The sequence below is a fragment of the Euleptes europaea genome, chromosome 1, assembly GCF_029931775.1.
Source record: "Euleptes europaea isolate rEulEur1 chromosome 1, rEulEur1.hap1, whole genome shotgun sequence".
Taxonomy (NCBI): Eukaryota; Metazoa; Chordata; class Lepidosauria; order Squamata; family Sphaerodactylidae; genus Euleptes; species Euleptes europaea.
This window is the reverse complement of record NC_079312.1, coordinates 23,623,535-23,694,943: the sequence shown is the minus strand read 5'-3', so window position 1 is coordinate 23,694,943 and position 71,409 is coordinate 23,623,535. Positions and strand designations below refer to the sequence as shown.

The following is a 71,409-nucleotide window of genomic DNA, read 5'->3' as shown; positions in this document are numbered from 1 at the left end:
TATTGCTTCACTACGGAGTCGTGGGGTGGAGGGAGGGGATTTTGCAGGAGTCTTTGCAGCACCCCCAAATGCTCTTCCCTCCCCCCTTCCTGGGTCTCTTCCACTCTCACAACCAGGAAAGGATGTTGCAAAGGAAATCTTCTCTCATTGCTCACCAATTCTTTGAAAAAGTCCCCCGCCGCTTTCCTCCTCCTCCCCGTCGCCCCAGGGCGCTCCCAACTCCCCGCTCAGGAGGCCCAACGGAGCCAGAGGGAAATCAGGCCCCAGGTCAGCTGGTCTTGTCTGTTGTTGGTGCCGCTCTAGGAACGGAGACTCCGTCCCTTTAACCCTTCGACTGATTCTCCCCGGAAGGCAAAACGGGCCTCCTCCCCCTCCCCTCCGCCCTTTCAATGCTGCATCCGAGGGCAAAGGCTTTCCAATGGGGGGGCGGGGCCAGAGCAATTGCTATGACGTCATAGGGAGGGACCAGTGACAGTGCAGGGAGGGGCTTCCTTTCCCACTGTCTCTGGCAGCAGGGCCGTGGGGGGTTGAGGGCGGGGCTCCCCAGAAATTTGGGGGGGCTTCAACAAATGCTCTTCAGACAGCTGAAATGCAACTTTAACTTTTAATGAACAAAACAAACTGTTCCTTTATTTACATTTTTAAAATTACAGTATAATCAACGATTCTCCTAATCGTCTACAAGCATCCTCTCCTGCCCTATTTTATCTATCCTTCCCAATTTTCCTTCACCTCCCCACCCCAATAGTTGGCATGTGTTGGTCTACTTAGTGGTAAACCTAGACAGATTGCATCACCTAGGTACAACCTACTCGTGAAGATGTACCAATTCAAAATACCCTGTCCTTAAATGACACATAAAAACATAAGAAAGGCCCTGCTGGATCAAACCAAGGTCCATCAAGTCCAGCAGTCCGTTCACACGGTGGCCAACCAGGTGCCTCCAGGAAGCCCACAAACAAGACGACTGCAGCAACATTGTCCTGCCTGTGCTCCGCAGCACCTGATACAACAGGCATGCTCCTCTGGTACTGGAGAGAATAGGTATGCATCATGACTAGTAGCCATGAATAGCCCTCTCTTTCATGAACATGTCCACTCCCCTCTGAAAGCCTTCCAAGTTGGCAGCCATCACCACATTCCTGGGGCAGGGAGTTCCACAATTTAACTATGCGTTGCGTGAAGAAATTTTTTTTTTCTATTTTGAATCTCTCACCCTCCAGCTTCAGCAGATGATCCAGCAGTCTAGTATTATAAAAGAGAGAGAAAAGCTTCTCCCTGTTGACTCTCTCCATACCATGGATAATTTTATAGACCTCTATCGTGTTTCGCCTTAACTTCCTTCTTTCCAAGAGAAACAGCCCTAAGCGTTTTAACCACTCCTCATAGGGCAGTTGCTCTAGCCCACCTGATCGTTTTGGTTGCTCTTTTCTGCACCTTCTCAAGCTCTGCAATATCCTTTTTTAGGTGATGGCCAGAACGGTACACAGCATTCCAAGTGTGGTCTCACCATAGATTTGTACAAGGGCAAGTATGATATCAGCAGTTTTATTCTCTATGTACAATTATGGCCAGCATGGAATTTGCCTTTTTTACAACAGCCGCACACTGGGTTGACATCTTCATTGAGCGATCCACTGCCACCCCAAGATCTCTTTCTTGGTCTGTCTTGGCTGGCTTGCGCAACGCCATCCCCACAGGGCAGGAGGAGGGGACATGCCCACAGTGCCGCAGCCCCTTTCAGCTTTGGGAGTTGAAGCGCAACCGAGCCCGGGACAACTTGGTTGAGAACATCCACTGCTGGAAAGGGGATGAGGAGCCCCTGCTGGGAGCCCCGCCAACTGTGGCACTTCTGTGAGGCCCACGACGAGCTGCTGAAGCTCTTCTGCTCCCAGGATCAGGCGCCCATCTGCGTCACAAGCCCAGACCTGCCCCAGCATCGCGGACACGACTTCTTGCCTGCCCTGAACACCATGCAGGCGGCTCAGGTTGGAGATGGGGAGGGGATGGGCGGCGATGGGTGCGGGAGAGGTTGGCTCCTCGCTGGGCTACAACTAGGCCATGAGTCTCTTGAAATTTAAAACCAAAAGCCTCTGTAATGCATTTAATTTAGGCCCGTATAAGCAGTATGCAAAGTTCCCAGGGCCTCAGAATTCTTCATCAGCCTCCATAAAAAAAACAAAAAAAAATCTGGGAGAGGACGGGGGGGATACTGCAGCCGTTGATGTTCAAGCCTCTTCTTGGCACCCTGTATAAAACAGGCAGATGATGAGAGGGAGGGCATCTTGGCCATCTTCTGGTCACTAGGGGTGTGGGGGTGGAGGTAGTTGTGAATTTCTTGCATTGTGCAGGGAGTTGGACTTGATGACCCTGGTGGTCCCTTCCAACTCTATGATTCTAAAACGCCACTGGTACCTGCATTTTCTGTGAAGAGAAATGCAGCATTCTGCGCTGCACAATGAAATTAAGAAAATAAGTGCCATCTAGTGGCCCTTCTTGTCCAGCATCCTGTTTCATTCATTGTCCAATCAGTTGACCTGCGGGGCCAACAAACAGAGCATAGGGGCCAAGTCATTGCTGAGCCAAAATATGGAAATTAAGGCAAACTTCATGCTTTCTGTTTATTTGCATAATTTATTCTGTGAGTACTGGGTGGCTGGGAGACTCCTGGAGATTGGGGGATGGAGCCTGGGGAGGACATGGTCCTCAGTGGGGTACAGTACCATGTTGGCAGAGTAATTAACACAGCAGAGGTGCACAGCCTGATTAAACCGTAGATAAAGGTTTATTCAGAAACTAACATACTTGAAAGTAAAGAGGAGAGGCAGATAGGGTCCTAAGGTCCCAACTACATGACTAGCTAAGAGAGAGAGTAACTTGGAACTTCCATGAAGGAGAAGGATTTTGTCCTAAGAGTAGCGACCTGGAGAAAGACAAGGAAAGGCACTTGACAGGAGAAAAGGTGCTTCCCTCAGCATCCTATGTAACTACCCACTTGCTGCCTTCTCTTGCCAGATCTTGGAAGCTAAGCAGGGTCAACCCTCTGGTCATTATTTGGATGGGAGACAACCAAGGAAGTTTAGGGTCATTGCACAGAGGCAGGCAATGGCAAACCATTTCTGAATGTCGCTTGCCTTGAAAACCCTACAAGGTCGCTGTGACTTGATGGCGAAAATTTTAAACATCTGCCTTTCTTGTTGAGGCTCAAGTAGATCCACACACTTTAAAAACAACACCACACTCCGTATACAACACCACACTCCATGGAACAAAACTGGATCATGTACACTAGAGAGCAAATCACTGAAGACAGGAGGTGTTAAAATACAGAAGTCTAATTTATCTGACAATCAGGAGGTACTTCAAGCAAGTACGGCCTGATTGTCAGAATCCTCGGGTCTCTTCCATCACTCCAGTTTTGGTGACCCAACCATACATCAGAAGGGTGTGATACCTTCTTATCAATGGAAGCTCAGGCCACAGCCTTGGCCAGTCCGGCCTTTTTTCATCTCCACCAGGCCTGGCAGTTGGCGCCCTGCCTCTCCCACCCTGACCTAGTTACGGTGATTCATGCCACGGTCATCTCTAGACTACTGTAACTTGCTCTGCGTAGGGCTGCCCTTGAAACTGATCCAGAAACTCCAGCTGGTATAGAATGCCACAACGAAGGCCCTTACTAGGACTCCACTGCGGGGCCCATATTCAGCTCCGTCAACTCCACACTGGAAGGGCTGCCAGCTCCCCTCTGTCCTCCGGCGGGAGGCTATGGGGCTGCGGTTGGGATTGCGCGAGTCACTCTTTACCACTCAAACTAAGAGGAAAAGGCCCCTCGCGAGGCGGCACTTCCAGTTGTAAACCAGAAGTGCGGTGCATGCAGTGTGTATGCACGCGTGCACCTTTGCTCATTGACCCTCAGGTGGTCGGCAGGCAGAGGGGCGAATTGCCGGGGGTTTGCCCGCAACCACGGGGCCCCTGGCAACCCTAAGCACCGGATCAGTTTCAAGGGGCTGGTTTGAACCTTTAAAGCCTTACACGGTCTGGGACTGTCATACCTGCGTGACCACCTCTCCTGTTACACCCCCCACCCACCCCAGAGAGCATTAAGATCTGCAAATAGCAATTTACTGGTTGTCCCTGGTGTGGGGAGAATTTTCTTACCCTCCCCCTTTCTCTCGGTCCCTCGTGATTAGCTATCTCTCTGCCTGCTACTTACCAGAAGCAGAGCTCAGAGAATTTAACCTTGTACACAAGCCACTCTTAAACAGCACACAGAACAGATAACAGTAACCATGCAGTTTTATTGGATTCAGAAAAGAATATAAGACACAGGGAAAGGCAATACTTAACTAAATATATATATGACAGAAAGTAACAGACTCACAGACAGACAAGTTGATGTACAGACAAACAGTTACAGAGGCCTCTGGGTCACTTCCAGAGAGAGAGACAGAGATGGCAACCATTCAATGGGTCTGTGGTCTCTCCGTGGAAGGACGTTGGGCTGGGCTCTTTGAAACCCTTTTATAGGCTGAACTGTGTGAGAGAGGTCTCAAATGGCCCCCTCCTTCCAAATTAGTCAGGAGATGAGTTTTCACAAATCATGGCTATAAGTTGTTTGGGAATATTTTGTTCCAAAATAAGTTTTCCAGGTCTCTGACAGCCATCCGTTCATCCGTTATCCTGTGTTCATAAACAATTTCCTCACTGCGTACGTGACCTTGTTACTCTGAACATGATTTGGAGTACTTAATGTGCTTTGGGTGACTAGCTCCTAGCAATGCAATCTCCTATGCCCTTTAGGGTCAAGATCCTAATTGGAGCTGAGGTCAGCTAAAAGTCAGGTCTTCATATGGCTTCTAAGTTATAGATTAATAAGCTATAGATTAATAAAATTGGTTTTTCTTAGCACAAACTTAATATAAAAGAATTCTCGCCACACCTGGTCCTAAGACTATCCGGCTGTCCTCAACTAGCGCCAGAGCTATTTTGGCCCTGCTGGCCCCGTCCTTGTGGGATTCTCTTGCTAATGAGATCAGGACCTCAAAGAATCCTGCAGGGCCTGCAAAACAGAGATATTCCACCAGGCCTACAGTTGAGGGCAGCAACGGTTTATCATCAGAACTGATGATAAACCGTTGCTACCAATATGGTAGAAGACAGAGCCAAGATGCAGGATGATCTTGACAGGCTGCAGAAATGGGCTAGAACTAATAAAATGCACTTCAACAAAGACAAATGTAAAGTTCTGCATTTAGGTAGGAAAAATCAAATGCATAATTATAGGATGGGGGAGACTTGTTTGAGCAGTAGTGTGTGTGAAAAGGATCTTGGGGTCTTAGTACACCAAACACTGAACATGAGTCTGCAGTGTAATGCTGTAACGAAAAAGGCAAATGCAGTCTTGGGCTGCATCAACAGAAGTATAGTGTCCAGTTCACACGAAGTGATGGTATCGCTTTACTCTGCTCTGGTTAGACTTCAACTAGAGTACTGTGTTCAGTTTTGGGCACCACAATTTAAGAAAGATGTAGACAAGCTGGAACGTGTCCAGAGAAGGGCAACAAAGATGGTGAGGGCTCTGGAGACCAAGTCCTATGAGGAAAGGTTGAAGGAGCTGGGTATGTTTAGCCTGAAGAGAAGACTGAGAGGGGATATGATAACCATGTTCAAGTACTTGAAGGGCTGTCATATAGAGGAGGGTGCCGAGTTGTTTTCTGTTGCTCAAGAAGGTCGGACCAGAACCAACGGGTTGAAATTAAATCAAAAGAGTTTCCGTCTAGACATTAGGAAGAATTTTCTAACAGAGCGGTTCCTCAGTGGAACTGGCTTCCTCGGGAGGTGGTAAGCTCTCCTTCCCTGGAGGTTTTTAAGAAGAGGTTTGATGGCCATCTGTCAGCAATGCTGATTCTGTGACCTTAGGCAGATGATGAGAGGGAGGGCATCTTGGCCATCTTCTGGTCACTAGGAGTGTAAAGGTAGTTGTGAATTTCCTGCATTGTGCAGGGGGTTGGACTTGATGGCCCTGGTGGTCCCTTCCAACTCTATGATTCTATAACTGCGCTCCCTACTCCCTCCCCCATGTTATGATGATCTTATCTGGGGGGGCCCTGACTGTGGTTCTGAGCTTCTCTGATTCTGCAAAGCTTCTTAAACTGTGGGTCGTGACCCCATATAGGGTCGCGTAACTGAATGTGAGGGTCACAAAAAATTTGACAACCGTATGAGTTGAAAATGGTAAAATTATATGTATACCAAAGAATTGTTTTTAAAATGCATTTCTTTATGATTTATTGCCTGTATATGTTTGATTTGTATACCTATTTTATATACGTATATACCCGGGGTTGCGTAAAAATTTCAAACTAAATTGCAAACTAAATAGGAACAGCTATACAGTGTCATGCTTTTTCACACAGGACATTTTTTGGGCTTTCTGGTTTAATCTGGAGAAAGCCAAACCCTTCTGGATTACTGCTGGAAATAAACTCGTCTTTTGCACTGTGAACCAACATCTAAAAGAAGCTTCACTATGGATGGCATTAACAGAAGCATAGTATCCAAATCTTGGGAAGCAACAGTTCCACTGTAACCTGCACTAGTCAGACCTCCTCTGAAGTAGTGTGTTCAGTTCTCAGGGTCAATCACTTAAAACCAGTCCTGGAGGATAATGAATTCAGCAGGTTGCCTGGAAAACAAGTCCCACAAGGAAAGGTTGAAACAACCAGGAATGTGTAGCCTGGAAAGTATGGAAGAGGGCAAAGACTTGTTCTCTGCGGCTCCAGGGGGCATGGCTAGATCTAATGGACTTAGGTTACAGATGCAGATTTCCGGTGAACCTTTAGGAGAAGCCTCCTTGCAAGGATGTTCTTGCTTGTAAGAGGTCTTCACTCAGGCAGAGGCTGGTAAGCCAGCTGCTGGGAATGCTCTAGCTTTGCTGATTGTCGGGTGCCAAATGATCATGTTTTATTCTGATGCCTGAGCTAGGATACTATTTTATGGACTGTAATTTAAGATTTTGTAAGTATGCCTTTTTTCTATTTTGGATTGTCTCATCAAAGGGTTTTCAAGGTAAGGGTTGGCCAGAAGTGGTTTACCAAGAGGAAGTCCCAACCAGAGATGGATTGACTCTATAAAGGAAGCCACAGCCCTCAATTTGCAGGACCTAAGCAAGGCTGTTCAAGATAAGTAATTTTGGAGGTCATTGATTCATAGGGTCACCAAGAGGGAGAAGCACCCTGACAGCACTTAACACGCACAAGTATGTCTTATCTCTATGGATAGATAGGGGTGTGCATTCAGCAAAGCCGAACCGAACCCTCCCTTGAAAAATACCTTTGTCAAGAAGCTGAGGTCACTCAGTTTCTTGGGGTTCATGATTTCCTTGGTTCAGGCCCAGAGACCTATGATTTTTGTGATACTGTGAACAGTAAAATAGTTTCCTTTTGAAAACTGCTTCTGTGGAGGGAGTAAGGTAAGTCCCAGTTGGTGCTCGTTAAAGCCTTCTCTCCCCTTTCTGGAATGCAAGGCCGTGCATTGCCATAGTAACTAATCGGTCAGCCATCATGACGATGTTCAGGTGCCGGAGGTTCTGCAGACTTCATCACCTGAACACCTCTTAGTGAGTCAGCATTCTGACCAAGCGATTAATTAACAGCTAATTGCTTTCGTTTTCTCAATTGGCCTCTATGAGCTCATGCCACTGAGAAAACGAATGTAAGGACAGACCAGTCCTGAGCCTAACTGTGCATGCTTTGGGGTACAGCAGGAGAATTGTGCTGGCGGCATCAGAACCCATTTGATTTTGGCCCTGACTGCCACCTTCCACCACCATCCTTCTCCAGTTTATCAACTCTAGATGCACCTCTTCGCCCTGTTGATAACTGCGTAGCAAAAAAACTTTCAGAGCAGCCCCCCTACTCCCAAGGAGGTCATCCAGTGGGCATGAACCCCTTTTGATCTTACTTGGAAAGGTTGCTCCATGGTAACGCTCCTGCGCCATCCTCTCCTGCACCTGAAACAGAAGTGGGGATCCATGAAAGGCGAGGCTGTTGAGAAAAGGAAGAGGAAAACAGAAAAGGGGTTTTTTCCCAAAAGGTTAGGGCAACTCGTGTCGATTTTGAGGGGATCTTAGATCTAACCATATGCTCGTCCACACTACCTAGATAACTTCTCACCTGCTGGTCCCGATTCTTGTCCTCTGCCTGGCTCAGGAGGAAGCCTTCTGCCAGGGCCACCGCCTGAGAACTGGTCTCTGGCCCACATTCCCTGACCCAGCTCTGCATCTCTGGGGGCAGGACGGCCAGGAACTGCTCCAGGATCACCAGGTCCAGCATCTCCTTTTTGCTGCGCCTTTCTGGCTTCAGCCATTGACTGCAAAGACGGTGGAGTCGGCTGCAGGACAACCTGTGCCGATGTTGAGGGGAAATTACAATATTCTCCCCCACACAATCTAGATCAGGGGTGTCAAAACATGCAGCCCTGGGTGGGATCCGGCCCCTGGAGGGCTTTTCTCCGGCCTGCGGAGCCAAGGCAGCTAGTCCCCCTTTCCCCCCTCCCCCAAACTTTTCAGGGCTTCCTGGGGCCGATTCCGGCCCCACGCGACAGCCGGAAGCCTCCCTTCCCAGGCGTGAGGGGGGCAAGATCTGGCCCCACGTGCCAGCCTGAAGCCCCCCTCCTCCCTTCCTGGCACGCAGGAGCTGGATCCGGCCCTGTGCGTCCAGCCTGAAGCCTCCCCTTCAAGCACAGCCAAGATCCTTCCCCCTCCCTCTTTGTCTTTCTGTCCTTCTTTCATTTTTTTCCTTTCTCTTCTCATTTTCTCTCTCTCTCTTTATTTCTCTTATCACTTTTTCTTTCTGTCATTTCTCCTTTTTCTGTCACTCTCTCCCCTTTTCTTTCTTTCTCTCCCTCTTTTTCTCTCTCCCACTGTCCCTTCCTTTCCTTCCTTCTTTCCCTCCCTTTTCTTCTTTCCCTTCCTCCCTTTCTTTCCTTCCATTTTTCCCTCCCTCTCTTCTTTCTTTCTCTCCCTTTCTCTCTCTCCTTTTTTTCTTTTCCTCCCTTTCCTTCCTTCCTTCTCTCTCTCTCTCCCATTCTTTCCTTCCCTCCCCTTCCTTTCTTCTTTTTCTTTCTTTCCTTCCCTCTCTCCTCCTCTATCTGTTCCACACTTTCTGTCTCTCTCTCCCTATTTTTCTTTGCTCTCTCTTTCTCCCTATCTTTTTGGACTGGGAGAGAGCTCCAGGCTCACCAGACAAGACAGCCAGTCCTCCCCTAGTGCAGATCTGGGCTGCAGAGCCCACTGCAGGTTCGCCAGCCCCCTGGTTTAAATTTTTAACAGAATTAATGGCAGGGACTAGAGATACAAACTTCATAGACGACACTTTCGAAGTCAATCAATTTTATTGTTTGTACTTTATTTTTTACTTAAAATGCAAACATACTTTACAAAATAACAATAAAAGAAAATACTGTAAGAATGTTATTGTTATAAACCTTTTCGTGTTTTAAGTAAAAAACAATATCATTAATTGACTTTGCCTGTGTCTTTTGTAAAGTTTATATCTCCAGTATCTGGTATTACTAATGGTATTTATTTATTGATGCACACATGGGCCAACCCGACCAAGTGATATTTATGTTATATCCGGCACTCCTAACAAATGAGTTTGACATCCCTGACTTAGATGATAACTTCTCACCTGCTCTGCATCTCTGGGGGCAGGACGGCCAGGAACTGCTCCAGGATCACCAGGTCCAGCATCTCCTTCTTGTTGTGCCTTTCTGGCTTCAGCCACTTACTGCAAACACGGTGGAGTTGGCTGCAGACCTCTCAGGGTCCCTTGGCCTCCTGATAGTGAAACTGCCTGAACTGCTGACGCTGCACATCTGGAGAGAGGACGTTGTTGTCTCCCAGGCTCTTCTGCAGGGTTCCTTTGCACTGTTCCCTTCTTCTCCCAGCCTCGGAGGCATCAGGCCCTTTTCTTGATTCAGGAAAAGCTGAGTCCGGTTCTCTCCTCATCCTCCCTGCCGCTCCAAAGAACCTCCACTAGCACGTCACCTTCCTCCACTGACAGATTCTTCTGTAAAGACAAGAGTCAGATCTGTGACCTCCTGAGAAGACTGATTTTTGTGTTGTGAATTTATGCACACACACACACACGACACCTGCATCTGAACAAGTGAGCTCGGACTCACGAAAGCTCATACTAGAATCAAGGGTGTTAGTCTTCTGAACTCTTGTTTAATTTTGCTACAATAGACAAACATTGAAATGAGTGCAAAATTAGCAGAAGGGAGCAAGTAGTGTAGTGGTTAGAATGCCAGATTAGGTCTGGAAGTCGCAGGTTCTAATCCCCGCTCTGCCACAAAAGCTACCTGGGTGTCCTTAAGCCAGTCACACACTCCCAGGCTGACATACCTTACAGGGTTTCTTGTGAGGAGAAAGGGGAGAAGGGGGGAATGTGGCAGGTAACTGTGGGTCCCCACTGGGGAGAAAAGTGGGGCATAAATGATATTAAAAACATTAAATGATGAGGAAGCAGAAGCTCAAGAGGGCAGCAGACCACAGATCCTGAATTAGTAATGACTCCTCAGGTTCCCATTTCTTCTGACCTTCCACCTTCCAGAGATAAAGCAGAAAGGCCGTCTGAAAAGGTCATCCGCTGCTTAATACAAGTGTTGGTAAAGTATAAAGAAGAAGAAGAGTTGGTCAAACTGAAGAAGCAGAGTCAAACTGAAGAAGCAGAGTCAAACTGGCTTATAATCACCTTCTCTTCCCCTCCCCACAACAGACACCCTGTGGGATTGGCAGGGCTGAGAGAGCTCTTAATAATACTGTGACTAGCCCAAGTCACCCAGCTGGCTTCGTGTGTAGGAGTGGGGAAATAAATCTGGTTCACCAGATTAGAGTCCCCTGCTCAAAAGGAAAGATTCCTGCAGCAGTCTCCAACCAGAGAACCCTGCATGGGAGCAGGATGCCAATTTACGTGACGCCAGTAGACATCAATAAAATGAATGGATCATACGACAAATGTTGGAAGTACAAAGACAAAGACGAGACTTATTTCCATTTGTGGTGGGCTTGTACAAAAGAAATTCTGGATACACATACATCAAGAAATGCAGAAAACTTTAAACATTAAATTTCAGGAAAGAAAATACCAAGACCACAGTCACACAACCCGGATAAACTATAAGAACCGATGAACTCTGACCGTGAAAGCCTTCGACAATATATTACATTTCCAATGCATCCGTAAACTATGTTGCTGGGATTAGAACCAGAAAACCTAGAAAACTACCTACGAGACCTATTCAGCTACATGGCAATGGCGGAAAGGGTTGTCTTTGCAACAATGTGGAAGCAAGAGGACATTCCAGAAATAGAGAAATGGCAAAAAAACTTGTCGGAAAATGCAGTGATGGCCAAATTGACCACTATATTGAAAGGAAAAACGATGAACAAATTCCAAAAGAATTGGATGTGTTATTTTGAATATCCAAATTAGAAGCTATAAAGTTAGATATTAATGAGCTATGATAAAAACTAGAGGTACTTATGAAGGATAAATAGGTTTTACATTTCTCAATATGAATCTAGAAATATTAAACAATATTATATAATAAGTAGTAGAATATAGTAACTAAGATGGTGATATATGGGGATTGTAAAAAATACTAAATATTAACCCTGGAAAAAGGCTAATCTGTATATGATCAAGAATATATGCAGAATATGTTGTGTTGTGTATGGTTAAAAAGAAGAAGAGTTGGTTTTTATATGCCGATTTTCTCTTTCACTTAAGGCAGAATCAAACCGACTTACAATCACCTTCCCTTCCCCACAACAGACACCCTGTAAGGTGGATGAGGCTGAGAGAGCATGACTAGTCCAAGGTCACCCAGCAGGCTTCGTGCGTAGGAGTGGGGAAACAAATCTAGCTCACCAGATTAGCCTCCGCCACTCATGTGGAAGAGTGGGGAATCAAACCTGGTTCTCCAGATCACACTCCACCGTTCCAAAGTACTGCTCTTAACCACTACACCACGGTGGTGGTGTATTTATAAAAATAAAACATTTTATTTTTTTTAAAAAGGAAAGATTCCTGCAGCATTCTCCAACCACAGAACCTTGAATGAGAGCAGGATGCCAATTTACAGAGTGGTTGGAAACAGGGAATAAGAAGCAGGGTGGAGCTGCTTAGAGTCCCAGAGGCATTGGATGGCCCCAATCCAAACATCATGGAAAGATCATGGAAACCAGCGGATCTGTGGGGATCCGGAGAAGAGGAAGGAAGACCTTATCTTCAACTTTGAAAGGCCCCAACCCCCTGAGAGGTTTTCTACCTTTTGACTAGTTGTGCAGATAAGAAATCAAAATATGCTAACAAGCCTGAAGAGCACTGCATGCCAAATAAAAAAAAGAATTTTAAAGGGCTCCTTTTAATTAAGGAGTTAATCTTTATAGGCTGCTTTTGGTCTGGAAACTACTATTCATTTTCAGCTACTCCCAAGTTCTATGTTCTTATGCCGGGTCAGGGTCATGCTGGACGTTCAAGGATGGATATTAATCTTTTAGGTTTATTATGATATTTTACTTTTTATGCCACCTCAGGCAGGTTCCCTGGAGAGCCGGCATAAACATTTTTTCTAAATTTGTCCTAAAGGTAAAGGTGCAAGCACCGGGTCATTCCTGACCCATGGGGTGATGTCACATCCCAACCTTTACTAGGCAGACTTTTGTTTGCGGGGTGGTTTGCCAGTGCCTTCCCCAGTCATCTTCCCTGTACCCCCAGCAAGCTGGGTCCTCATTTTACCGACCTCGGAAGGATGGAAGGCTGACTCAACCTTGAGCCGGCTACCTGAAACCGACTTCTGTTGGGATTGAACTCAGGTCGTGAGCAGAGCTTGGACTGCAGTACTGCAGTTTACCATTCTGCCCCACGGGGCTCCTTAAATTTGTCCTACAAGCATGCAAAGCAAGGCAGAGGTCTTTCAGGGATTGTGGCTGGTTTCAGAAACCCAAGGACGACTTTCGAGAACTTGGATGACTCTTCGAGACGGGATCGGATCCTCCCAGGCGCCCCAGACTGCAAGAGGAGAGGCAGATTGCTGGAAACACACCATCAATCGCCCAAGGCCCCCGAAGTGAGCCCACCCACAGAAGGGACCCAGAAAAGAAGATTGGCTGGCAGGAGGAAAAAGCCATAGCAGGATGGAAAGGGGGAACCTCCCCAAAAAAAACCACATTTGCTCTGCCAGAAGAGCAAGAGGAAAACCTGCAGGCCCTTTTGGGGACCCCCCCTGCCTGCCCCACCACAACAAGGCCAGGCTGATGGGGAGGATCGGAACAAAACGCCGTCCAAAGAGCAGCCGTTTCGCTAGTCTGCGGGCAGCAGCCGAAGGCGCAGAAACCCACAGCACAATGGCGCATGTGCAGAGTACTGAGGAGGAGCCGGGCTCTGCCTCCAAGGGGGGAGAGGAGCTCCCAGGGAGCAAGAGGGGAAACCCTGTGGGGGAAACGGAGCCCGCTGGCTCATCGTGGCAAGGAGCGAGTATTGCTTCACTACGGAGTCGTGGGGTGGGGGGGATTTTGCAGGCGTCTTTGCAGCACCCCCAAATGCTCCCCTCCCCCACCCACCCCGGGGTCTCTTCCACTCTCACAACCAGGAAAGGATGTTGCAAAGGAAATCTTCTCTCATTGCTCACCAATCCTTTGAAAAAGTCCCCCGCCGTTTTCCTCCCCCCCCCTCCCGAGGCCCAACGGAGCCAGAAGGGGCTCAGGTCAGCTGGTCTGGTTTGTTGTTGATGCCGCTCTAGGAATGGAGACTCCTTCCCCTTAACCCTTATTCTCCCCGGAAGGCAAAACGGGCCTCCTTCTCGTTTCGTCCTTTCAAAAGCTGCATCCTTCAACCCTCCGAGCCCCGCTCCGATTCCCCTGCAAAGGGAGGCAGGATTCAGCCCCCTTTTTTCCACCCCAGCTGAGGCTCATTCTTGCTCCCCGGGAGGGATCCTAAAGGAGGAGCAGCACGAGCAGCCGATGCCTGGGAAGGGCTTTGTATACGTGGCTCAAGACAAGTGAGCCCGGCCAGAAGCTTCTTCCCATCCTCCACGTGGCTCTTAGGGATCTCAAGGTGGTTATTTCCCAGCAGACATAAAGGGGGTGGCAGCACATTCAGGGACCGGGCATCAGCTCCCTCCCTCCCGAGCCTCAGAGGGGACTTTGTGCTGGATTGGGGCTTGATGTGGGGTGAGGGGGGGAGGAGGAGGAGGACCGACCATCCTCCCCAGATGTGCATAGGAGGGAGTCCAGTTTCCTGGTCTGGGGACACTTTTGTCCCCAGCCGTCAGCTGTTCCATGCCACGTTGTCGCAAGGGCATGACTGAAAGGCTGGTGAAGGCAACCCTCAGGAAGCTCAGCTGGTCAGAGCCTGGCTGGGAGCCCTCCTGAGAAGGCTGGACTAGATGTCCCTCAGGGGTCCTTCCACTTCCCCAGATAGCATGGGAGCGAGTTGGGCTTCGTGGTCTGTGGACCCAGTTCTTCCCTGCCCACAGGTTCTTGGGATATTGTTTTAGGGGTACAACTAGAACGCTAATGTGGCAACCCTGGGGAAAATAAGCATGTCTATGTCTGGCCAGAGAATGGCTGGGAGCCCTCCTGAGCATGCTCTGTAGCTCACTACTCCTCCATTGACCTGACGACTGGACTTGATGACCTTCAGAAAAGCAGGGAGGGGCGGAAGCCCACAACATGTAAATTCGTTCTCCTCTTAGCTTTGTCTGGATTACATCTTTCTTTGGGACACCTCTTGATTCTGGGGGCCAGGTAGGCTGGAGCACCTGTTTTGGACTTTGAAACTCTCAGTGGACTCCGTCACATCAGCTTAGCATCTGGATTTAGAGAACCAATGCTGATAAATGTGCTTAGGTTAGTGCTTTAGCTTTTTAGTTGTTTCTCCTTGCTGTTCACTGCTCTTACATTGTATGTTTCTGCACATCCCATTAATAAATGCTATTCGCTGCATTTTGTGGTGTTCTTGTGTTTGGGGGCTTCAGTCTGAATCCAGTACTTTAGCAACAGCAGTTCCCTCCCTCCGGTGCCCCGAGTCTTTCTATCAGCAAATGAACACCTGCTATCGACTCTTGACTTGATGCAAATATCACCTGTCTCTACCATCCAGAGTCTAGGTGTGATACTGGATTGAGGCACAGGTCACACCCATAGCCAAGGTGGTGTTCTTCCCTCTGTGCCAGGCTAAAGCAGCTGTTACCCTATCTGTCCCACCAGGACCTAGCCACAGTGATCCATGCCATGGTCACCTCTAGGCTAGACTACTGTAACTTGCTCTCTGCAGATCTGCCCTTGGCCCTGCTCTGGAAACTTCAACTGCTACTGAACGCAGCGGGGACCCCTTGGAGAGCACATATCCAAACAGTGCTCCGTCAGCTGCACTACAGGATTAGGTTCAAGGTTCTGGTATTGACCTTTAAGGCCCTAATCGGTCTAAGACGATCATACCTGAGGGACCACATCTCCAGATACATTATCCTCATCCAATAACAGCTTGTTGGTGGTCCCCGGCCCAAGAAGTGTCCGGCTGTCCTCAACCAGGGCCAGAGCCTTTTCAGCTCTGGCCTGATAGATCTCTGTCAAATGAGACCTGGGCCCTGTAGGACTTAGCTCAGTGTGGTGTAGTGGTTAGGAGTGGTGGACTCTGACTTCCGGGTCGGAGCGGATCCATCGGGGGAAGTGCGAAGCATCGCACTCCGGCTTGAAGATGCCCGGGGGGCAAGAAATTCGCCCCCCACCATCTGGCAAGCAGCACTCCACAGTGCAAGAGGAGATGCTCAACTGGGCGCGGGCAGGCGGCTCGTCACTGCAGTGATAGCCGCTGAGAAATCGGCGGCGGTCGCTCTGACGGGCTCAGCCACGGAGCAGGCGCCATCTTCTAAAAGACAGCCGGGAGACGCGGTGGAGAGACTCCTATAACACAGCAAGTTTTACACTACAACTGTTCTTATTTTCATTAAAACCACAACTGAGGTGTTTGACAGTTCTGTTTGCACAGAAGCAAATATTTGAGTTGACTATAATTCAATTACGTGACTTTAAAACGAATCTTGGCTTTTCGCCAGCCTTTGACTATCTGTGACGCAGTTTAAAAATTTCTCTGCCAGTTGCTGAAATAGTAGTTTAAAGTCCAGGACGGAAAAATTACTGGCATGAAATACTAACAGTAATGAAGTTGATGTGAGAGTGTTCTCTCGAAGGTCAGATTTCAAACTGAACTGTTTTTTATCTTCTACTATATACCCAAGTTGATGGTTTAAACAAGAGACATTACCACCACCACCCCGTGGATTACAAACCTTTTGTTACTCAGCCTCCTAGGATCAATGAGAGAGAAAAAAGAGAACCATGCCAGGGAATTCCTCAAAGAATCAAAACAGCTCCAGGTACAACAAATCTCTCAGCAATGCAGAGCTTACGCAGCAATGCAGGCGCCCGTAGTTGAACATTTCCTCCATCAGCGCCATAGCGAGAATGAGCTCCGCTACTTTGTTATCTGGCGACTTAATAGAAAGCGTTTCGACAAATGTAATAATGAAAGAATATTAAGACAGAAGGAGGCTTTCTTTATTCATCTTCTGAATACTATGGCTCCTAACGGGTTAAATTTGGATAATGATTTGACATGTTTTCTGTGATTTCTAATAAAGCATTAACAGTGTGATAATTGCTCTGCCCCTTTAATATTCCAGCGAGCTAAAGGATAGCTTTGAGCTTAATGATGCTCTGCCCCTTTAAGACTCTAGCGTGCTGGTTAGCATTGGGAGCGAATACACACACCTGGGTTTTTATTATTTAGTTGGATTGACTTTTCAAGCTTGTATGCTACATTATGTGATGTACTTTGCTGACATCTTTTTGTAACCTGATTTATGCTTACCCTACGTGGGATGGTATCAAGTTTGTGTATGACAGCATACTTTTTGGAAGCAATATTTGTATATAATCTTGTATTTTTGTTATTGTGAATAGCTTTAATCTTTAATAGTATAATTGAGATGTACATTTTAACTAATAGGAAGGACTGAAGAAGGATTCCATATCATTGTGAATCTGAAACGGCCGTACTTATGGAAGATTGTGGCTCCTTATGAAATTTTGTACACAGAAACTGGATTGCTACTGTTACTCAGCTGAGACTTTTGGAAAATCATTGTGGCTCCTTGCTATATATATTGTACATATTGATTGTTAGTTTGTGGTGTGGTTACCTTGTTTAGTACAATATTGTACATGTTTTCACTTCAGTAGCTTATATAAATTGCACTTTTTTGTACATGACTGTTGCCCCTGTACTATTTCTCAAAACACAGCAGCAATATCAGCCTTGCAAGATTCAATCACGTCCTTGACTGTGCGACAGGATAAGGTTGAGACCAATCTTTTAAAAAATGCACAGGAGAACAAGGATATCAAAAAGAGGGTGGACACCTTGGAAATGTCACTGGAAGCATCCCAGGAGAGAGATGAAAAACGAGATGATCAAATGGCAATGATTGAACTTAAGATTAAGGAAAATTCCATTCGTATTCGTGGTCTGAAGGAAAAAATAGAAGGAACAGATTTAAAAGGTTACCTAAAAGTACTTTTGGCAGATTTTTTGCAAGAAGAGGAAGAAGTTGTTGAAGGGATGATTGTAATGGTTTACAGGATTAACTCTTCTTTTGCAACCAAAAATAAAGTACCCAAAGATTGTCTAGTGCAGTTTTTTTCCAGGAGCCACCGAGACCTTATTCTCAGGAGCCACCACAAATTGCCACTTATAATAGAGGGTACCCCACTGAGATTGATGAAGGAAATTCCAGGAAGACTGCTTAGAAAAAGAAAAGATTTTTCAGAGATTGTAGAGCGACTGAAGTTAAACGGGATTCAATTCAGATGGGAATTCCCACAAGGCATTTCTTTTCTCTTCAAGGCTAAGATTCAAAATCCTAGATACAAACAAGGCTGAACAATTTTTAAGAAGATATGACGCAGAGCTTTTTAAACCAGCTAAACAGCCTCCCTCTAAAGAACTTACCGAAGAGGAAAAGGCTTCAGAAGCAAGTGGTGGGGCTCCACCAACTGAATTAGCAGAGGATTCCTTGTCAGATGATAAGGAAGGCTGAGCAGATATGAACTGAGTTTAATGGGAATAAGGGGTGGGTGGGAGGGGGTGCGGGGAAGAAGATGAATAAATAAAGAATTAAATATGGATAACATCTTGGGGACCAATGTGATTAAAATGGATCTAATTGAATTTTAACATGTTGCAGATACTGTCATGGAACATCAATGGTTTGAATTATCCCAGTAAGAGGAAGAAAGTATTTTATCACTTACAAAAATCTAAAGCTAACATTGTTTGTTTACAGGAAAAGCATATTTCACAGAAGGATATATTTAGATTGAAACAACCAAGGTTAGGTAAACTCTTCACATCTTGTAATGAGAAGAAAAAACCTAATGGTATAGCTATGTATTTACCGGCGATATTAGAACCTAGAATTATATTTCAAGACAAAGAAGGAAGAATTTTGATGGTAGAAATAACTTGTGGTTTTCAAAAGATCTTGTTGGTGGGAATCTATGTCCCTAATATAAATCAAAAAATGTTTTATAATACTTTAGCTACAATTTTGGCTGAACATGCTTTAGAAAAAATGATTTGGATGGGGGACTTTAACGGGGTAATAGAACCCAAGGTAGACAGGTCTGTAAAGAAAAAAAAGGGAAAATGTGAGGGTAAGCTACCGGGTATTTTTAATGCTCTTACAGATCAATGGGATATGTTTGATATTTGGAGATTGGTTTATGGTAATAAAAAAGGATATACATTTTTTTCATCTAGACATCTTACATACTCCAGAATAGATATGTTATGGCTCTCCAAAGGATTGATAAATATCTCAGAGAATCCAGAGATTCTACCCAGGGTATTGTTAGATCATAATGCTGTATCAATAAAAATTAAAATAGGAGATAGGAGAAACAAGCCTTGGGTATTAAATGAATTTTTATTAACAAATTAAAAGATAGTGGATAAATTAAAAGTAGATATACAGAATTATTTTGTTGAAAACACAGACAAGGATACTCGGGAAGATGTAGGTTGGGATGCCGGGAAAGCAGTAATTAGAGGATTGCTAATACAACAAAATATAAGATGGTTCAAAGAGAGGGAGGCACAGAAGAAAAATAAACTAGATGAAATTAGACAAAGAGAAAGACAGCTTAGAAAATCACAAGATAAATTATTGAAACAGGAACAGCTTAACAATTTGAAAAAATGGCAACATCAATATGAATTTTTAATTTCTGAGGAAATTGAAAAGAAAATTATTTTTAATAGACAAAGATTTTTTGAACATGCCAATAAACCGGGTAAAATGTTAGCATGGCAGCTTAAACATAAAGAGAAAGAATTACCAATATTAAAAATTAAAAGGAATGGTAAGATAACAAAGGATAAACAAAAAATTATGGAAACATTTGTAGAATGTTATACAAATTTATACAGGAAGAATTCAGTATCAGAAAAAGAAATGGATGTATATCTCAGTCAATTTGACTGGGAAAAAATATCACAAGAAAATAGGGAATCATTGGATTCTCTAATAACTAGGGAAGAATTAAATGAGGTAATAGGGAAAAGTAAATTAAACAAATCACCTGGGGTGGATGGGTTTACAGCATTTTATTATAAAACATTTCAAGAACAGTTAGCCCCTTATCTATTGGCTGTAACGAATTCCTGTTTGCAAAATGGACCTATTCTACAAACTTGGAAACAAGCGAATATAGTATTAATACCAAAAGTGAATTCGGATTTACTGGAAGTGAAAAACTATAGACCTATTTCATTATTGAATAACGATTACAAATTATTTGTGGTGATCTTAGCAACCAGATTAAAAAGGGTATTAAATCAAACTATGAAGATCAAGCAGGATTTTTACCAGGAAGATTGATTAGTCAAAATGTAAGAGTGATAATAGATCTTTTGGAATATGCTGAACAGACTACAACTCCGGTAGCCATGATATTTTTAGACGCTGAAAAAGCATTTGACAATGTGAATTGGAAGTTTTTGAAAAAAATATTAGAATGTATGGGTTTTGGAGCGAATTTTAAGACAGCTATAGAAAATTTATATACTTATCAGATGGCTAGTCTGCTGATAAATGGAATGTTATCATCACAATTTGAAATTCAAAAGGGAACGAGACAAGGATGTCCTCTTTCCCCTGTGTTGTTTATTATAATATTAGAAGTGTTATTAAAAAAGATTAGACAATCTACTGAATTAACTGGATTCCGAATTGGGAGAAATCATTATAAAATTAAAGCATATGCAGATGATCTTGTATGTTTTTTGACGGATCCTATTGAGCAAATTGATAATTGGAATAGAATTTTGGAGGTTTATGGAAAGCTTGCAGGTTTTAAAATAAATAAAAATAAAACTAAGCAATTGGTTAAAAATATGACTCTCTCACAACAACAAGTATTAATCACAAAAACAGGATATAATATTGAACATAAAGTAAAATATTTGGGTATATGGTTATCATCAAATAATCTTAATTTATTTCAGAATAATTATATCAAACAATGGCAACAGATAGTAACAGATCTTAAAAATTCGGGAAAAAATACCATTATCACTATGGGGTAGAATTTCAGTTATTAAAATGATGGTATTACCAAAGATGCTTTTTTTATTTCAAAACTTACCAATTTTGAAAGGTGCACAGATATTTAAAAGCTGGAAGAAAGACATTTTAATTTTTTTATGGGGTAAGGAAAGACATAGGACAGCATATTATAATTTAGTTGAATTAAAAGAAACAGGAGGCCTGGGGCTACCAGATTTGAGAATGTATTATCAAGCAGCTTGTTTTATCTGGCTAAAAAATTGGATTCTATTAGAGAATCCTAAAATATTAGAATTAGAGGGGTTTAATTTACGCTTCGGGTGGCATGCATACTTATGGTATGAAAAGGAGAAAGTAAACAAAGAATTTAATACCCATATTATTAGAGCTGGTTTACTTCAAATTTGGAAGAAATATAAAGGATTTTTGGAATCTAAAACCCCTGGATGGATTAACCCTGCAGAAGCTTTCATGAAGAGAGGTGTACATCTCTTCATTTTGGACACTGATAATTGTAGCGAAATTACGGGATGTAAAGAAGGGTTTGGATGTTGAAGAGTAGAGAAGAACTAAAAATTAAAGACTGGTTTATGTATTAAAAATTAAGGGATATATTTAATAAAGATAATTTGAGGGGATTTAACCAAAATAAATCTAAATTAGAAATTATATTAATTAAGGGAAATAAAGGGTTGATAGGAAGAATTTATAAGTTATTAATTGAAATGAACTTAGAACAAAAAAGGATTAAACCAGTGATGGTGAAATGGATGAAGGAGTTAGGTTATAATATAGATTTGGAAACATGGGAAAATTTGTGGAAGAGGCAGTATAAATTTACAATCACTAACGAAATAAGAGAAAATTTATATAAAATGTTTTATTGATGGCATATAACCCCGGTACTGCTAAGTAAAATGAAGAAAGACGAAATGGGTTTATGTTGGAAATGTGGAACTGAAAAAGGTACATATATGCATGTATGGTGGTTTTGTAAAAAAATTAAAAGATTTTGGAGATTAATATTAAAGGAAACGAATAATTTGATTAATACAAAAATAAAAAAAATCCTGCTTTTTGTTTATTGGGAATTCCGAAAGGCAACATGGACAGTTGTGATAAAGTTATATGTCAATACAGTTTTGCGGCAGCAAGAATTATAATAGCAAAAACCTGGAAGCAAGTAAATACACCTTCAATTAAGGATTGGAGAGAGAAATTAGGGGTGTATATGCGGATGGCCAAACTTAGACTCTTTACATGGTAAAGATGTGGAAGAGTTTAAAAAAACATGGCCAAAGGCCGTCGCATTTTGGGATAAACTGGCGAAAATAAACTTTACAAGTATAGTTAATGAATTTTAGACAAAATGTAATTTTTTTTATAACAATAATAATATAAGAATTTTAATTACTGCCAAAACACTTCTCCGGAAGTCCAATGGTGGTGGGACACATTGTTAAGGTGGGTGGTGGGTATTAGAGCACTGTGTATTTTACAATTTATATTATATGTTGTAAGTTTGAATGTTATATTGTAAGTCTGACTGTTATATAAGTGCTCTTTTTCTATTTTTGTATCTGTTATGTTTTGTTTTTTCTGTTTTTCTTTTTATGATTTTTATAATTTGTTTTGTTTTTCTTATTATAAAAAAAAGAGCGGTGGACTCTAATCTGGTGAACCGGGTTTGTTTCGCCACACCTCCACATGAAGCGTGCTGGGTGACTTTGGGCTAGCAGTTAACAGTTCTCTCCGAACTCTCTCAGTCCCACCTACCTCACAAGGTATCTGTTGTGGGGAGAGGAAGGGAAGGAAACTGCAAGCCAGTTTGAATCTCCTCAAAGGTAAAGAACATCGGGGTATAAAATCCAACTCTTCTTCTTCAGTTCTACAGGGCCTGCAAGACGGAGATGTACCGCCAGGCCTGTTGCTGAGGACATCAATGGTTTCCATCAAAACTGGCTCGTTCCTTATGTGTTGCACTCTTGTTCCATCTTGCCCACCCATCTTCTTCTCCTGGTTGAATAATTTATTAATGAGCTTATTGGCGCCTTAGACATTGGAATGCATAAACTGGGGTTTTAGGAGTTTTAATGATAATTTATTATTGTGATGTATTGTTTTTAAACAATTGTTTTAAAATAGGGTTGTTTAACTTGGAAAGGCGGCGACTAAGGGGAGACATGATAGAGGTCTATAAAATTATGCATGGTTTAGAGAGTGGACAGGGAGAAGCTTTTCTCCCTCTGTCATAATACTAGAACATGGGGTGAGAGACTCAAAACTGATAAAAGTATTTCTTCACAACACATAGTTAAAATGTGGAACTCCCTACCCCAGCATGTGGTGATGGCTGCCAACTTAGAAGGCTTTAAGAGGGGAGTGGACATGTTCATGGAGGAGAGGGGTGTTCATGGCTACTAGTAAAAATGGCTACTAGTCATGATGCATGCATGTTCTCTCCAGGATCAGAGGAGCATGCCGAATATATTAGGTGCTGTGAAACACAGGCAGGATGGTACTGCTGCAGTGGTCTTGTGTTGTGCGCTTCCTGGAGGAACCTGGTTGGCCACTGTGTTATTCAGGGCGTGGCCATATTTGATTGGGGGGCTTAAACCCCTTCTCCCCACATGCTCTGAATCAGCCCCCATGCCCCTGTGAATCCTCAATGCATGTCTATTTGTCAGGACATTGAAACACTGTATTGAGCGGTTCGGCCCCAAAGAGCGCAAGATTTCACATGCTTATTCTCACCAAAAAGAACTGTTTAACCCAGTCATGTACAAAGTCTGGCCCGGGGGCCAATTGCGGCCCCTGGGCTGGTTTAATATGGCCCCCCCAGCCTCTTTTGCAGAGAGAGAAAAGGGGGCGCGTGGGGGCTGCGCCTGTGCTTTGCATCCCCAACCGAGGGGGCGACGCTTGGGTGGAGGTTTGCCTCGATGGGCTGTCTCAGCCCCACCCCCCGGAATGAAGGCCAGTGAGTCTGAAACCCTAAAGAGGCCACTTCCTTCTTACCCAGAGCCCGCGCGTGGGGACGCGGCCTTTGTCATTCTGACGCATGGAAAAGCAGCAGCAGCTCCTCCCGAGTGGGTCAAGGGGGATCCTAAGGATGGGTTGGGGGTGACTCGAGGGTGGGAAAGGTGGCGGGGGGGGGGAGAAGGGAAATGCAAGGGAGGTCAGAGGCTGGCCCCAATCCGGGAGAGGAAAGACACCCACACACACACACACACAAACACCAAAAAGCCTGGGAGTGGGGGGGCTGCTCCGTCTGGCTCTCCTTTTTCCTCCTTCCTCTCTGCAGAAGGCTGGGGTGGGGGGGAGATGCAGCCCCTTCCCTGCATTGCGGAGGCCTCGCAAGGGATCCAGATTTGCAGGGTGGGAGGGAGGGAGGGAGGAGGGAAAAGACTGGATGGGTCTTGAGTGGGGGGGTTGTGAGTCAAGGAAAGGCAGGGGGAGAGGGGGCTGGATTTGGGGGCGGGAAGTGTTTGGAGTCAGACCCCCCAGCAGGTTCTCTCCAAGGCAAGTGGCTGCTTCGAAAGAAGGGATGGGGTGGGGGAATAAATGACTCCTGGCCAGTGGCGTAGCGTGGGGGGTGCAGGGGGGGCGGCCGCATCGGGCGCAACATCTGGGGGGGCGCGCTCGCACTCGCAGCTCTCTGCCCCTGCCTGGCTCACTCACTCACTCTCTCTCACTGCAGTGCTGGCTGTGCGAATCCGATCTGAGCCGCCGGGTCGCCGCCCACTGTGGAGGGGGAGGTGCGTGCCAGGCGTGCGGTGCGGTGCGGAGAGAGAGCGAGGGACTATCTGGGGGAGGGACAGTGCAGCAGCCGCCCAGCGCAGCGCTGAGCGCGGGAGAGAACCAGCATGCAATTGGCTGAGCTGCCGAGCAGGAGGCGGGAGGACTCGAGGAGACGCGGGGAACTGAGTAGAAGCCGCCGCTGCAGGTAAGTTTGGTTGGTTCAACAGTGACGAGACAGATTTCGATCCATATGTAGCTGCTCCAGCTCAACATAAGTTGATGTAAGCCAGTGGGTCTAGCAACCTTTAATTTATTTATTTTTTTTGCTGAAAGAGTAAGGCAATAGGCATGAAGGTGAATAAACATTATGTTAAGAGTAAATAAATGGTTATACAATGAAGGGGTGCTAAAAGTGCAGCAAGGCAAGAAAGTGATTTTCTTTTTTTTCTTTTTTTAGAATTTTAGCAGAATACTACACCTATATCATGCCATACAAAAAAGAATCTGGTGCACAAGGCAGGAAAAGGAGAAAAATAGAGACAGAGCAACAAGCTAAGTTAGCTGGAAGCCTTCACCGGTTTTTGGTGAGTACTGCTGAAATTACAGCAGGACCATCAGCAGCACCACAGGAGACTCATAATCCTGATCCTGTGTCGGTGGACATTCCTGTTCCTGCATTAGAAGCAGAGACAGTTTCATCTAAGGATGTTTATACTCAGCCAAATCTGCCAGAAAATATTGACCAAAACATTTATACTGATATTGGCTATTGGCCTGAAACCATGGATGAAACCTTGAAAACTGAACTTGTCAGGCAAAGGACAGAGGAACTGCAGAATAAGGATGCATGGTTTCCAAGAGACAGTAATGGCAGGTCATTTTCCAAGGATTGGTTCTACATACATTTGGAGAATGGTGAGACTATGTTAAGGACATGGTTGGTGTTTTCTCTTGTAAACAATGCTGCATATTGCTTTCCTTGCATGCTTTTTCAGAAGGCTAAAGGGAAAAGTTCATTTGGAAAGTCAGGTGGATTTAATGCATGGAGAAAGTTAAGCCCTAGATTACTAGAGCATGAGCGCAGTTCATATCACTTGAGTGCATTTACAATGTGGAAAGAATTAGAAATGCGGCTGCATAAACAGGAGACTATTGATGCTGCTGCCCAGCTTGCACAACAGAGGTCATTTGAAAAATGGAAGGCAATCTTAGTCAGAATACTTGATTTGTGTTCTGTATCTAGCCAGGCAAACCTTACCTTTACGTGATCACTCTGAAGATTTAAATACAGATGGTAACTGTGGAAATTTCTTAGAAACTTTCAAGTTACTCGCCAAATATGACCCAGTTGCCAAACAACATCTTCACAGAGTACAATGCACAGATGGTTACATTGTGTCCTATCTCTCTCCACAGAGCCAGAATGAGTTTATTAGCCTGCTCGGCAATCACATTCGAACAGTCATCTTTCAAAATATCATAAAGGCCAAGTATTTTGCTATAATGTTTGATAGCACTCCTGATATTTCACACACTGACCAAATGTCCCAAGTGATTCGATATGTGCATATTGAAGATTCAGGAGTCCATGTGACAGAGTCTTTCATTGACTTTATTCAGTTATATGGGAAATCAGCTGATGTCATTACAAAACAAATTTGTGACAAGTTGCAAGCTGATGGCCTTAAACTAGAGCATTGCTACAGCCAGGGATACGACAATGCTGCGACTATGGCTGGACACATTAGTGGTGTACAAAAATGTATTTTGGATATGAATCCCAAAGCAATGTTTGTGCCATGTAACAATCACTCGCTTAATCTTGCTGGGATGCATGCAGTTGGTGTTGGGACAAAGGCTGTTACTTTCTTTGGCACTGTGGAAAAGGTGTGTGCATTTTTCTCAAGCTCCACCCACAGGTGGGATATCCTTAAGAAACATGTACCAATTCGTGTAAAGCGATCGTGTAACACAAGATGGAGTTCAAAGCATGAAGCTGTATGCGTACTTGCTGAACACACTGAGAAAATAATAGACACTTTGGAAGCGTTGAGAGATGGGCCGGAAGAAACCTCTGAAACCAGGGGTGATGCATGAAGTCTTTTAGTTTGCATAATGACATATGTTTTTTTCTCTTTCTTGCATTTTTGGAACCCAGTACTAACCGAAGTAAATGATACTCAGATCTACCTGCAGCAAGAAGGACTTGCGCTTGATCAATGCGTGCAAAAGTTAAAAGCATTGGCTTTATTTTGTCATGAAAAACGTGACAGTCTAGTGTCAAAGGCAACTGAGAAAGCTCTGCAGGTATGCAAAACCTATCGCATACCTACAGAGAGAAGAGTTGGAAGACGCAAGAAGATGGATGGTGAGAACAGTTGGGATGCTGGCTTGACCTTAATACAGGAAACAAGCAGAGAACAACTGGAAGCAATTGATCAGCTCCAGGCAGAAATTAAAAAACGTACTACGCAGATGAATACGCTTCACCAGAGATTTGCTTTTTTGCAAATCCAAACATTGTTGGATACTGAAAAAGATGATTTTATTAAGAAACAAATTCAGCACACGTGTGCTCAGTACACAGAATTGAATGCTGCATCTATGCTCACTGAAATAACTCGACTTCGGCACCACATTATCTTGTATAAGGAGGTCAATCCTGATGAGCAGGTTGCAAACTGGTCAGCTTTAGATTTGCTTCGCTGGGTGTATAAGTGGAAGCTGCAAGAAAGTTTAACTAACTTTGTTGTCACATTAAGAATCTTTCTTACTATCACTGTTTCTACAGCGAGTTGTGAAAGAAGTTTCTCAAAACTTAAACTAATTAAAACATATCAGAGATCTACAATGAGCCAAGAAAGACTGAGTAATCTAGCAATACTGTCCATTGAGAGAGACTTTAATGTAGATTTCAATTCCGTTGTTGAAAAATTTGCGCTAATTAAAAGCAGGCGAATTTAAATTAATCTGTATATACAGATTGATATCTTGCACTTCTATTAAAGAATTACAATTAGAGGTACAGGATTGAGGAAGTTGGCTCCATCTAGCCCAGTCTTGGATCATCTCCAGGGTATGGTTCCATTGTGATGTTTAGTTTTTGTTCTTGATATTTGTTGTCGTTTACGATGGGTGTGAGACGACATATAATAGCATGGCCCATGCTAGGTTACTACATTTGTAGATTTGTATTCATAGACCTGCTGAAAATGTGGAGAATGTGTAATGCATGTTCGCACTCAATAAAGTGTTTGAAAATAAACTTGTATTTAGATGCATTTTACTTTAATTACATCAGCATTTTCATAACAAACAATACATGTGCTTAGGGGGTAAGGGTTTCTTTAACTAATCTAGTGAAAGAGACTCGAGTGCTAAAATCCACGGGTTAGGGGGCGCAAATTACTTGCCTTGCCCCGGGTGCTGACAACCCACGCTACGCCACTGCTCCTGGCATGTATCGTGTTTGGAAATGAGGCACGTTCAGACGGGGCCGAGTCTGCAGAGGACACCCATGTTCATTCTGGAGGACAAAGCCCCAAGCAGAGAGCAAAGAGGTCAGAAGGAAAGAAGAGAAGGGTTGGTTTTTATATGCCCACTTTCTCTACCACTTAAGGGTGGCTTACAGTCGCCCTCCCCTTCCCCTCCCCACAACAGATACCCTGTGAGGTAGGTAAGGCTAAGAGAGCTGTGACTAGCCCAAGGTCACCCAGCTGGCTTTGTGTGTAGGAGCGGGAGAAACAAATCCAGCTCACCAGATTAGCCTCCGCCGCTCATGTGGGGGAATCAGACCCGGTTCTCCAGATCAGACTCCACCGCTCTTAACCACTACACCACGCTGGCTCTCATGGATAGAAAAACTCCACATTCCTCCCTGCACGGGAGATGTCAGAGTGTTTGAATCTTGGACTCCATGAGAATGAAAACCAGTTTATTTCCTGGCTCAGATGAGGGGAGGACAGAATACCCCCGACATGGCTGAAGGGAGAGAGTCGACAGTCCCAGAGAGGCACATGAACGGCGGGGGGGAGGAAGAGTTCCTGCTCCCTCCCTACAGAAGGCAGGTTGGAGATTTAGAAGCTGGGGGGCGTCCGGTGAGCTTAAAGGGGTTTTGGGGAAAGGAAGGAATGTAGCCATGGTTTTTGTGGTGCAGTCTGTGGTTATGGGCATAATAAGTATGCCGTTTGAAATAAACTTTGCATAAAATAGTTAATTTGCATTTAATTAATTTAATTAAGAATGTCAGGCAAAATGGTCGGCCCTCATGCATGTTCACGTCATCAAATCTGGCTCTCTTTGAAAAAAGTTTGGACACCCCTGGTTTAACCATTTCTATATGGATTTCAGTAACTTGAAGCAGATATTTTAGCCACGTTGTCATATACAATTAAATTACTGCTGTGTTGAGCAAAAAAGCCATTTATCTGATTTTCTTAATGAAGGGAGGCGGGAGAATCTATAATGTTCCCATCCTGTTGCTCAACAATACAAAGACGACAACAGAAATGGCATCGCTGTAGAATCTGTTCTCTTGCTGACTGGCAATGGAGGAAGGCCTTTGACTACAATTACCCGCTCAGTGACAAAAAGCTCCCTGGCCTACTGAGCATATTTTCACAGGTTCCTGTCTCTCCTCCAGTGGTATCCGTTTCAAAAAGTTCATTTTAAAGAAAATGACACTAACAATTAGACTTACTTCCAGCCTAACAAGCTAAAGCTGAACTGAGCACCAGAAGTCTAGATCAGGGGTGGGGAACCTTTTTTCCACCAAGGGCCACTGGGATATTTATAACATCACTCGCGGCCATACAAAATTACTAACTGAAAAATTAGCTGACTAAACCCCATGTAGGCAGCTGCCCAAGATGACACCCCCCCCCCCCGGGGTGAGGGCAAGCAGGCAGGCAGGCAGAGAACCGGTGGCACACTCACCCACCTGGCGGCAGAGGATAGTCGCCAGTCTTAGATCCTTCTGAACTAGAGATCTGCCAGGACCCACGAAGGGTCAGACCAAATGATTTCGCGGGCCTTAAACGGCCCCAGGGCCTGATGTAACCCACCCCTGGTCTAGATTATGACTCCTGGCAAAGTTGGGCTGGAGGGTGAAGATCTTGCAAAACTGGCAATATTCATTTGGTTCCTTCTTGTGCATATGGTTCCTTCCACATTCCAAGCGATGATGTGGCTCCTCCTCTGTTGTGGATTCATTCAGAAACAATCAGCCCGTGAGTCCAAGGAAGGTTCTTTCCACAATCCAAGCGATCATATAGTTTCTCAAGTGTGTATTAGTCGATGGCCAGTAAGGTGTGAAATCCGAGCAAAGCTCTTTCCACACTGCAAGCATTTATAAGGTTTCTCCCCAGTGTGGATACCCTGATGGATAGTAAGTTTTGAACGCTGAGCAAAGCTCTTTCCACACTGCAAGAATTTATAAGGTTCCTACTCATTGTGGATATGCTGGTGGGTTGTAAGCTTTGAACGGACAGCAAAGCTCTTTCCACACTGCAAGCATTTATAAGGTTTCTCCCCAGTGTGGATACGCTGATGGATAGTAAGGCTTGAACACCGAACAAAGCTCCTTCCACACTGCAAGCATTTATAAGGTTTCTCCCCAGTGTGGATACGCTGATGGATAGTAAGGCTTGAACGCCGAACAAAGCTCCTTCCACACTGCAAGCATTTATAAGGTTTCTCCCCAGTGTGGACACGGTGATGACTAATAAGCTCTGAACTCGAAGCAAAGCTCTTTCCACACTGCAAGCATTTATAAGGTTTCTCCCCAGTGTGGATACGCTGATGGATAGTAAGATTTGAACGCCGAGCAAAGCTCTTTCCACACTGCAAGCATTTATAAGGTTTATCCCCAGTGTGGATACCTTGATGGAGAGTAAGACTTGAACTCGAAGAAAAGCCTTTTCCACACTGCAAGCATTTATAAGGTTTCTCCCCAGTGTGGACACGTTGATGAATAGTAAGCTCTGAACTCCAAGCAAAGCCCCTTCCACACTGCAAGCATTTATAAGGTTTCTCCCCAGTGTGGGAACGCTGATGGACAGTAAGACTTGAAGACGAAGCAAAGCCCTTTCCACACTGCAAGCATTTATAAGGTTTCTCCCCAGTGTGCATACGTTGATGGACAGTAAGCTCTGAACTCGAAGCACAGCCCTTTCCACACTGCAAGCATTTATAAGGTTTCTCCCCAGTATGGATACGCTGATGGAGAGTAAGACTTGAACGCGAAGCAAAGCTCTTTCCACACTGCAAGCATTTATAAGGTTTCTCCCCAGTGTGGATACGCTGATGGAGAGTAAGACTTGAACTCTGAGCAAAGTCCTTTCCACACTGCAAGCATTTATAAGGTTTCTCACCAGTGTGGATACGCTGATGGATAGTAAGGCTTGAACGCCGAGCAAAGCTCTTTCCACACTGCAAGCATTTATAAGGTTTCTCCCCAGTCTGGATACACTGATGGGTAGTAAGTTTTGAACGCTGAGCAAAGCTCTTTCCACACTGCAAGCATTTATAAGGTTTCTCCCCAGTGTGGGAACGCTGATGGATAGTAAGGCTTGAACGCCGAGCAAAGCTCTTTCCACACTGCAAGCATTTATAAGGTTTCTCCCCAGTCTGGATACACTGATGGATAGTAAGGTGTGAACGCTGAGCAAAACTCTTTCCACACTGCAAGCATTTATAAGGTTTCTCCCCAGTGTGGATACGCTGATGAACAGTAAGACTTGAATGCTCAGCAAAGCTCTTTCCACACTGCAAACATTTATAAGGTTTCTCCCCAGTGTGGATACGCTGATGGACAGTAAGATTTGAACGCCGAGCAAAGCTCTTTCCACACTGCAAGCATTTATAAGGTTTCTCCCCAGTGTGGATACGTTGATGGGTAGTAAGGTGTGAACAGACAGCAAAGCTCTTTCCACACTGCAAGCATTTATAAGGTTTCTCCCCAGTGTGGATACGTTGATGGGTAGTAAGGTTTGAACGGACAGCAAAGCTCTTTCCACACTGCAAGCATTTATAAGGTTTCTCCCCAGTGTGGATTCTCCACTGTGGATTAAACACCTGGGATTCAGCAGCCTGAGAAGCAGCACATTCCTTCCCCCTCTTCCGTTTTGTTCCAGCGTTTCTTTTCTGATGCTTTTCAGCAAAAAGGAGGTGTTGTGGTTCACCCTTGGGCTTTTTCTGGCGAACATCAGCCCCTGCAATAAAGAGAAACGCTGGTAAGACCTTCAAGCAAAAGCGGAATCAAGTAAAGAAGGCCATTAACTGCTCTTCATAACGACAGAACCGGGATCACTTAAAGGAGAGTCAAAACCTGCCCTGTATGAGTTAGCTGTTGATGCTTCCTTGAAGGGTAGTTCCAGCAGAGACAAGGTAGCCCAGTAGAACCTCCATGTTTACAGGCAGTCGCTCTTTGAAGAGGGATGGTTTGAGCTGCTCCTCTATTTGTGAACCTTCCAGGGACTCTAGTTGACATCCGTGTGAAACAGGACGCTGGACTTTTAAAGCTTACGTACTCCCCACCCCCGAAAAGTTCGGCCTCCCAAACCCTGTATTCTGTGGACCTGCCTGGCGAGCTGAGGTAAGTGGTGACTGGAGACTGGACATTTCCAGTGGTTCCCCTCGTCTGGGGAATGTCCCCCCCCCCTTGAAACTTACCTGGAGCTGACCTAGCCAGGGGAAAACATGTCTTTCCAACTAGGCTGTAACTTGGGGGTTTATCTTTTTAGCTGTTTCAGGGTCTTCTTTAAACTTGAGGAATGTTTTTCAGATTTCTGAGGCAACTTTGTGGCTTTTTTGCACTCTTTTTGTGTCCCTGGATTTTTAAACTGATAATTTAGGCAGTATTGAGGACTTTTTGCTATTGTTTTGAGCTAACTTGAGCAGGTCTGAAGAGGCAGCATATAAATAAATTAACGTGTATTAAAGCTGAGCACTCAATAAACATTTCCCGCCAATCTTAGGTACAAACCAGCCATCATTTTGTTCCTGTTTTAACTCCTCTTTCACACTTGACAGAATATGCAAGTCTGTTCATATTAGCAATGACAGGTGGTTTTAGATTCAGGGGATCTAAGTGTCAAGCTAAGCTGATGCAATAACCTGGAAAGCCCCTAGAAGGCCTGAGACTGAGTTGATGAGTTGCACCTGTAGGGTGACTCAGCCTGAAGCACTAATTGCTGCCTGGAGATGGCATCTGTATATAAGTGTAAGACTCTGTGAGTCTGTGTCGGGAGATAGTGGTGGAAGAGTGTGTTTATAGCACTGTGAATAAACAACTGCATTTTCTACAAGCTCTACTGGTACTGGTGGTTATTCCTGGGCTTTGGCACAATCCGCCAGCTCCCGCAACAGAGGAAGCTTTCCTGGCCATGCTCAGGCTGTTGCCTCCTGAGGAATCCCTCCGTTCTCCAGCTGGTGAAATTAAGCCCAACAGAAGTCCTATCCACTTCCATCACACAAGTCAGCAGATACCTGCTGATCCCTCTGGTTCTTCTGCGTCTTGGACAAGTGGATCTCCTGCTTCTTCCACTGGGGATATGGAATCAGGTTGGAGAAGCAGAAGTCCTTCTTTGGGGGAAAGAAAGAGACCAGTGACTTCCAGACATTCCAACTCTAAGAAAGATTCAGATCTTGAAACCAGACTCGAGCGTAGACAGAGCCCCCCTTTCCCTACAACTTAGAACGGGAAAACCGCAGCTGCCCAACCGAATTCCAGAGAAGCCTCAGAGGCAGGAATTCAGCCAGTGAAGCTCATGAGGACCCAGAGCCAAACTTCACGGGCTGAAATCCGGGTTTTCTTTGTTACCTCAGGGCTGCACCACCTCATTTGACTGACTCTGTGAGCCATGCCTAGGCCTATTCAGTATGTTGCCATGTCAACAATGCAATAGTAAGAATATTGTAGCAAGGAACAGCAGTGACCCTGAAGCTCCTTTGGTTGCTTAATCCTGACTGCTTCAGAGGTTGAAATATAGCAAGATTTTCTGCTCTCCTATCATTTAATTAATATTGGGAGACATATAAATATGAGTGCAGAAAGGTAGGAAAGTCCAGTCTCTCCAAGTCTTTGTGCAGACTAGGAGGTTCTCAGAAGAGACCTGGTTTCGTATGTCTATCTACTTACTTAAATGCTGTTCCAGATATTGTGAATCAGTCTTTTAACTAAATCAGACTTCTTTAACTGTTATATTTTATGTTTATGTTAGAGCATAATCACTGAAAGGCACTGACCTACTTCAGGGCTAGCCTTGGCCATTCAGGTCAGAGCTGAAGTCCTTCTTAGAAGGAAGGAAATGAGCGCCTTACCCAGGGAGGCCACATTCTGATAATTGTCCGCCATGACTTCCTTGTGAAGCCTTCTTTGGTCCGGATCCAGCAGGCCCCACTCCTCCTCAGAGAAATGAACGGATACCTCCTGAAAGGTCACCAGACCCTGAAAAAAGAAAGAAGAAACTCCTCTGCCATCACAGATAATCTAACAGCTCTTCCCCTTCGTAGGGGAATTCCAAAAGGACAATAATTAGATGTTTGATTCAGGGTTCAAACTTTCATCAGACGTTTTCATTTTCTATTCAGTGAGCAGCACAGATAGCAGCCGAGGGAAAGAGAAAGAGCGAGATTCTCCCTGGCCTAGGGAGCGTGCGGGGAGACACCCAAGGGCCCGATCCACAATTCCACACTTACCTGATCTGGCTGCACAGAGGCCGCTTTTCCTCCATCATGATTCTCCATCATAGGTTTGATGGCATCACCTGGAAAGATAAGAAGGTCAACAGAAGGCGTTCTATATTTTCCAAGTACTCTATGTTATAAAAATATTGTTGAAGGCTTTCACGGTCAGAGTTCATAGAGTATAACTCTATGTTATACTTTCTTGGCGGGGTAACTAGATACTGTCTCTGTCTTGGCTCATGATCACAATTGTTCCTGTATCCTCATTTCGCACAACCTTTTTGTCTCCAACCTTTTGCCAAACTTTGTCTTGGTCCTGTTATCATATACAAAACTACTGTCTGTTTGTCTGATAGGTCAGAATTCACAGAATTTAGAATGAAGAACTCTGCAACGCAAGAAACAGGAAGTGGTAAAGAAGGGCAGAAAAGCAGCTATCAAATCCCAGAATCTCCTTACGTGTGGCAAGACTATTAGCTCATACAGGAAAAGGCATTTCACCTTTGGTGAAGGACCAGCCATTAGCCACTTGACGATACTGAGACGACACGGTGGCACATGCCACCGGTGAGCCTTCTTTATTCTATCTGCATGCCTTCTTTGACGTTTCATTCCCAGTCTACAATCGTAGCCTAAATGCTTTAATTTAGCCTTACGAGGAATCTATGCTGTTAAATTAAAAGATTCTTATCCAATCTAATATTGTTACACTATCTTGTAATCCACTCCTTACTGATTGTGTTTCTTTTTATCGTACATATATTCTGCCTTAAGTCCCAGTTAGAAAGTCAGAGCAGAAAAGAAAATAGTGTTAGTATTAGTAACAATTCATTTATTACTGTCTATTATTAGATTTTTATCCTGCTCTTTCCCTACCAAAACAAAGCTCACGGTGGCTTACAACATGTAAACAAAAACATCAGTATATAAATGTACACACTAATTCCAATATAAAATTAGGTAATATGAAAAAAAATACAATACAATAACAAACCTGGCTGATGAGGGCCCCTTATATCATATTCCACCCTGTAAAAATTTATTAAACTACTGTCGAAGGCTTTCACGGTCAGAGTTCATTGGTTCTCGTAGGTTATCCGGGCTGTGTAACCGTGGTCTTGGTATTTTAAACTACCATTATTTTTTTTACAACAAACTGGGGCTTGAAATAAACCGAAAAAACTGGACAACAAAGCCTGGATAAGAATGATGTGATATGGTGACTGATGTGGAGGCCAGCGAAATAAAGTCAGGGTGCGTTCAGGAAGCGGTCCCAATGAATGGGTCTGCCCTGGTGTAGAACCGTCGGTGTCCTCAACCATAAGCCTGGCGGAACATCTCTATCCTGCAAGCCCCGTGAAACTGAGCCACGTCTCTCAGGGTTCGGATCTCCCTAGACAGAGAGTTCCACCAGGTACAGGCCGCCACCAAAAAGGCTCTGGCCCTGGCTTAGAACAGTAAAAAGATCTTTGGGCCAGGGTACGCTAGGAGATTATCTCCTGACGAGCATAACACCCTCTAAGCCTAAGGGGTATATCGTGAGAGGTGTTTCCTCAAGTATGGGGGGGTCCCAGGCTGTTTAGGGCTTTAAGTAAGCACCGGCACCTTGAATTTGATCCGGTATACAATCTGGAGCCAATGCTGCGGATGGAGCACCAGTCACATGTGTGCTTGCCATGGGGTCCCTGTAATGACCCACTGAGCTGAATTTTATTTTTACAATAATAACAGAATATCATATTCACTAAGAATGAGGAAACCAGGGATGTCATACTGCCAAATATGGGTAATTACAGAATGATCATTCTGTAATGATCATCCAAGATCATTATACCCATTCCGATACAACATTGCTTTAAAACCACTGACTGCCACCTTCCACCACCATCGTTCCCTGGTTTATCAACTCTAGATGCACCTCTTCGCCCTGTTGATAACTGCATAGCAATAAACCCTTCACTTAAAAGTATTGGAAGGTACTAAGGGATAAGAGCTCATGAAAACGTTTGAGTTTCTACGTCTTTCTATTGGCCCAATGAACCATTTCCCCAATTTTTGACATTAACCATCAATCGTTTGAGTTTGGAGGCATCTTTGTCCTCAAATCCCTTACTGTATTTGTCCAATTATCCTGCGGTGATTTTTAATCGATTCTAGGTTTCTCCTTCCTCAAGTGGAATTTCTAAACTGAAAGGATGGAGTGGAGCATCTTTCCCGTGCAAGAGCAGGGGGGATCAGAGCAGCCCCCCTACTCCCAAGGAGGCCATCCATTGGGCATGAACCCCATCTGATCATACCTGGAAAGGTTGCTCCATGGTAATGCTCCTGTGCCATCCTCTCCTGCACCTAAAACAGAAGTGGGGATCCATGAAAGGCGAGGGTATTGAGAAAAGGAAGAGGAAAACAAAAAAGGGTTTTTTTTCCAAAAAGTTGGGGCAGCCTGTGTCGATTTCGAGGGGATCTTGTATATTACAATATGCTCCCCCACACTACCTAGATCAGGGGTGTCAAACATGCGACCCCTGGGCCAGATCGGGCCCCTGTAGGGCTTTTCTCCGGCCTGCGGAACCAAGGCAGCTAGTCCCCCTTTCCCCCCAACCCCGACCATTTCTGGGCTTCCTGGGGCCGAATCCGCCCTTGCGCGACAGCCGGAAGCCTCCCTCCTCCCTCCTCCCTTCCCTGCCATGCAGGGGGGGGGGGGCTGGATCCAACCCCCCGTGCCAAGCTGAAGCCCCTTTCTTCCCTTCCTGGCAAGCTCGAGCTGGATCCGTCCCTGCGTGTCCAGCCTGAAGCCTCCCCCCTCAAGCACAGCCAAGATCCCCCTCCCTCTTTGTCTTTCTGTCCTTCTTTCATTCTTTTTTCTTTCTCGCTTCTTTCTCTCTCCCTCTTTCTTTGTCTCTTTATCACTCTTTCTCTTATTTCTCCCTTTTTCTGTCTCTCTCTTTTCTCTCCCTTTCTTTCTCACTTTTTCTGTCTCTCTCCCACCATCCCTCCCTTTCCTTCCTTCTTTCCCTCCCTCCCTTTCCTTCTTTCCATCCATCTTTCTCTCCCTCACACTTCCTTTTTTCTCTCCCTCCCTCCCTTTTCTCTCCCTTTCCTTCCTTCTTTCCCTCCCTCTTCTTCCTTCCATCTTTCCCTCCCTCCCCTCCCCTCTCTGCCTTTCTTTATTCCTCTCACTCCCTCTCCCCCTCTTCCTCCCTCCCTCTCTTCTTCTCCTCTATCTGTTTCACTCTTTCTGTCTCTCTCTCTCTCCCTTTTTATTTCTCTTCACTCTCTCTTTCTCCCTGTCTTTCTGGACTGGGAGAGAGCTGCAGGCTCACCACACAAGACAGCCAGTCCTCCCCTAGTGTAGATCTGGGCTGCTGAGCCCACTGCCAGCCCTCTGGTTTAAATTTTTTAACAGAGATAATGGCAGGGACTAGAGATACAAACTTCATAGAAGACAAAATATTGTCGGAGGCTTTAACGGTCAGAGTTCATCTGTTCTTGTAGGTTATCCGGGAGGTGTGACCGTGGTCTTGGTATTTTCTTTCCTTACGTTTCGCCAGCAGCTGTGACAGGCATCTTCAGAGGAGTAACACCGAAGGACAGTGTCTCTCAGTGTCAAGTGTGTAGGAAGAGTAATATATAGTCAGAAGGGGGGGTTGAGTCATTGTCCTGCAAAGCATTAAAGGTAATGTGCTAATCATTGTCCAGTAAGTATCAAGATAATGTGCTAATGAGGGTATGGTATGTTAATGTGGAACATTGTATCCTGAAGTGATCCGTTACAATGTGGAATCCAAAGCTAATCCCCATGGCTATTGTGGACTGTAGTTACTCCTCTGAAGATGCCTGCCACAGCTGCTGGCGAAACGTCAGGAAAGAAAATACCAAGACCACGGTCACACAGTCCGGATAACCTACAAGAACAGATTCATAGAAGACACTTTCAAAGTCAATTAATTATATTGTTTTTCCTTTATACAATACAAACATACTTTACAAAATAACAATGACTGTTAAAAAAAAGAAAATAATGTAAGAATGTTATTGTTATAAACCTGTTTGCGTTTTAAGTAAAAAACAATACCGTTAATTGACTTTGCCTGTGTCTTTTGTAAAGTTTGTATTTCCAGTATCTGGTATTAAATATGGTATTTATTTATTTATGGGCACATGGCCCGGCCCAACTAAGTGACATCTATGTTATATCCGGCACACCTAACAAATGCGTTCGACACCCCTGACCTAGATAACTTCTCACCTGCCGGTCCCGATTCTTGTCCTCTGCCTGGCTCAGGAGGAAGCCTTCTGCCAGGGCCACTGCCTGAGAACTGGTCTCTGGCCCACATTCCCTGACCCAGCTCTCCATCTCTGGGGGCAGGACGGCCAGGAACTGCTCCAGGATCAACAGGTCCAGCATCTCCTTCTTGCTGTGCCTTTCCGGCTCCAGCCACTGAATGCAAAGATGGTGGAGCCGGCTGCAGACCTCTCGGGGCCCCTCGGCCTCCTGGTAGTGAAACTGCCTGAACTGCTGACGCTGCACATCTGGAGAGAGAACGTCGTTGTCTCCCAGGCTCTTCTGCACGGTTACTTCGCACTGTTCACTTCTTCTCCCAGCCTCGGTGGCATCAGGCCCTTTTCTTGATTCAGGAAAAGCTGAGTTTGGTTCTCTCCTCATCCTCCCTCCCGCTCCAAAGAGCCTCCACCTGGACTAGAACGTCACCTTCCTCCACTGACAGATTCTTCTATAAAGACAAGAGTCGGATCTGTGACCTCCTGAGAAGCCAAGACTGATTTTTGTGTTGAGCTCAGTGTGAGCTGTGGCTCAGTGGTAGAGCATCTGCTTGGCATGCAGAAGGTCTCAGGTTCAATCCCCTGCATCTCCAGTTAAAGGGACTAGGCAGGTAAGTGATGTGAAAGATCCCTGCCTGAGACCCTGGCGAATCACTGCCAGTCAGTGTAGACAGTACTGACTTTGATGGAACAAGGGTCTGATTCAATGTTATGCAGCTTCACACACACACATACACACACGTGAAATCTGCATCTGAAGAAGTGAGCTTGGATTCACGAAAGCTCATACTAGAATCAAGGGTGTTAGTCTTCTGAACTCTTGTTTAATTTTGCTACCATAGACAAACACTGAAATGAGTGCAAAATTAGCAGAAGGGAGCAAGTAGTGCAGTGGTTAGAATGCCAGATTAGGTCTGGAAGTCACAGGTTCGAATCCCCACTCTGCCACAAAAGCTACCTGGGTGTCCTTGAGCCAGTCACACACTCCCAGGCTGACATACCTTACAGGGTTTCTTGTGAGGAGAAAGGGGAATAGGGGAGAATGTGGAAGGCAACTGTGGGTCCCCAGTGGGGAGAAAAGTGGGGCATAAATGATATTAAAATATTAAATGAAGAGGAAGCTCAAGAGAGCAGCAGTCCACAGAGCCTGATTTAGTAATGACTCCTCAGGTTCCCATTTCTTCTGACCTTCCACCTTCCAGAGATCAAGCAGAAAGGCCTTCTGAAAAGGTCATCCGCTGCTTAATACAGGTGTTGGTAAAGTATAAAGAAGAAGAGTTGGTGTTTATATGCCAGCTTTCTCTACCACTTAAGGCAGAGTCAAACTGGCTTACAATCACCTTCCCTTCCCTACAACAGACACCCTGTGGGGTTGGTGGGGCTGAGAGACCTCTAACAGAGCTGTAACTTGCCCAAGGTCACCTAGCTGGCTTCGTGTGTAGGAGTGGGGAAACAAACCTGGTTCACCAGATTAGTGTCCGACTCAAAAGGAAAGTGGTTCTCGTAGGTTATCCGGGCTGTGTAACCATGGTCTTGGTATTTTCTTTCCTGACGTTTCGCCAGCAGCTGTGGCCGGCATCTTCAGAGGAGTAACACTGAAGGACACTGTCCTTCAGTGTTACTCCTCTGAAGATGCCGGCCACAGGTGCTGGCGAAACGTCAGGAAAGAAAAAACCAAGACCACGGTTACACAGTCGGATAACCTACGAGAACCAATGAACTCTGACCGTGAAAGCCTTCGACAATATTTCAAAAGGAAAGATTCCTGCAGCATTCTCCAACCAAAGAACCCTGCATGGGAGCAGGATGCCAATTTACAGAGCGGTTGGAAACAGGGAATAAGAAGCAGGGTGGAGCCGCTCAAGAGTCCCAGAGGCGTTGGATGGCCCCAATCCAAACATCATGGAAAGATCATGGAAACCAGCGGATCTGTGGGGGATCCAGAGAAGATGAAGGAAGACCTTATCCTCAACTTTGAAAAGTCCCAACCCCCTGAGAGGTTTTCTACCTTTTGACTAGTTGTGCAGATAAGAAATCTGAAAAGCACTGCACGCCAAATAAAAACAAGAATTTTAAAGGGCTCCTTTTTATTTAGGAGTTAATCTTTATAGGCTGCTTCTGGTCTGGAAACTACTATTCATTTTCAGCTGCTCCAAGATCTATGTTCTTATGCTGTGGCAGGGTCATGCTGGACTTTCAAGGATGAACCAAAAGAAAATAGGGCTCAGTGCTGTATAATAAGTTGAGCAAACCAAAACACAGCACAAAAACAATGAATTGTAAATTTATATATATAATACAGTGACTAAGTGGAAGAGGTGAGAATATGAATGCAAAATTACAAATATACAAAATACAATATACAAACAAGCACAGACTGACAAATTGCAACAAGCAAAGTTTTCCCCAGTCAAGAAATTCTAAAAAAACAGCAGTGATATCAGATACAATGTTTCATACATAAAGGTGAGTATCACTTCTAACTAGAAGGTCTTGAAAATTGTTGGGATAACAATGTCCTTTTCTTTCTTTCAGAATGGAGTTATTAGCTTGACTTGGAAAGAAACATCTGACACGTTTCGCTATGAGCTTCATCAGTTATATAATCATATGCAAGACATAAACCATAATAGGTTCAAATTTGCAACGAACCATAGTGGCTTCATCCTGTTATTGAGATCCTTGAATGAAGCCACTATGGTTCGTTGAGAATTTGAACCTATATTGTCAGATGATGTAGCTACGGAACAGCTTTGATGTTTATTTCAAAATCAAGCTCCATTCTGAAAGAAAGAAAAGGACATTGTTATCCCAACAATTTTCAAGACCTTCTAGTTAGAAGTGATACTTACATTTATGTATGAAACATTGTATCTGATATCACTGCTGTTTGTTTAGAATTTCTTGACTGGGAAAAACTTTGCTTGTTGCAATTTGTCAATCTGTGCTTGTTTGTATTTTGTATTTTTCCTATTTTGCATTTATATTCTCACCTCTTCCACTTAGTCACTGTATTATATATATAAATTTACAATTCATTGTTTTTGTGCCGCTTTTTGGTTTGCTGGACTTGTAATGGTGGACATCTTTCAGTTTTATTATGATATTTTTCGTTTTATGCCACCTCAGGCAGGTTCCCTGGAGAGTCAGCATAAAAATCTTCTAAATAAATCTTTGTCCTACAAGCATGCAAAGCAAGGCAGAGGTCTTTCAGGGATTGTGGCTGATTTCAGAAACCCAAGAATGTCTTTCGAGACCTTGATGACTTTTCCAGAAGGGATCGGATCCTCCCAGGCGCCCCAGACTGCAAGAGGAGAGGCAGATTGCTGGAAGCACGCGATCAATCGCCCAAGGCCCCCGAAGTGAGCCCACCCACAGAAGGGACCCAGAAAAGAAGATTGGCTGGCAGGAGGAAAAAGCCATAGCAGGATGGAAAGGGGGAACCTCCCAAAAAAAACCCACGTTTGCTCTGCCAGAAAAGCAAGAGGAAAACCTGCAGGCCCTTTTGGGGACCCCCCCTGCCTGCCCCACAACAACGCCAGACTGATGGGGAGGATCGGAACAAACCCTGCGGGGGAAACGGAGCCCGATGGCTCATCGTGTCCATGAACGATTATTGCTTCACTACGGAGTAGTGGGGTGGAGGGAGGGGGGGATTTTGCAGGAGTCTTTGCAACAACCCCACACGATCCCCTCCCCTCCCCCCCCCCTTCCTGGGTCTCTTCCACTCTCAAAAGCAGGAAAGGATGTTGCAAAGGAAATCTTCTCTCATTGCTCACCAATTCTCTGGAAAAGTCCCCCGCCGCTTTCCTCCTCCTCCTCCTCCTCTCCTTCGCCCCAGGGCGCTCCCAACTCCCCCCTCGGGCGGCCCAATGGAGCCAGAAGGGACTCAGGTCCCAGGTCAGCTGGTCTTGATTGCTGTTGAGGCCGCTCTAAGAATGGAGACTCCGTCCCTTTAACCCTTCGACTGATTCTCCCCGGAAGGCAAAACGGGCCTCCTCCCCCTCCCCTCCGCCCTTTCAATGCTGCATCCGAGGGCAAAGGCTTTCCAATGGGGGGGCGGGGCCAGAGCAATTGCTATGACATCATAGGGAGGCACCAGTGACAGTACAGGGAGGGGCTTCCTTTCCCACTGTCTCTGGCAGCAGGGCCGTGGGGGGTTGAGGGAGGGGCTGCCAGAAATTTGGGGGGCTTCAACAAATGCTCTTCAGACAGCTGAAATGCAACTTTAACTTTTAATGAACAAAGCAAACTGTTTCATTTACATTTTTACAATTACAGTACAGTCAACTATTCTAATCAGCTACAAGCATCCTCTCCTGCCCTATTTCACCAATCTTTCCCAATTTACCTTTACCTCCGCACCCCAATAGTTGGCATGTGTTGGTATAATTAGTGGTAAACCTTGACAGATTGCATCACCTAGGTACAACCTACTCCTTAAGATGTAGCAATTCAAAATACCTGTGCTTAAATGACACATAAGGACATGAGAAAGGCCCTGCTGGATCAGACCAAGGCCCATCAAGTCCAGCAGTCTGTTCACACAGTGGCCAACCAGGTGCCTCTAGGAAGCCCACAAACAAGACGACTGCAGAAGCATTGTCTTGCTTGTGTCCCACAGCACCTAATACGACAGGCATGCTCCTCTGGTACTGGAGAGAATAGGTATGCATCATGACTAGTAGCCATGGATAGCCCTCTCCTTCATGAACATGTCCACTCCCCTCTGAAAGCCTTCCAAGTTGGCAGCCATCACCCCATCCTGGGGCAGGGAATTCCACAATTGAACTATGCGTTGTGTGAAGAAATACTCCCATTTATCTCTTTTGAATCTCTCACCCTCCAGCTTCAGCAGATGACCCTGCATTCTAGTATTATAGAAGAGAAAAGCTTCTCCCTGTTGACTCTCTCCATACCATTGATAATTTTATAGACCTCTATCTTGTCTCGCCTTAACTTCCTTCTTTCCAAGAGAAACAGCCCTAAGCGTTTTAACCACTCCTCATAGGGCAGTTGCTCTAGCCCCCTGATCATTTTGGTTGCTCTTTTCTGCACCTTCTCAAGCTCTGCAATATCCTTTTTTAGGTGCGATGACCAGAACTGTACACAGCATTCCAAGTGTGGTCTCACCATAGATTTGTACAAGGGCAAGTATGATATCAGAAGTTTTATTCTCTATGTATAATTATGGCCAGCATGGAATTTGCCTTTTTTACAGCAGCCGCACACTGGGTTGACATCTTCATCCAGCGATCCGCCCCAAGATCTCTTTCTTGGTCTGTCTTGGATTGCTTGCGCAACGCCATCCCCACCGAGCAGGAGGAGGGGACATGCCCCCAGTGCCGCAGCCCCTTTCAGCTTCGGGAATTGAAGCGCAACCAAGCCCTGGACAACTTGGTTGAGAACATCCACTGCTGGAAAGAGGATGAGGAGCCCCTGCCGGGGAGCCCCGCCAACTGTGGCGCTTCTGTGAGGCCCATGACGAGCTGCTGAAGCTCTTCTGCTCCCAGGATCAGGCGCCCATCTGCGTCATCAGCCCGGACCTGCCCCAGCATCGCAGACACGACTTCTTGCCTGCCTTGAACGCCATGCGGGCGGCTCAGGTTGGAGACGGGCAGGGGATGGGCAGCGATGGGTGCGGGAGAGGTTGGCCCCTCGCTGGGCTACAACTAGGCCATGAGTCTCTTGGAAATTAAAGCCAAAAGCCGCTGTAATGCATTTATTTTAGGCCCGTATAAACAGTATGCAGAGTTCCCAAGGCCTCAGAATTCTTCATCAGCCTCCATATTAAAAAAAACAAAACTGGGAGAGGACGGGGGAGGGGATACTGCAGCCGATGATCTTCAAGCCTCTTCTTGGTACCCTGTATAAAATAGGCAGATGATGAGAGGGGGGCATCTTGGCCATCTTCTGGTCACTAGGGGTGTTGGGGTGGAGGTAGTTGTGAATTTCCTGCATTGTGCAGGGGGTTGGACTTGGTGACCCTGGTGGTCCCTTCCGACTCTATGATTCTGATTCTAAAATGCCACTGGTACCTGCATTTTCTGTGAAGAGAAATGCAGCATTCTGCGCTGCACAATGAAATTAAGAAAATAAGGGCCATCTAGTGGCCCTCCTTGTCCAGCGTCCTGTTTCGTTCAGTGTCCAATCAGTTGACCTGCAGGGCCAACAAACAGAGCATAGGGGCCAGGTCATTGGCCCATGGAGGCAGCTGAGCCAAATATGGGTGGTTGGGAGACTCCTGGACATTGGGGGATGGAGCCTGGGGAGGATAGGGTCCTCAGCACTGCTTTGCTGCAAAGCTTTGTTTTTTTAGGAATTTTTAAATTATTTTTCATAAATCATATATAAACTTTTCAACAAATACAGAAATAGCGGCATATTCCATATCAGCATATTGTTGTTGAAAATACATCATTAAAAAGTGAATAAGTGAAAAGTTCCCCTTTATCCTCCTCCATCCTTTTATTTACCTATTTGCCCTTTTGCACTAAAAATTCTAATCCTGATATTATTTTATATCATATCTAAATATAATTTCCTTATTGCATATTAACTGAACTATATACCTAACAATATATCCATTTTTATTATTAGTGATTATAATGTACCATTTACAGACCTTGGTTATTAAATGTTATATATAATAGTAACAAAGAATAAAATAAACTATTCGGTATAAAAATAGAATTTGAGTGTTGCAATTTTTTACCAATATCTTATTGATCAATGGATTAGATCAATGAGTAACCTTGAAATTTCCCCATGTGAATTTCAGTCTCACAATAAACCCTCCATGTCTCCCAGTCGCCCATAAACTGAGCATTGTCTTTTTGATTTACCAAGGCAGTAAATGTTGCCATTTCTAACATCTTTTGTATCCAGTCACTTTTGTCTGGAATCTCAGTTGATTTCCATTTAGCTGCATAAATCAATCTTGCTGCTGTAGTTTCATATATCAAGAAAGATCTCTGAGATAAGATAGAGTCCGGTATCATACTTAGTAGCATCATTTCAGGTGTTTTGGGTATATTATTTTGTATAATCAGCCTTATTTCATTGTAGATCATATCCCAAATTTGTTTTGCTTTATCACACGTCCACCACATATGATGAAATGAACCTACTTCATTGTTACACTTCCAACACTTTGGAGACATCGATTTGTAGGTAATTGCCAGTTTTTTTGCCAGTAAGTACCATCTGTACATCATTTTGTAGACATTTTCCCTAACGATTGAGATAATATGAGTTTCATATCTCGTGACCAAAGTCTTTCCCATTTGTTTAGTGGTATATTATGACTCAAAATCTGTGCCCAGCTAATCATAGTGGGTTTTATTTATTCTTGCTCGCAATAAAATTCTAAAAGTAACTTATACATTTTAGAAATCAGATGATCATTAGAGTCCAATAAAAGTTTTTGAAAAGTTGATTTGTTTTCAGAGAATCCTGATCTCATGTCTTGTGTGAAAACAGAATTTATCTGGTGGTATTGAAACCAGGTCAAATGATCCTTAACATCGTCATAGTCTTTCAAAGTACATTTTTTATGATCCCATTTTAAGAGATCATGATATCTAATGAAATGAGCTAGTCTCAATGGTCGCAGTATCAACATTTCTTGCGGCGAAACCCACAATGGTGTCTTTGGTTCTAAGAATTTTTCATATTTTTGCCAGATTTTAAATAAAGAAGATTTGACTGTGTGTTGTTGGAATGATGAATGTATCTTGATTTTATCATACCATAGATAGCCATGCCAGCCACTCCTGTTGTCAAAACCTTCTAAGTCCAATAAACGTGTATTGGACAGCTTCATCCAGTCTTTTAGCCATACTAACGCACACGCTTCGGCTGCAAAGTTGTGGGAAAGACCTCGGCAAACCCAGCACGGCTGTCATGTGAGTAGGAAAGTATGGATTTTGCCAGTCCAGCCCACAAAGCAGCCATTTTCCCTCCCCCTGTCCCCGGCAACAGCAGTTCCCTCCCTCCGGTGCCCCAAGTCTTTCTATCAGCAAATGAACACCTGCTATTGACTCTTGACTTGGCGCAAATATCACCTGTCTCTACCATTAAGAGTCTAGGTGTGATACTGGATGGAGGCACAGTTCACACCCATAGCCAAGGTGGCGTTCTTCCCTCTGTGCCAGGCTAAAGCAACTGGTGCCCAATCTGTCCCACCAGGACCTAGCCACAGTGATCCATGCCATGGTCACCTCTAGGCTAGACTACTGTAACTTGCTCTCTGCAGATCTGCCCTTGGCCCTGCTCTGGAAACTTCAATTGCTACTGAACCCAGCGGGGATCCCTTGGAGAGCACATATCCAAACAGTGCTCCGCCAGCTGCACTACAGGATTAGGTTCAAGGTTCTGGTATTGACCTTTAAGGCCCTAAACGATCTGGGACAATCGTACCTGAGGGACCGCCTCTCCAGATACACCCCTCAGAGAGCATTATCCTTATCCAATAACAACTTGTTGGTGGTCTCCAGCCCAAGAAGTGTCTGGCTGTCCTCGACTAGGGATAGATCTCTGTCAAATGAGACCTGGGCCCTATAGGACTTAGCTCAGCGTAGTGTAGTGGTTAAGAGCAGTGGACACTAATCTGGTGAACCGGGTTTGTTTCGCCACACCTCCACATGAAGCATGCTTTGTGACTTTGGGCTAGCAGTCAACAGTTCTCTCCGAACTCTCTCAGCCCCACCTACCTCACAAGGTATCTGTTGTGGGGAGAGGAAGGGAAGGAAACTGCAAACCAGTTTGAATCTCCTCAAAGACAGAGAAAATCGGGGTATAAAATCCAACTCTTCTTCTTCAGTTCTGCAGGGCCTGCAAGACGGAGATGTTCCGCCAGGCCTGTTGCTGAGGACATCAACGGTTTCCATCGAAATGGGCTCCTGTTCCTTATGCGTTGCACTCTTGTTCCATCTTGCCCACCCGTCTTCTTCTCCTGGTTGAAGACTTTATTAATGAGCTGATTGGCGCCTTAGACATTGGAATGCATAAACTGGGGTTTTAGGAGAGTTTGATAATTTATTGTTGAGATGTATTTTTTAAAGCAATTGTTTTAAAACAGGGTTGTTTAGCTTGGAAAGAAGGCGGCTAAGGGGAGACATGATAGTGGTCTATAAAATTATGCACGGTTTGGAAAGAGTGGACAGGGAGCAGCTTTTCTCCCTTTGTCATAATACTAGAAAACGGGGTCATCTGCTAAAGCTGGAAGGCGAGAGATTCAAAACAGATAAAAGGAAATATTTTTTCACACAACGCAGTTAAATTGTGGAACTCCCTGCCCCAGGATGTGGTGATGGCTGCCAGCTTGGAAGGCTTTAAGAGAGGAGTGGACATGTTCATGGAGGAGAGGGGTGTTCATGGCTACTAGTAAAAATGGCTACTAGTCATGATGCATGCCTATTCTCTCCAGGATCAGAGGAGCATGCCGAATATATTAGGTGCTGTGAAACACTGGCAGGATGGTGCTGCTGCAGTGGTCTTGTGTTGTGCGCTTCCTGGAGGAACCTGGTCGGCCACTGTGTTATTCAGGGCGTGGCCATATCTGATTGGGGGGCTTAAAACCCTTCTCCCCACATGCTCTGAATCAGCCCCCGTGCCCCTGTGAATCCTCAATGCATGTCTATTTGTCAGGACACTGAAACACTGTATTGAGTGGTTAGGCCCCAAAGAGCGCAACAACATTTCACATCCTTATTCTCACCAAAAAGAACTGTTTAACCATTTCTATATGGATTTCAGTAACTTGAAGCAGATATTTTAGCCACGTTGTCATATACAATTAAATTACTGCGGTGTTGAGCAAAAAAGCAATTTTTCTGATTTTCTTAATGAAGGGAGGTGGGAGAATCTATAATGTTCCCATCCTGTTGCCCAACAATGCAAAGACGACAACAGAAATGGCATCGCTGTAGAATCTGCTCTCTCGCTGACTGGCAATGGAGGAAGGCCCATCCTCTGGTGGCAGAGGATGGTCGCCAGTCTTAGATCCTTCTGAACTAGAGATCTGCCAGGACCCACGAAGGGCCAGACCAAATGATTTCGCGGCCCTTAAACGGCCCCCGGGTCTGAGGTAACTCACCCCTGGTCTAGATTATGACTCCTGGCAAAGTTGGGCTGGAGGCTGAAGATCTTGCAAAACTGGCAGCATTCATTTGGTTCCATCTTGTTCATATGATTCCTTCCACATTCCAAGCGATGATGTGGCTCCTCCTCTGTTGTGGATTCATTCAGGAACAATCTGCTCGTGAATCCAAGGAGGGCTCTTTCCACAATCCAAGCGATCATATAGTTTCTCAAGTGTGTATTAGTTGATGGCCAGTAAGGTGTGAACTCCGAGCAAAGCCCTTTCCACACTGCAAGCATTTATAAGGTTTCTCAACAGTGTGGATACGCTGGTGGGTAGTAAGGTTTGAACAGACAGCAAAGCTCTTTCCACACTGCGAGCATTTATAAGGTTTCTCCCCAGTGTGGATACGTTGATGGACAGAAAGATATGAACTCCGAGCAAAGCTCTTTCCACACTGCAAGCATTTATAAGGTTTCTCCCCAGTGTGGATACGTTGATGGACAATAAGCTCTGAACTCGAAGCAAAGCCCTTTCCACACTGCAAGCATTTATAAGGTTTCTCCCCAGTGTGGATACGTTGATGGACAATAAGCTCTGAACTTGAAGAAAAGCCCTTTCCACACTGCAAGCATTTATAAGGTTTCGCCCCAGTGTGGAAACGCTGGTGGACAGTAAGACTTGAACTCGAAGCAAAGACCTTTCCACACTGCAAGCATTTATAAGGTTTCTCCCCAGTGTGGATACGCTGATGGACAGTAAGACTTGAACTCGAAGCAAAGCTCTTTCCACACTGCAAGCATTTATAAGGTTTCTCCCCAGTGTGGATACGCTGATGGACAGTAAGATATGAACTGTGAGCAAAGCTCTTTCCACACTGCAAGCATTTATAAGGTTTCTCCCCAGTGTGGGTACGCTGATGACTAGTAAGGCTTGAATGCTGAGCAAATCTCTTTCCACACTGCAAGCATTTATAAGGTTTCTCCCCAGTGTGGATACGGTGATGGAAAGTAAGGTTTGAATGCCGAGCAAATCTCTTTCCACACTGCAAGCATTTATAAGGTTTCTCCCCAGTGTGGATACGGTGATGGAAAGTAAGGTTTGAACGCCGAGCAAAGCCCTTTCCACACTGCAAGCATTTATAAGGTTTCTCCCCAGTGTGGATACGTTGATGGACAATAAACTCTGAACTCGAAGCAAATCCCTTTCCACACTGCAAGCATTTATAAGGTTTCTGCCCAGTGTGGATACGCTGATGGACAGTAAAACTTGAATTCGAAGCAAAGCCTTTTCCACACTGCAAGCATTTATAAGGTTTCTCCCCAGTATGGATACCTTGATGGACAATGAGTTCTGAACGCCGAGCAAAGCCCTTTCCACACTGCAAGCATTGATAAGGTTTCTCCCCAGTGTGGATACGTTGATGGACAGTAAGATATGAACTCTGAGCAAAGCTCTTTCCACACTGCAAGCATTTATAAGGTTTCTCCCCAGTGTGGATACGCTGGTGGATAGTGAACTGTGAATTTTGAGCAAAGTCCTTTCCACACTGCAAGCATTTATAAGGTTTCTCCCCAGTGTGGACACGGTGATGAACAGTAAGCTGTGAATTTTGAGCAAAGCTCTTTCCACACTGCAAGCATTTATAAGGTTTATCCCCAGTGTGGACACGGTGATGAATAGTAAGCTGTGATTTCGAAGCAAACCCCTTTCCACACTGCAAGCATTTATAAGGTTTATCCCCAGTGTGGATACGTTGATGGACAATAAGCTCTGAACTTGAAGCAAAGCCCTTTCCACACTGCAAGCATTTATAAGGTTTCTCCCCAGTGTGGATACGCTGATGGACAGTAAGACTTGAACTCGAAGCAAAGACCTTTCCACACTGCAAGCATTTATAAGGTTTCTCCCCAGTGTGGAAACGCTGATGGACAGGAAGATATGAACTCTGAGCAAAGCTCTTTCCACACTGCAAGCATTTATAAGGTTTATCCCCAGAGTGGATACGCTGATGGATTGTAAGTATGGAATTACAAGAAAAACTCTTTCCACACTGCAAGCATTTATAAAGTTTCTCCCCAGTGTGGATACGCTGATGGATAGTAAGTTTTGAACGCTGAGCAAAGCTCTTTCCAAACTGCAAGCATTTATAAGTTTTCTCCCCATTGTGGATACGCTGATGGGCAGTAAGATTTGAACGCCGAGCAAAGCTCTTTCCACACTGCAAGCATGTATAAGGTTCCTCCCGAATGTGGATACGCTGGTGGCCAGGGAGGTCTCTCTTCCAAGCAAAGCTTCTTCCACCCTTCAAGCACTCATCAGGCTTCTCCCCTGTGTGGATTCTCCCCTGTGGATTAAACACCTGGGATTCAGCCGCCTGAGAAGCAGCGCATTCCTTCCCCCTTTTCCATTTTGTTCCAGCGTTTCTTTTCTGCTGCTTTTCAGCAAACAGGAGGTGTTGTGTTTCACCCTTGGGCTTTTTCGGGGGAACATCAGCCACTGCAATAAACAAAGAGAAATGCCTGGTAAGACCTTCAAGCAAAAGCGGAATCAAGTAAAGAAGGCCATTAACTGCTCTCCATCGCGACAGAACCGGAATCACTTAAAGGAGAGTCAAATCCCGCCCTGTATGAACCAGCGGTTGATGCTTCCTTGAAGGGCAGTTCCAGCAGACACAAGGTAGCCCAGTGGAACCTCCATGTTTAGAGGCAGTCGCTCTATGAAGAGGGATGCTTTGGAGCTGCTCCTCTATTTGTGAACCTTCCAGGGACTCTAGTTTACCTCTGTGTGAAACAGGAGGCTGGACTAGGAGGACCTCTAGCAAATCTCTTTCTATACTCGAACGCAGAACTGGCTGCGTTCACTGGACAGCCAGTTTGGAGCAGAGCTTTTCACCTGGACTATGGATACTTCTATAAAAACTCAGCCCCAAACGTCTAAAGCTCACCGTACTCCCCACCCCCCAAAAGGTTCAGCCTCCCAAGCCCTGTGTTCTGTAGATCTGCCTGGCGAGCTGAGGTAGGTGGTGGGTGGAGACTGGGCATTTCCAGTGGTGCCCCTCGTCTGGGGAATGTCCCCCCCCCCTTGAACTATCTTACCCTGGTCTTGTCCTTTAAGGGAGAAGAACAGAGTCACCCTTCACTATCTGCCAGAAAGGTGTATCTGAAATTACCCTTCCTGACTCAGCTGCCAGCTGCTCATATCATATCTGCTCAAGGGCAGAAAAGTCCTGCTATAAAACCTTGAGAAGGTCTATTCAAAGACCTCAAGGCTATAAGTGCAGTAAGCTTCTTGCTTTCTGTCATCTTTCTGATGGCTATGTTGCCTACTGACCAGATGGTTACATGTTACAATGTGAGCAATAATTGTGTTTTATGATTTATATGGTTATATATTGTATTGAGAATTCTAAATAATCTTATTTAATGCGTATTGTACTGACGATGAGAATGGTATGAAAACTGAGTATATGGCATGATCATGGAGCTCAGAAATGATTGTTTATACTTTAAGCAAAATAGACTGAAAGGAAAGGAAGCCCATATTTGGTCATGGGGAGAAGCTAATAACCTGAACAGCTGCAACTAAGACATTATTGCACTGCTCAGTCTATTTGAAAGTGGGGAGAAAGATATCCCTCCTGATGGTAAAATTAACACTCTTAATGAGCCTGAAACAGTATAAATACAGCTACAGAAAATCAGAACCTTCCAGAGAATTAGAACCTTCCAAAGGCTCTCAAGAAAAGGCTGATTGGTATGTATGCCTTAAATACATTACTCTAGACTTTACGAATTAGATACTTTGAACTGAATCAGAATAATTTGACTGTTATATTTTAGAAGTTGGATTTTGACACTGAATAGTATGTAAGACTTGCTTGCTTTTACTTCATACATTGTAAATACATACATTGTACTTTGACAAGAGTTTTTATAGAAGTGTTAAAGACTTGATAATCTGCATTTACATATATTTTACTAGAAGTATAACAATAAAAAGACTTGCTTTTTAAAAGTAGGTAAAGTTGTTGAGTCCTGCTTACTCGATGACTGGCTGAATAAGATAACTTCACTTCTCAGTGATACATTCTAAGAGCCTGTCATCTGAACAGCACGATCCGCTTCAGCCCAGTGGAACCTCCATGTTTAGAGGCAGTCGCTCTATGAAGAGGGATGCTTTGGAGCTGCTCCTCTATTTGTGAACCTTCCAGGGACTCTAGTTTACCTCTCAAGCCCTGTGTTCTGTGGACCTGCCTGGCGAGCTGAGGTAGGTTGGGGACTGGAGACTGGGCATTTCCAGTGGTGCCCCTCGTCTGGGGAATGTCCCCCCCCTTGAAACTTGCCTGGAGCTGACCTACAGAGGGGAAAACATGTCTTTCCACCTAGGCTTTAACTTGGGAGTTTATCTTTTTAGCTGTTTCTTTAAACTTGAGGGTCTTCTTTAAACTTGAGGAGTGTTTCTCAGGAGATTTCTGAGGCAACTTTGTGGCTTTTTTTGCACTCTTCTTGTATCCCTGGATTTTTAAACTGATCATTTAGGCAGTATTCAGGATTTTATGCTATTGTTTTGCGTTTTGAGCTAATTTGAGCTGGTCTGTGAAGAGGCAACATATAAATAAATTAATGAGTATTAAAACTGAGCACTCAATAAACATTTCCCGCCAATCTTAGGTACAAACCGGCCAGCATTTTTTTCCTGTTTTAACTTCTCTTTTGCACTTGAGGAAGCTTTCCTGGCCATGCTCAGGCTGTCGCCTCGTGAGGAATCCCTCCGTTCTCCAGCTGGTGAAATCAAGCCCAAGAGAAGCCCTATCCCCTTCCACCACACAAGTCAGCAGATACCTGCTGATCCCTCGGGTTCTTCTGCGTCTTGGACAAGTGGATCTCCTGCCTCGTCCACTGGGGATATGGAATCAGGTTGGAGAAGCAGAAGTCCTTCTTTGGGGGAAAGAAAGAGACCAGTGACTTCCAGACATTCCAACTCTAAGAAAGATTCAGTCCTTTAAACCAGACTCGAGTGCAGACAGAGCCCCCCTTTCCCTCCATCTTAGAACGGGAAAACCGCAGCTGCCCAACCGAATTCCAGAGAAGCCTCAGAGGGAGGAATTCAGCCAGTGAAGCTCATCAGGACACAGAGCCAAACTTCACCTGCTGAAATCTGGGTTTTCTTTAATTTGTTACCTCAGGGCTGCACCACCTCATTTGACTGACTCTGAGAGCCATGCCTAGGCCTATTCAGTATGTTGTCATGACAACAATGCTATAGTAAGACTATTGTAGCAAGGAACAGCAGTGACCCAGAAGCTACTTTGGTTGCTTAATTCTGACTGGTCCAGAGGTTGAAATATAGCAAGATTTTCTGCTCTCCTATTATTTAATTAATATTGGAGACATATAAATATGAGTGCAGAAAGGTAGGAAAGTCCGATCTCTCCAAGTCTTTGTGTAGACCTGGAGGTTCTCTGAAGAGACCTGGTTTCGTATGTCTATCTACTTACTTAAATGCTCTTCTATATATTGTGAATCAGATTCTTTTAACTAAATCAGACTTCTTTAACCGTTTTACGTTTTGGATTTTAAGACTACTTAGTATATAGAACTTGCTTGTATTCTTGTATACACTTTTAAGACTTTACAATACATGCATATACACATATTATATTGAAGTTATACAATAAAAAGACTTACTTCTGTAAGTAATTTAAATTGTGTCCTGCTTATCAGGTGATTATCTGAATAAGGTAACATACCACTTCTGAGAAAGGGGTCAATTCTAACAGCAGAATCACTGAAAGGCACTGACCTACTTCAGGGCTAGCCTTGGCCATTCAGGTCAGAGCTGAGGTCCTTCTTAGAAGGAATGGTTTCTGCCTTCAGCATCTCTCAATCAAGGGAAATGAGTGCCTTACCCAGGGAGGCCACATTCTGATAATTGTCCGCCATGACTTCCTTGTGAAGCCTTCTTTGGTCCGGATCCAGCAGGCCCCACTCCTCCTCAGAGAAATGAACAGATACCTCCTGAAAGGACACCAGACCCTGAAAAGAGAAAGAAGAAACTCCTCTGCCATCACAGATAATCTAACAGCTCTTCCCCTTCGTAGGGCCATTCCAAAAGGACAATAATTAGATGTTTGATTTCAGGGTTCAAACTGTCATCAGACGTTTTCATTTTCTATTCAGTGAGCAGCACAGATAGCAGCCGAGGGAAAGAGGAAGAGGGAGATTTTCCCCAGCCTAGGGAGGGTGCGGGGAGACACCCAAGGGCCCGATCCACAGTTCCACACTTACCCGATCTGGCTGCAGAGAAGCCACTTTTTCTCCATCATGATTCTCCATCATAGGTTTGATGGCCTCACCTGGAAGGATAAGAAGGTCAACAGAAGGCATTCTATGCTTTCCAAGTACTTTGTGTCAAATTTTCTTGGCGGGGGAACTCGATTCTCTTTCTCTCTTGGCTCGTGATCTCAATTGTTCCTGCATCCTCATTTCGCACACCCTTTTTGTCTCCAACCTTTTGCCAGACCTTGTCTTCGTCCTGCTATCATATACTACTGTCTGTTTTCCTGATGGGTCAGAATTCACAGAATTTAGAATGAAGAACTCTGCAACACAAGAAACAGGAAGTGGTAAAGAAGGGCAGAAAAGCAGCTACCAAATCCCAGAATCTCTTTGCGTGTGGCAAGACTATTAGCTCATACGGGAAAAGGCACTTCACCTTTGGTGAAGGACCAGCCATTAGCCACTTGACGATACTGAGACTACACGGCGGCAGGTGCCACCAGTGTGCTTTCTTTATTCTATTTGCATGCCTTCTTTGACGTTTCACCCCCAGTCTACAATCCTAGCCTAAATGCTTTCATTAGCCTCACGAGGAATCTAGGCTGTTCAATTCAAAGATTCTTATCCAATCTAATAATGTTATCTTATCTTGTAATCCACTCCTTACTGATTGTGTTTCTTTTTATCATACTTATATTCTGCCTTGAGTCCAAGTTAGAAAGTCAGAGCAGAAAAGAAAATAGTGTTAGTATTATTAACAATTCATTTATTACTGTTTACTATTAGATTTTTATCCCGCTCTTTCCCCACCAAAACAAGGCTCATGGTGGCTTACAACATGTAAACAAAAACATCAGTATGTAAACGTACACACTAATTCCAATATAAAATTAAATAATATTAATAAAAACACAATACAAAAGCCAATCTGGCTGATGATGGCCCCTTATATCATATTCCACCCTGTAAAAATTTATTAAACTACCTTTTTTTTTTTTTTTTACAACAAATCGGGGGTCAAAATAAACCACACAAAATGGACAATAAAGCCTGGATAAGAATGATGTGATATGGTGACTGATGTGGAGGCCAGCGAAATAAAGACAGGGTGGGTTCAGGAAGCGGTCCCAACGAATGGCCAGCCTTGGTATAGACGCGTCACTCTCCTCAACCATAAGCCTGGCGGAACATCTGTGTCCTGCAAGCCCCGTGAAACTGAGCCACGTCTCTCAGGGCTCGGATCTCCCTAGACAGAGAATTCCACCAGGTGAGGGCCACCATCAAAAAGGCTCTGGCCCTGGCTTAGGACATTAAAAAGATCTTTGGGCCAGGGTACGCTAGGAGATCATCTCCTGACGAGCATAACACCCTCTAAGGCCGTGTTGGCGAACCTATGGCACGCGTGCTGTGGGCTCCCTGTGGGCACGCGCGGACCCGTCCGTCTCCCTAGGGCTGTGCCGTGGTGAGGGCGCTGAGGGCGGTGCTACTTCTCCCCAAGCCCATGCTCCCCAAGCCTGCACTTGAAGCGGGTCGTGCTGTTCAGATGACAGGCTCTTAGAATGTTTCACTTACTGAGAAGTGAAGGTATCTTATTCAGCCAGTCATTGATTAAGCAGGACTCAACAACTTTACTTACTTTTAAAAAGCAAGTCTTTTTATTGATATACTTCTAGTAAAATATGTATAAATGCAGATTATCAAGTCTTTAACACTTCTATAAAAACTCTTATAAAAATACAATGTATGTATGTACAATGTATGCAGTAAAAGCAAGCAAGTCTTACATACTATTCAGTTTCAAAATCCAACTTCTAAAATATAACAGTCAAATTATTCTGATTCAGTTCAAAGTATCTAATTCACAAAGTCTAGAATAAAGTATTTAAACCATACATACCATTCAGCCTTTTCTGAGAGCCTTTTGGAAGGTTCTAAATCTCTGGGCTAACTGTAGCTGTATTTATACTGTTTCAAACTCATTAAGAGTGAAGATAAATCTTTTATCCCCACTTTCTTATTCATCAGGAGGGATACCTTTTATTCCCTCTATCAGATATGATGAGCAGTGCAGTAATGTTTTAGTAGCAGCTGCTCATGTCTCCATGACCATATATGGGCTTCCTTTCCTTTCAGTCCACTTTGCTTAAAGTATAAACACTTATTTCTGAGTTTCATGATCGCATTATATACTTATTTTTTATACCATCCTCTTCGTTAGGACAATACGCATTAAATGAGACTACTTAGAAATCTGTAGGACAATGTTTAACTGTATAACTCATAAAACACAATTATTGTTTACATTTGTCACTTTGTGAACATCTGTTAGTAATACACAGCCTTGAGCAGATTACAGAAGGCAAAAAAGCATATTACTTGATAGGACTGCAGGAACATTTAATGCCTTTAGGTTATAAAAAGCACAGTTTAAGCTATTAATGCACTCTTAGTACATTAAGATATCTTGAGACCTTGAGAAGGGCAAAAGTGTTCTGCTTCTGAGATTCTGACATCTGGCAGCTGAGTCATAAAGGTGATTTTAGTTGCATCTTATTGATAGATGGAAGGTGCTCTGCTCTTCCCCTTCAAGGACAAGACCAGAGTGACATAATTAGTTAGCTCTTGATAGAGCTGACCTTGAGAGAATTCTGTCAGCCTGTTCTAAGGACATTTGCATTACACAGGCTTTCATTATACATTACACAAACCTCTGCAGTGGCTCAGTTTGCATGATGTGTTTAAGCTCTATATGGAATTAATTCTGCACATGTTCACAGAATACCATAATTATGTCAGAGACCGTGACACGTTGGCACCCTCCCTCTCCTTGCACCCGGGGCAAGCCCCTCCCTCTCTCTCAGCTGAGCTGCAGCTCACTGTTGGTTGGGGCCCCCGCCCGTCTTCAGTTTGTCTGGGGCCCCGCCCATCTAAAAAAGCATTTAGAAAATTCTACAACATTTGCAGACAATCCTACAAGCCATCAGGAAATCTACAAGGAATTTTCTAGTATTGTAGCAGCTGCAAAGGTGAATTTTAGTAACAGATTTTTACAGTTCCCTAAGATAGAGACAACCCTATGTTTTCTTACTTTTCCAGATAAAGCCAAATTTGAAGAACTTGATCTTTCCTGTCTACTCTGTTTAGATTTAGAAAATCTGGAAATGGAGCTAATAGAATTTCAAGAAAGCTCTATCTGGAAAAATAAATTCTATGACCTGAGTGAAACACTTGAGAAGATAGAAGGGATGCCAAAGGACAGCACAGTTAGTTCTGAAAATGAAATCCTTAAAGTGTGGAATTCTCTGCCAAATAATTTTAAGTCAATGAAAGCATTTGGGATTGCTTTCCTTACTTTGTTTGGATCATCTTATGCTTGTGAGCAGCTGTTTTCAGCTTTGAATTATATCCAATCTGACACCAGAAACCAGCTGAGAGATGACCTGAGTGCTGCATGTGTTGCTCTCAAACTTACAAAGTATGAGCCAAGGGTAGACAAATTATCAGCATGCACACAACAGCAAAAATCACATTAATTGTTCAAAAAATTTGACGATGTCCTCAAAGATGTCACAAAAATGGTGAATTGCATCATGGCTTGTGCTCTGAATTGTCGACAGTTTCAAGCACTTCTTGAGGAGGTTCAGGCACAGTATAATTGTTTACTTATGTACAATAATGTCCGGTGGCTGAGCAAAGGACGAGTCCTAGAGAGATGCATGCCAAATGCAAACTTTTACCTTTCAATAAAAAGTTGTATCATTGAAAGCTCTGTTATTGTGTTTTTCTTTTAAGACAAAAGATGTGAATGTATGAGTTGTTTTTTCTAAGCTAAAACCTCAGTATTCAGGTTAAATTGCCGTATTGGCACTTGGCGATAAATAAGTGGGTTTTGGGTTCCAGTTTGGGCACTCGGTCTCTAAAAGGTTCGCCATCACTGCTCTAAGGGGTATATCGTGAGAGGTGGTTCCTCAAGTATGGGGGTGTGTGGTCCCAGGCTTTAAAAGTAAGCACCGGCACCTTGAATTTGATCCGGTATACAATCTGGAGCCAATGCAGCGGATGGAGCACCAGTCGTATGCGTGCTTTCCACGGGGTCCCTGTAAGGACCCATCAAGCTGCATTTTATTTTTATTGACAGTAATAACAGAATATTATCATATGCACTAGGAATGAGGAGACCAGGGATGTCATACTGACAAACGTGGGTATTTACTGCCACCTTCCACCACCATCCTTCTTCGGTTTATCAACTCTAGATGCACCTCTTCGCTCTGTTCATAACTGCGTAGCAAAAAACACTTCACTTAAAAGTATTGGAAGGTACTAAGGGATAAGAGCTCGTGAAAACGTTTGAGTTTCTATCTCTTTCTATTGGCCCAATGAACCATTTCCCCAATTTTTGACATTAACCATCAATCGTTTCAGTTTGGAGGCATCTTTGTCCTCAAATCCCTTACTGTATTTGTCCAATTATCCTGAAGTGATTTTAAATCGATTCTAGGTTTCTCCTTCCTCAAGCAAAATTTCTAAACTGAAAGGATGGAGTGGAGTATCTTTCCCGCGCAAGAGCAGGGGGGATCAGAGCAGCCCCACTACTCCCAAGCAGGTCATCCAGTGGGCATGAATCTCTTTTGATCATACCTGGAAAGATTGCTCCATGGTAATGCTCCTGCGCCATCCTCTCCTGCACCTAAAACAGAAGTGGGAATCCATGAAAGGCGAGGCTGGTAAGAAAAGGAAGAGAAAAACAAAAAAGGGGTGGGTTTCCAAAAAGTTGGGGCAACCTGTGTCTATTTTGAGGGGATCTTGGATATTACAATATGCTCCCCCACACTACCTAGATCAGGGGTGTCAAACATGCAACCCCTGGGTCAGATCCGCCCCCTGGAGGGCTTTTCTCCGGCCTGCGGAGCCAAGGCAGCTAGTCCCCCTTTCCCCCCAACCCCGACCTTTTCTGGGCTTCTTGGGGCCGGATCCGGCCCCACGTGACAGCCAGAAACCTCCCTCCTCCCTTCCCTGCCATGCGGGGGGGGGGGGGGGCTGGATCCGGCCCCACGGGCCAGCCTGAGGCCCTTTCCTCCCTTCCTGGCACGCACGAGCTGGATCAGGCCCTGTGTTTCCAGCCTGAAACCTCCCCCCTCAAGCACAGCCAAAATCCTTCCCCCTCCCTCTTTGTCTTTCTGTCCTTCTTTCATTCTTGTTTTCTTTCTCTTCTTTCTCTCTCCCTCTTTCTTTGTCTCTTTATCACTCTCTTATTTCTCCCTCTTTTTCTGTCTCTCTTCTTTTTCTCTCCCTTTCTTTCTTTCTCTCTCACTTGTTCTGTCTCTCTCTCCCACCGTCCCTCCCTTTCCTTCCTTCCTTCCCTCCCTTTCCTTCTTTCCATCCATCTTTCCCTCCCTCCCTCTTCCTTCTCTCCCACCCTTCTTTCTATCTGCCTTTCTTTATTCCTCTCCCCCCCTCTTCCTCCCTCCCTCCTTCTCCTCTATCTGTTTAACTCTTTCTGTCTCACTCTCTCCCTCTTTATTTCTCTTCACTCTCTTTTTCTCCCTGTCATTCTGGACTGGGAGACAGCTGCAGGCTCACCACACAAGACAGCCAGTCCTCCCCTAGTGCAGATGTGGGCTGCTGAGCCCACTGCAGGTTCGCCAGCCCCCTGGTTTAATTTTTTTAACAGAATTAATGGCAGGGACAAGAAATTCAAACTTCATAGAAGACAATTTCAAAGTCAATTAATTATATTGTTTTTACTTATTTTTTATTTAAAATACAAACATACATTACAAAATAACAATAAGACTGTTAAATAAAATACTGTAAGAATGTTATTGTTATAAACCTGTTTGTGTTTTAAGTAAAAAACAATACCATTAATTGACTTTGCCTGTGTCTTTTGTACAGTTTATATCTCTAGTATCTGATATTACACATGGTATTTATTTATTTATGCACATATGGGCCAACCCGACTGTGTAAGGTTTGTAACTTTAATAACTTTGTTTATGCCTTTTGAATTATATTCTCTTGTAAGCTTAAAAAATCTGTCTGGTTTACTATCATAAACGTTTGTGTTCTATGTAAGAGGTTTCTGATGCATGCTCTATGTTTCACTATTGCCTTCTCTGGCAAGTGCTTTAGTAAGTGGCAGGCCGAGAAGTAATCCAAATACAAGGAACCAAGAAAGGAGGGAAAATTCCCTCATCACCGACCAAGTGACATTGATGTTATATCTGGCACGCCTAGCAAATGAGTTCGACACCCCTGACCTAGATGATAACTTCTCACCTGCCGGTCCCGATTCTTGTCCTCTGCCTGGCTCAGGAGGAAGCCTTCTGCCAGGGCCACCGCCTGAGAACTGGTCTCTGGCCCACATTCCCTGACCCAGCTCTCCATCTCTGGGGGCAGGACGACCAGGAACTGCTCCAGGATCACCAGGTCCAGCATCTCCTTCTTGCTATGCCTTTCCGGCTCCAGCCACTGACTGCAAAGACGGTGGAGCCGGTTGCAGGCCTCTCGAGGGCCCTCGGCCTCCTGGTAGTGAAACTGCCTGATCTGCTGACGCTGCACATCTGGAGGGAGGACGTCGTTGTCTCCCAGGCTCTTCTGCATGGTTTCTTTGTACTGTTCCCTTCTTCTCCCAGCCTCAGAGGCATCAGGCCCTTTTCTTGATTCAGGAAAAGCTGAGTCCGGTTCTCTCCTCATCCTCCCTCCCGCTCCAAAGAGCCTCCACCTGAACTAGCACGTCACCTTCCTCCACTAACAGATTCTTCTGTAAAGACAAGAGTCGGATCTGTGACCTCTGGAGAACTCAAGACTGATTTTTGTGTTGAGCTCAGTGTGAGCTGTGGCTCAGTGGTAGAGCATCTACTTGGCATGCAGAAGGTCTCAGGTTCAATCCCTGGCATCTCCAGTTAAAGGGATTAGGCAGGTAGGTGATGTGAAAGACCCCTGCCTGAGACCCTGGAGAGCTACTGCCAGTCAGAGTAGACAGTACTGACTTTGATGGAACAAGGGTCTGATTCAGTATAAGGCAGCTTCACACACACACATAGACGTGAAATCTGCATCTGAAGAAGTGAGCTTGGATTCACGAAAGCTCATACTAGAATCAAGGGTGTTAGTCTTCTGAACTCTTGTTTAATTTTGCTACCATAGACAAACACTGAAATGAGTGCAAAATTAGCAGAAGGGAGCAAGTAGTGCAGTGGTTAGAATGCCAGATTAGGTCTGGAAGTCACAGGTTCGAATCCCCACTCTGCCACAAAAGCTACCTGGGTGTCCTTGAGCCAGTCACACACTCCCAGGCTGACATACCTTACAGGGTTTCTTGTGAGGAGAAAGGGGAATAGGGGAGAATGTGGAAGGCAACTGTGGGTCCCCAGTGGGGAGAAAAGTGGGGCATAAATGATATTAAAATATTAAATGAAGAGGAAGCTCAAGAGAGCAGCAGTCCACAGAGCCTGATTTAGTAATGACTCCTCAGGTTCCCATTTCTTCTGACCTTCCACCTTCCAGAGATCAAGCAGAAAGGCCTTCTGAAAAGGTCATCCGCTGCTTAATACAGGTGTTGGTAAAGTATAAAGAAGAAGAGTTGGTGTTTATATGCCAGCTTTCTCTACCACTTAAGGCAGAGTCAAACTGGCTTACAATCACCTTCCCTTCCCTACAACAGACACCCTGTGGGGTTGGTGGGGCTGAGAGACCTCTAACAGAGCTGTAACTTGCCCAAGGTCACCTAGCTGGCTTCGTGTGTAGGAGTGGGGAAACAAACCTGGTTCACCAGATTAGTGTCCGACTCAAAAGGAAAGTGGTTCTCGTAGGTTATCCGGGCTGTGTAACCATGGTCTTGGTATTTTCTTTCCTGACGTTTCGCCAGCAGCTGTGGCCGGCATCTTCAGAGGAGTAACACTGAAGGACACTGTCCTTCAGTGTTACTCCTCTGAAGATGCCGGCCACAGGTGCTGGCGAAACGTCAGGAAAGAAAAAACCAAGACCACGGTTACACAGTCGGATAACCTACGAGAACCAATGAACTCTGACCGTGAAAGCCTTCGACAATATTTCAAAAGGAAAGATTCCTGCAGCATTCTCCAACCAAAGAACCCTGCATGGGAGCAGGATGCCAATTTACAGAGCGGTTGGAAACAGGGAATAAGAAGCAGGGTGGAGCCGCTCAAGAGTCCCAGAGGCGTTGGATGGCCCCAATCCAAACATCATGGAAAGATCATGGAAACCAGCGGATCTGTGGGGGATCCAGAGAAGATGAAGGAAGACCTTATCCTCAACTTTGAAAAGTCCCAACCCCCTGAGAGGTTTTCTACCTTTTGACTAGTTGTGCAGATAAGAAATCTGAAAAGCACTGCACGCCAAATAAAAACAAGAATTTTAAAGGGCTCCTTTTTATTTAGGAGTTAATCTTTATAGGCTGCTTCTGGTCTGGAAACTACTATTCATTTTCAGCTGCTCCAAGATCTATGTTCTTATGCTGTGGCAGGGTCATGCTGGACTTTCAAGGATGAACCAAAAGAAAATAGGGCTCAGTGCTGTATAATAAGTTGAACAAAAAAACAGCACAAAAACAATGAATTGTAAATTTATGTATATAATACAGTGACTAAGTGGAAGAGGTGAGAATATAAATGCAAAATTACAAATATACAAAATACAACATACAAACAAGAACAGACTGACAAATTGCAACAAGCAAAGTTTTCCCCAGTCAAGAAATTCTAAAAAAACAGCAGTGATATCAGATACAATGTTTCATACATAAAGGTGAGTATCACTTCTAACTAGAAGGTCTTGAAAATTGTTGGGATAACAATGTCCTTTTCTTTCTTTCAGAATGGAGTTATTAGCTTGACTTGGAAAGAAACATCTGACACGTTTCGCTATGAGCTTCATCAGTTATATAATCATATGCAAGAGATAAACCATAATAGGTTCAAATTTGCAACGAACCATAGTGGCTTCATCCTGTTATTGAGATCCTTGAATGAAGCCACTATGGTTCGTTGAGAATTTGAACCTATATTGTCAGATGATCTAGCTACGGAACAGCTTTGATGTTTATTTCCAAATCAAACTAATAACTCCATTCTGAAAGAAAGAAAAGGACATTGTTATCCCAACAATTTTCAAGACCTTCTAGTTAGAAGTGATACTTACATTTATGTATGAAACATTGTATCTGATATCACTGCTGTTTGTTTAGAATTTCTTGACTGGGAAAAACTTTGCTTGTTGCAATTTGTCAGTCTGTGCTTGTTTGTATTTTGTATTTTTCCTATTTTGCATTTATATTCTCACCTCTTCCACTTAGTCACTGTATTATATATATAAATTTACAATTCATTGTTTTTGTGCCGTTTTTTGGTTTGCCGGACTTTCAATGATGGACATAAAAATTTTAGTTTTATTATGATATTTTATGTTTTATGCCACCTCAGGCAGGTTCCCTGGAGAGTCAGCATAAAAATCTTCTAAATAAATCTTTGTCCTACAAGCATGCAAAGCAAGGCAGAGGTCTTTCAGGGATTGTGGCTGATTTCAGAAACCCAAGAATGTCTTTCGAGACCTTGATGACTTTTCCAGAAGGGATCGGATCCTCCCAGGCGCCCCAGACTGCAAGAGGAGAGGCAGATTGCTGGAAACACACCATCAATCGCCCAAGGCCCCCGAAGTGAGCCCACCCACAGAAGGGACCCAGAAAAGAAGATTGGCTGGCAGGAGGAAAAAGCCATAGCAGGATGGAAAGGGGGAACCTCCCCCCCCCCAAAAAAAACCCACGTTTGCTCTGCCAGAAAAGCAAGAGGAAAACCTGCAGGCCCTTTTGGGGACCCCCCCTGCCTGCCCCACAACAAGGCCAGGCTGATGGGGAGGATCGGAACAAAACGCCGTCCAAAGAGCAGCCGTTTCGCTAGTCTGCGGGCAGCAGCCGAAGGCGCAGAAACCCACAGCACAATGGCGCATGTGCAGAGTACTGAGGAGGAGCTGGGCTCTGCCTCCAAGGGGGGAGAGGAGCTCCCAGGGAGCAAGAGGGGAAACCCTGTGGGGGAAACGGAGCCAGCTGGGTCATCACGGTAAGGAGCGAGTTTTGCTTCACTACGGAGTCGTGGGGTGGAGGGAGGGGGGGATTTGCAGGCGTCTTTGCAGCACCCCCAAATGCTCCCCTCCCCCCACCGGGGTCTCTTCCACTCTCACAACCAGGAAAGGATGTTGCAAAGGAAATCTTCTCTCGTTGCTCACCAATTCTCTGGAAAAGTCCCCCGCCGCTTTCCTCCTCCCCCTCCTCCTCCCGAGGCCCAACGGAGCCAGAGGGAAATCAGGTCCCAGGTCAGCTGGTCTTCTTTGCTGTTGAGGCCGCTCTAGGAACGGAGACTCCGTCCCTTTAACCCTTCGACTGATTCTCCCCGGAAGGCAAAACGGGCCCCCTCCCCCTCCCCCTCCCCTCCGCCCTTTCAATGCTGCATCTGAGGGCAAAGGCTTTCCAATGGGGGGGCGGGGCCAGAGCAATTGCTATGACGTCATAGGGAGGGACCAGTGACAGTGCAGGGAGGGGCTTCCTTTCCCACTGTCTCTGGCAGCAGGGCCGTGGGGGGTTTAGGGAGGGGCTGCCCAGAAATTTGGGGGGCTTCAACTAAATGCTCTTCAGACAGCTGAAATGCAACTTTAACTTTTAATGAACAAAGCAAACTGTTCCTTTATTTACATTTTTAAAATTACAGTACAATCAACTATTCTCCTAATCGGCTATAAGCATCCTCTCCTGCCCTATTTCACCTGTCCTTCCCAATTTTCCTTCACCTCCCCACCCCAATAGTTGGCATGTATTGGTATAATTAGTGGTAAACCTAGACAGATTGCATCACCTAGGTACAACCTACTCCTTAAGCTGTAGCAATTCAAAATACCCTGTGCTTAAATGACACGTAAGGACATGAGAAAGGCCCTGCTGGATCAGACCAAGGCCCATCAAGTCCAGCAGTCTGTTCACACGGTGGCCAACCAGGTGCCTCCAGGAAGCCCACAAACAAGACGACTGCAGCAACATTGTCCTGCCTGTGCTCCACAGCACCTGACACAACAGGCATGCTCCTCTGGTACTGGAGAGAATAGTTCTGCATCAAGACTAGTAGCCATGAATAGCCCTCTCCTTCATGAACATGTCCACTCCCCTCTGAAAGCCTTCCAAGTTGGCAGCCATCACCACATCCTGGGGCAGGGAGTTCCACAATTTAACTATGCGTTGTGTGAAGAAATACTTCCTTTTATCTGTTGTGAATCTCTCACCCTTCAGCTTCAGCAGATGACCCTGCATTCTAGTATTATAAAAGAGAGAGAAAAGCTTCTCCCTTGAGGCAGCGGGACTGTGAGAGAGTTAAAAATTATAAATTATTATTAAAAAGCTCCAAAATTAGAGGGCCTCTGGAAAGATATATTTAGAATGAAGAAACAGACAGTAAAAGAAGCCAAAAAGAGATTACAGTCCAAGCCAAACAGTTGTTTGTTGGGCTCAAGGTTGACCAGAGTTAGAATGAACAAGGGGGCGCCAGGGTGTCTGGGATGTCAAAAGGAGGAAAAGATTAATTGTAACTAGATAGAAATACCAGGTGCGCTAACAATAGCCTTAAACAAGTATTATCTAAACAAATGAAATTATTCTTATATTTCTGTGAACCAATGGTTTTCCTTATTTTTGTAAACCAATGAAAGTTATTCTGATTTCCATGGATCATCTCCTAGACCTCTGAGCCCAATGAAAAGCTATGATGTAATATGCTTAGTTAAAATATTATAATGAGCTTGTAGAAGGTGATAAAAGTGTAAACCCACTTTTGCAAGGTGCTTCAAATTTCCTTTTTAATGCTACTAGCAGAGTTTGGAGACTAAACAGCTGTTTAACAATAAAAAAAGCGTTTGTTCCAGAAACTGGTTTTGGGTCTTTGTGTTTGAAATCCAACTCCTGAAATCTTCCTATAACACCCTGTTGACTCTCTCCATACCACTGATAATTTTATAGACCTCTATCACGTCTCACCTTAACTTCCTTCTTTCCAAGATCAACAGCCCTAAGCGTTTTAACCACTCCTCATAGGGCAGTCGCTCTAGCCCCCTGATCATTTTGGTTGCTCTTTTCTGCACCTTCTCAAGCTCTGCAATATCCTTTTTGAGGTGCGATGACCAGAACGGTACACAGCATTCCAAGTGTGGTCTCACCACAGATTTGTACAAGGGCAAGTATGATAGCAGCAGTTTTATTCTCTATGTACAATTATGGCCAGCATGGAATTTGCCTTTTTTACAGCAGCCGCACACTGGGTTGACATCTTCATTGAGCGATCCACTACCACCCCAAGATCTCTTTCTTGGTCTGTCTTGGCTTGCTTGCGCAACGCCATCGCCACCGGGCAGGAGGAGGGGACATGCCCCCAGTGCCGCAGCCCCTTTCAGCTTCGGGAGTTGAAGCGCAACCGAGCCCTGGACAACTTGGTTGAGAGCATCCGCTGCTGGAAAGGGGATGAGGAGCCCCTGCCGGGGAGTCTCGCCAACTGTGGCGCTTCTGTGATGCCCCCGACGAACTGCTGAAGCTCTTCTGCTCCCAGGATCAGGCGCCCATCTGCGTCATCAGCCCGGACCTGCCCCAGCATCGCGGACACGACTTCTTGCCTGCCCTGAACGCCATGCAGGCGGCTCAGGTTGGAGACGGGCAGGGGATGGGCGGCGATGGGTGCGGGAGAGGTTGGCTCCTCACTGGGCTACAACTAGGCCATGAGTCTCTTGGAATTTAAAGCCAAAAGATGCTGTAATGCATTTATTTTAGGCCCGTATAAGCAGTATGCAAAGTTCCCAGGGCCTCAGAATTCTTCATCAGCCTCCATAAAAAAAACAAAAAAAAATCTGGTAGAGGACGGGGGGGATACTGCAGCCGTTGATGTTCAAGCCTCTTCTTGGCACCCTGTATAAATCAGGCAGATGATGAGAGGGAGGGCATCTTGGCCATCTTCTGGTCACTAGGGGTGTGGGGGTGGAGGTAGTTGAGAATTTCCTGCATTGTGCAGGGAGTTGGACTTGATGACCCTGGTGGTCCCTTCCAACTCTATGATTCTAAAACGCCACTGGTACCTGCATTTTCTGTGAAGAGAAATGCAGCATTCTGCGCTGCACAATGAAATTAAGAAAATAAGTGCCATCTAGTGGCCCTTCTTGTCCAGCATCCTGTTTCATTCATTGTCCAATCAGTTGACCTGCGGGGCCAACAAACAGAGCATAGGGGCCAAGTCATTGGCAGCTGAGCCAAAATATGGAAATTAAGGCAAACTTCATGCTTTCTGTTTATTTGCATAATTTATTCTGTGAGTATTGGGTGGTTGGGAGACTCCTGGAGATTGGGGGGATGGAGCCTGGGGAGGACAGCGTCCTCAGTGGGGTACAGTGCCATGTTGGCAGAGTAATTAACGCAGCAGAGGTGCACAGCCTGATTAAACAGGTTTAATTATTCCGATTATTCTGATTATTCCGAAACTAACATACTTGAAAGTAAAGAGGAGAGGCAGATAGGGTCCTAAGGTCCTAACTACATGACTAGCTAAGAGAGAGAGTCACTTGGAACTTCCATGAAGGAGGAGGATTTTGTCCTAAGAGCAACGACCTGGAGAAAGACAAGGAAAGACACTTGACAGGAGAAAAGGTGCTGCCCTCAGCATCCTATGTAACTACCCACTTGCTGCCTTCACTCACCAGATGTAAGCTCTTGACCCAATGAACCAGAAATCACCACAGAGACAGTCAGAATCCAAGCAGATGGCTTTTACTGGTCAAATAGGTAACACAGTGCATATAGGATAAGATGACAGCTATGAGGGTCTGGCTCGTTAGTTGGCAATATAAGGCTTGAAAAAGGCGGGTGATTATAGAACACACAAAGCATAAACAGAGCACACTTTCCCAGGAGTAGCGTTCCCAGGTTTTGGTATGTGAAGCTGTCCTTGAAGTCTGGACAGTTCAGCAAAGGAACAGAGGCAACAGAGAAACCGAGATAACAGCCTGACATCCTGCTCCCCTTAAGGCCCCCTCCCATCCTGTAAGGGGGCTGGTCTGTCTGGGTAGGCAATGTGAAAGGCGTTGACGAGCTTGGGGGCGGAGACATATCGTGCGCGAACCCACTCGTCATAGGCAGGGGGGAAGTGTTTCCAGCGAACTAGGTATTGTAAAATTCCATGGTGAATACGGGAGTCTAGGACCTTGGAGACCTCGAAATGTTCTCCCCCCCCCCACCATTATGGGCTGTTCGGGAGGCAGTTCTGGATGCCATTGCGGAGAAGCAATATGGGGTTTCAGTAGACTGATGTGGAAAACGGGGTGCACACGTCTTAAGGTTTTGGGGAGAGATAGTTCCACCGTGACAGGATTTATGATGCGAGTGATGGGAAATGGGCCAATGTACTTAGCGTTGAGCTTATGGCACGGTCGGGTGGAACGCAAGTTCTTGGTGGATAGGTAGACCAGGTTACCTACTTGTGGATCCCCACCGGGGGATCGATGCTTATCGGCTTGTGCTTTGTATAAGCGCTTGGCTCGGGCAAGATTGCTAATCAGCCAGGGCCACGTAGTGCGGAGGGTGTGTGCCCAAGAGGCAATGTCGGCATCCCCCTCCCCTTCCACATCCTCCACAGGGGGGATAGGACCGAAGTCCTGTCCATATATTGCATAAAACGGGCTGAAACCAGTGGACTGATGTACAGCATTATTGTAAGCATATTCTGCAAAAGGTAACAGTTCTACCCAGTTATCTTGGTGGTAATTGACATAACAGCGCAAATAACATTCAAGTACAGCATTAACACGTTCGGTCTGGCCATCCGTTTGGGGATGGTATGCACTAGACAATCCTTGCTCCACCCCCACCAATTTGAGAAAAGCTTTCCAAAACTTTGCAACAAAGCTACTGCCGCGGTCGCAGATTATTTTGCGCGGAAACGAATGTAGTCTAAAGACATGTGACACGAAGAGGCGGGCCAATTTCTGAGCGGAGGGGATCCCTGCGCACGGAACCAAATGTATTTGCTTGGAAAATAAGTCAGTGATAACCCATAGTACAGGGAGATCCGTCATAAAATCCATAGCAATCACTTCCCAGGGTTTGGAGGGTATTTCAAGCGGTTGCAGTAGTCCTGGGGGCTTGCCTTGAGATCGTTTGACTGTGGCGCAAATAGGACAGCTGCGAATAAAAGAGTCAATATCAGAACGCATTCCCCCCCACCAAAACTGTCTGCGCAACAAGTGAAGGGTCTTTAGAAACCCAAAGTGCCCTGCGGTTTTCATTCCATGGGCCAAGTGTAAGACGTCTTTTCGGAGCGCTTTGGGTACATACAATTTTGAGTCTTTGTACCAAGAGCCCCCTTGTTCAATAACACCAGGAGGCAGGGTTTGATTAGAATGTTCCATAAGGCAGTGTTCCTGCAGGGACTTTATGAAAGAATCAGAGATGGGAACCCCCCCCCCTCGTTCAAAATAGTAGTAGGAGTAGGAAGGGGGGTTGGCGAGGGGGAAACGCTTACGTGTTGCGGTGCGTAGACTTCAGGCGGCCGGGCGGCCGGTTGAGTTGGAGGAGTCGGAGCTGGAGCCGGAGCTATCGTGGTGTCCTGTCTCGGAGGTAGGAGAGTAGTCGGTAGGGTTGGAGGAGTTTGCCTGCTGGTGACTGTGTGTTGTCGCTGGGGCAGCGTTTGGGATCGGGTTTGTACAGCCAATACGGGCAGGGCTTCTCTTTGTGCGGGCGTAAATAGAGAGTCTGTTGGCCGATCGAGTTTTGCTGGGTATTGAGGCAATCGGGAGAGAGCATCCGCGAGAACGTTTTGTTTTCCTGGGACATGCTTCAGGACAAAACGAAACTGAGCAAAGAATTCCGCCCAACGTTGTTGTTTTGCGGATAATTTATGGGTTCCTGTGAGAGCGGCCAGATTCTTGTGATCGGTCCAAACTTCGAAGGGGACTTTGGACCCTTCTAGGAACTGTCGCCAAAGGGTAAGAGCATGGTGAACAGCTGAGGCTTCTTTCTCCCAAAAAGGCCAGTTTAATTGGGAGTGCGCAAACTTCTTAAGAGAAATAAGCGCAAGGATGAAGGAGACCATTAGGTCCTTTTTGCAGCAGGCCCCCCCCCCCCCATAGCTACATCGGAGGCATCCACTTGCACAATGAACATTCGATTAGGGTCTGGGTGCCGTAGCACCAGTTCTGATGTGAAAAGCCGTTTGAGAGCTACAAAGGCGGCTTGGCATTGATCAGTCCACAGTATTTTAGCGGAGGGCAATGTGGCAGAGTTTTCTTTGCCTTTGGTTTTTAGAAGGTCGGTGATGGGCAGTGCTATTTGGGCGAAGTTTGGAATAAATCCGCGGTAAAAATTAGCAAAGCCCAGGAATTGTTGTACTTGCTTGCGGTTGGAGGGAGGTGCCCATTCGAGGACGGAACGGACCTTGTCCGGGTCCATGCTGAGGCCATGGTGGGAGATTATGTATCCCAAGAAAGTTATTTTGCTCTGGTGAAATTCGCATTTAGCCAGTTTTGCGAAGAGTTGGTGGGTGCGTAGGCGGTGTAGAACTTCTCGGACCAATGTGACATGCTCGTCCATGGTTTTTGAATAAATGA

General features: G+C 45.0%; 2 protein-coding genes across 2 annotated transcripts; both read right to left on the bottom strand.

The window, feature by feature from the left end:
* Positions 1-29,880: 29,880 nt before the first annotated feature.
* LOC130473703 (zinc finger protein ZFP2-like) lies at positions 29,881-38,788 on the bottom strand. The gene is made up of 6 exons (XM_056845276.1): positions 38,597-38,788; positions 36,423-36,471; positions 34,138-34,205; positions 32,926-33,021; positions 30,738-31,677; positions 29,881-30,317 (listed from the first exon to the last, which is right to left on the bottom strand). The coding sequence occupies exons 1-6, from the start codon at positions 38,786-38,788 to the stop codon at positions 29,881-29,883; spliced, it is 1,782 nt and encodes a 593-aa protein (XP_056701254.1).
* A 4,972-nt stretch (positions 38,789-43,760) lies between these two features.
* LOC130473692 (zinc finger protein 420-like) lies at positions 43,761-61,374 on the bottom strand. Its single transcript, XM_056845264.1, has 8 exons — positions 61,198-61,374; positions 59,410-59,458; positions 54,778-54,845; positions 54,399-54,525; positions 53,332-53,424; positions 49,169-50,818; positions 48,843-49,084; positions 43,761-44,069 (listed from the first exon to the last, which is right to left on the bottom strand). Exons 1-8 carry the CDS (start codon positions 61,372-61,374, stop codon positions 43,761-43,763), a joined length of 2,715 nt encoding a protein of 904 aa, XP_056701242.1.
* Between the last annotated feature and the right edge of the window lie 10,035 nt (positions 61,375-71,409).

Bases quoted from the DNA above. Each gene is read 5' to 3' on its own strand.
- LOC130473703 (XM_056845276.1), bottom strand. From the start codon at position 38,788: ATGAGGAGAGAACCAAACTCAGCTTTTCCTGAATCAAGAAAAGGGCCT. The intron at 31,678-32,925 runs GTATCTGCTGAC...TTTTGCTTGAAG, and splicing joins AGAACCAGAGGGATCAGCAG to GTCTTACCAGCGTTTCTCTT. The intron at 30,318-30,737 runs GTATCCACACTG...CTCTCCATCAAG, and splicing joins AAGTCTTACTCTCCATCAGC to GTATCCACACTGGGGATAAA.
- LOC130473692 (XM_056845264.1), bottom strand. From the start codon at position 61,374: ATGCAGAAGAGCCTGGGAGACAACGACGTCCTCCCTCCAGATGTGCAG. The intron at 54,846-59,409 runs GTATGATCAAAA...TTATCCTTCCAG, and splicing joins CCATGGAGCAATCTTTCCAG to GTGAGGCCATCAAACCTATG. The intron at 53,425-54,398 runs GTAAGGCACTCA...CCCCCAAAGAAG, and splicing joins TCAGAATGTGGCCTCCCTGG to GACTTCTGCTTCTCCAACCT.